General features: G+C 47.8%; 2 long non-coding RNA genes across 3 annotated transcripts; both read left to right on the top strand.

Moving 5' to 3' along the window:
* Window positions 1-16,059: 16,059 nt before the first annotated feature.
* LOC116437176 lies at window positions 16,060-43,703 on the top strand. 2 transcript variants are annotated; one of them, XR_004237191.1, is made up of 4 exons: window positions 16,060-16,165; window positions 25,341-25,410; window positions 41,535-42,038; window positions 42,621-43,703. It is a non-coding gene; the product is annotated as an uncharacterized LOC116437176 (long non-coding RNA). The 2 variants fall into 2 exon arrangements; XR_004237192.1 differs by lacking the exons at window positions 16,060-16,165; window positions 25,341-25,410 and adding an exon at window positions 27,980-28,097.
* Window positions 32,507-41,000, top strand: LOC116437189. Its single transcript, XR_004237210.1, has 2 exons — window positions 32,507-32,661; window positions 39,346-41,000. It is a non-coding gene; the product is annotated as an uncharacterized LOC116437189 (long non-coding RNA).
* Window positions 43,704-71,582: the final 27,879 nt, after the last annotated feature.

Below are 71,582 nucleotides of genomic sequence, written 5' to 3'. Positions count from 1 at the left end.
TGAAGGCCTTTCAAATAAATGCCTATCTTTATTCGCTTATTCTAGTCTAGTCTCTGTTTTTAGGTGGCTCTCAAGGCATCACTTGCACCATTGCTTTGGGTGGTTCCCTCTTTGCCCACTCCCCTCAGAATTTGTTCCTGCCCCAGTTATCAGCTCCTGTTGTGCCTTTGCCACCCCGCTGGAAATCTCCGTGTCCAATCGTGTGTTCCTGGAAGTCCAGCTGCTCTCCCCATGCAGTTCTCGGGTGGTGCCAGCACGCAGAGGCTTCGCTTGTGCGCTGTTGGCTCTGGCGGTCCACACCACTGACCCTGACCTGGAGAATCCAAAGCCGTGTCACATTCCTATCACCTTGCTTCCCACGGAAGGAACGGCCTCTTGGCAAGAACTGATGGGAGGAAACGGACTACAGTGGGGCGATGGAAAATCCTAAGAGTTTTATTCTTGCCAAGGGATTTCAGTAACAGTGAGAAGGCAGAAAGGCGGCTGGGCTGAGGCAGGGCTCTCGTGTGGGAGATGAGGCAGAAGAGGAGGTGCGTGGCCAAGGGGCAGCGAGGTTGGGATAGCGGAGGGACATGGAGATGCTGCTGGAGGTTGACTGTGTGGTGTGGGGCGTGGCGTGGCTGGAGTGGACGTGGTGTGAGAATGGGCGCGGCCTCTCTCTGTCGCCTGGCATGGCGGTGTGGCGCAGGTCCTCCACCCGGTAGGCGGCGCTACCCATCCTGCCCGGCGCGCTGCTGCCCCCAGGTGAGGGAGCGGAGGAGCCGCGGTTAAAATGTCCGCAGGGAGCGGGCAGGGTCAGGGGACTTGGGGTGGTTTTGGGGGGCATTGGGGGAGCCTGGTACGTCCAGGGGGGTTCTGAGGGGGAGCTTGGGTGAGGAGCTGGAGAAGGGGGAGTTTGGGTGGGAACAGCAGGATTTGCTGGGGTTTGGGGGACAGGAGGAGGGCGGGAGGAGAGAAATTTTGGACTTGGGGTAGAAATTGGAGGATTTGGGGTACAGGGAGGGGATTGGAGCGGGAACATGGAATTTGGAGTGGGAATGGGGATTTTGGGGTGAGAAGGGAGGATTTTGGCATGGGGAGGAATTTGGGGAATTGGAGGGATTTGGGGGTTTTAGGACAAGAGGTGGGATTTGGCATGGAAATCAGGGATTTTGGGGTATAGGAGGGGATTTGGGGTGCAAGGAGAGAAGGTGTGGGGTAAAAGAGGAAATCTGAGGTGGGGCCAGGGGAATTTTGGACAGGTATGGCAGATTTGGGTTGGGAATGGGGGGATTTGGGATGCAGGGAGGAGAATTTGGGGTGAGATTTGGGGCAGGAATTTGGGGAAAAACAAGAATTTGGGTCTAGAGAGGGATTTGGGGTTAAAAAGATGGATTTGGGGTAGAAGGGGAATTTGGGGTGCATCAGGGGATTTGGGGTGGAATGAGGAATTTTAGTGTGAGAAGGGGAAATTTGGGGTGCAGGTGAGGAAAGGGCAGTCAATAGCTAACTCATGTAAGCACAGTTAACTATTGGGAGACAGCAAATGTTACTTCAGACAGCAGATGTTAATTACAAAACCTAAGAAACCAAATTCACCGTAATCTTGTCAAGACAGAGGGGACAAGGATTATCCCAGAGACCGCTGAATCATTCCTCAAAGGACTACGCATGCCCAGGGAGAAAGATGAAAAGTGCACTGTGAGGATGACTACTGGCCTTCATCAGAGAGACCCCTGAGGAAGAAGAGGAGCCTTCCTCAGTGCAACCACCAGGACACACAGCGCATGCATGACCCATATGCTAATGATACTAATGACTTCTGAGAAATAATTTGTATAACCACGCCTGTCCCAAGGAAAGTGATGAATATTCATAATTTAACCCTTAATACTGTGTTGTAGGGAGCACCGGTGTGTGTGTTTGGAGGAGCGATCCCCACACACCCAGCGTGCCGAATAAATCAAATACCCACTTCTCTGTCTCTGAAGTGTCTCCTGGCCCGGTTTTGGCACGATTCATCGGGAACAAGGGAGATGAATTTCCCTGCAGGAGACCTCTCTGGTTGTCCCTACGATGGGAGGGTCTGTAGATGCAGGACTCTTCAATGCTCCCATCTGCTGCAGGGATGCACCTTCCCCAGCACAGCCCAGCTGCCGCCTGAGTATCTTCTGGTGCCAACTGATACTTTCCCAGTGCAACACTTCCAGAATACCTTAAAATCTGCTTATTGTCCGTTATCATATTAGGCTTCTGATTCTGGACAGGCAGATCAAAACAGCATTCTAACAGCTCTCTCTCGCTGGTGAAAATGATGCCATCCCACACTCCCCTATTCCCCCACCACACACACACTGTTCTCTTAGACACTTCTAATCTCATTTTCAGAATCTCCAAGGGGAAACAGTAGCCATCCCTGTGATCTGCAGCCAAGCTCTAGGCCTTGCCCTTGGGGGCCCTGAATTTCAATGAACACTTCCCCAGTACCTTAAAGGCAAGAGAGTTTGTTAGTGGGAGAAGTCTCCCTGAAAGTAGCTCTTCCTTGGATTCACAGCTCTTGCTTAACTCAGAGTTTTCTGCCAGTTTCTGTCAGTCCTTCACACAACCTTTCCAATGGTCTTTCTGCCATCCCACACTCCATCTGCCATAAATGCCAAATTTCCTTTGGCTGAAAAGAGCTACAGTTTGGGATGGGTTTGCCTCTCAGCTCCCCACTATTTCATGAAACAGGCAGGGAGAAGGTTTGCTGTTTATATTCCTCTTTCAGTATGAATATGTAGGAGCCTGGAAGTATTCAAGGCCAGGCTGGACAGGGCTTTGAACAACCTGGTCTAGTGGGTGGCATCCCTGTCTATACAGAGAGGGTTGGAACAAGGTGATCTTTAAGGTCTCTTCCAGCCTAAACCATTCTATGATTCTGTCATTCTGTGCTCATTTTTGATCAGTGAATCCAGGCTGACCAGCTCCACCTGGCTTTATCAATACCTGCACACAAACGGTGCCCACTGTCCAGCTGGGGAGAACTGGCAGCCCAGATCATCTCAGCCCAGATGAGAAGTCACAGCAGGGAGGGCCCCATTCCCCTCAGTCCCACGGCCAGGGATGCTGAGCACTTGGAGGTTTCGCCAGCCCCACACGGGTCAGAACAGGGCTCAGGCTGGGCAAGGAGCATCCAGAGCATCTCTTGGCACAGGAACTCCCCCCAGGCTGTTTGCAGCTTTTCCAAGCTGTTCCTGCCTGCTCCATTTCACCACACAATGCAACTGCCTTTGAATGTGCAGTCCAGGCTGGGTCTCCTGGAACATTCCGGTTTAGGGCTCCTTCCTTGCCTAAAACTACCCAGGCTGCCATGACCTTCCTGGGGCTGGTGACATCACCAGTTCCTGGGCTCCCTCCCGGGTGGTGGTACATGGTTTGAATTTTCTTGGCTCCTTACAGACCATTCAGTGACTCAGAAATAAAGTGTGACAGGGATCAAAAGGCAGCTGCCATGTGGCCCACGGGCTGCTGGGAGTGGGGAGGTGATGTGTTGGGTCATATGAGGCAGCATCAGCTGGGGGACAGTGACCATTCAGAGAGCTCTTTTCCCTCTGTAAGAGCTTCCCCCCTTCCCCACCCAGCCCAGAAAGTCTCCAACCTGCAATGCTGAGCTTGGTGGATGTATGAGTGCTCCAGTCCCTGGATATCACAGTGCAACTGTACATTCCTTCATCTGCTGGCTGGACGTTCTTCAGTGTCAGGGACACGTTCCCAGTGGCAAATCCATCTCCTGGCACTGATGTCCGCCTGAGGTATTTCTGCATTGGTTCACCCCCAAAATGCCTGTATGTGTAGATGTCCTCTGTGTGCCCATCTGTGATTTTTATCCAGTGCACTTGGGGGTTGTCCAGTGGCTTTGTGGAAGAGATGGTGCAAGGAAGGATTGTATCCTGGCCAACAATTCCAACTACTTTCTCAGGAGAGGTGACCTTGAAATGTTCTGTGGAAACCAAACTTGAGTGAGCATCTGGCTGAAATCAATCAGAAAATGTACTGGTGTGAAGGGCACAGAAAACTGGGACAAATAATGGGGAAGAATTGAAAGTTGCAAATATTCACTAATGTCCTTGGACCATTCTGTTCATACACCTTAAGGCCACGAGACATTAGATCTTCAGAGAAAAAAGCCAAACAATGAGAACAAATAAAATCCAAAGAGATCTTTAGGGGGATTTGTCAGTTTTGTAGAAAAATCCTAGAGCGTATACTTGACAACGTGATGAAAAGGGTAACACCTTTTCCTCAGTTTTTATAAGAGATAAATTGATTTTGCTTTGAGGCATTCACTCTTTTGATGCCTTGAGAGGCCTCCTAGAAACAGAGACTAGACAGGAGTAAGGGAATAAAAGTAGGTATTTATTTGAAAGGCCTTCAAAGGTACCCCCTGGGGAGCCAGAGGCTATTGCCAAGATGGACCCCAAGATGGACGACAGCTCAAAAGTTTTTCACACTTTTATAGGTTTGTTTCATTTGCATATTAGGGTTAATTCTCCAATTAAAGCTTCGGTTTAATGATGTAATTCCCCTCAGCTTGCCCCCCTTTAGAGGGTTTTTGGTTTATACTTTTTGGGCCTAGGATGGTCTGGGTGTCCTTGGAAAGCAGGCCCGGAGAGGCTTTGTAATGTCTACCCAGCATGAGAGAGCAGAAATTAACAGGCTACAAGAAACTTCAGAGTTACACAATAAGCTGTACAGTGATTTGAAAAATATAAAAGTTAAAACCTAAGGCATCACTTTCACTTTCTCCTTTTCTTCTTTTCTCTGAGGCAAAATGGTAATTGGGGAAATTGGAAACCTAAAATATTGGAGGACAGGAAGAAACCAGGATGATACACGTTGTACAGGATGGGTTTATTTGAAAGAAAAGTAAAAAATAAAAAGTATAAAAGCATGTCCAGAGCCATTCCATGCAGCTTCCCAGCTGTCCCTGCCCCTTTGCAGCCCTGTGCCACCAGCAGCGGGGCAGTTGTGCCAATGCCAACTGCCCGTGCAGGCAGGGAAATGCTCCTGGCACTGGGGAGGGCTGGACAGGGCAGAGCTGCCTTGGCTTAGGGCTTCCCCAGCTCCACCAAGGGAGAGAAACTCCGGCTGCAAAGGGCTGGATTCCCCAAGAGCAGAGGGGCAGGGCAGCTCTGGCTCTTGTGGAGTTCAAATCAGGGCTGCTCAGGAGACCATGGCCCTCAGCTCCTGCACTTCTGACCATCTGCAGGCTGGAATCCCCCAGAAAGGAGCAGAACAGCTCCTGGAAGCGTTACCTGAGACAGGGATGGCCAGAAGCAGGGCCAGAGCCAAAAGGAGCCATCTCCTCTGCTCCATCCCTGCAGTCCCCGGGGTGGGATGATCCCGCAGCTGACCTGGAACAGGCACAGAAGGGAAGTGAGCAAAGAAGGGAAATCCTGTCCCAAAGCCCTCTGATCTCTCTCACCTGGCACCTGGCACCAGCTGTGACTTCTGAAGGTGCCAAGTGCTCAAAAGTTTGAGTTCAGACCTCAAGAAAACTTGTGCCTTTCCAGAGATCTCAGTTACCCCTGCAGATACAGGGAGCTTCTCTCAGTCCAACGTGCTCCCAGGATGTTGTGACAGGGGATGCAAGAGAGGAAAATTCAACCCAGACCACACTGCCTGCTCTTAAAATTAACAGACACCTTGAATCACCGATTAAACTAGGTTGGAAAATACCTTTAGATCATCTAGTCCAGCTTGTGACCTAACATTACATTGTCAGCTAAACTATAGCACTGAGTGCCTCATCCAGTCTTTGTTTTTAACACCTCCAGGGACAGTGATTCAACCACCTCCCTGAACAGCCCATTCCAATGCTGAACCACTCTTTCAGTGATGAATTTTTTTCTAATATGTAGCCTAAACTTCCCCTAGTACAGCTTGAGGACTCCAGACTTGAGGCTGTGACCTCTCATCCTGTCACTGGTTGCCTGGAGAAGACAACAACCCCCACCTGGCTACAACCACCTTTCAGGTAGTTGTAGAGAGTGATAAGGTTCCCCCTGAGCCTCCTCTTCTCCAGTGAATTAACACACCAGTTTAAATGTCTGGTCTCACTTGCTCAAGTCTCTCTGTCCATGCTCTGACATGGGGGAAGAGGAGGAAGAAACTGTTTTCGCTGTCCCCTGCCTATGTCTGGGGGAAGGAGACTCAATGGCACTTGCTGTCCTGAAATTACAGCTCCCTGGGAACCATCAGGCTGCAGTGACAGTGCATCAGCTCAGCACAAACCTGAAACCATTTAGGGAGCTGCACCAGGGTCAGCTTTGCGGCACTACACTACAGATCCTGCCCTTCTCTGGCTCTGGCTTCCTCTGCATTTTGACATTTCCAGGATGTCTCTGACTGCCCTTATCTCAGTCCCCATAGCAACACTTCTGGTGTGATATCTTTATTACTGTATTGAGGTATTAGGGTTTAATATTCCATGTTTCTTGAGCAGCAAGGAAGGTGGGGCATCCTGATGACATCCAAGCAGGAGTCAATCACCCAGCACTGAAGTGTCTGGATACTTCCCTACTTCCCAGAGAAGGTCCCATAACATCTCACAGCTACCTCTGAATCGAGTAAATTGGATGCTGTTGAAACAAGCGTGGTGGTGGATCAAGGCAGACATCAGTATTCCTTGTTCTGGATCAATTCGTGTCCTGGGAAGACACCTGCCATGTTTGGCCACTGGGGAAGCACAATTGGAGCTACAGGGGAAGTGTTTAATTCACTGGGTGTTATTCACAAATTCTCCCTCTTCACCTGCTAAGGAGACACAGGAACTCCTGGAGGGATTTCATCCAATTCACCACAGGCCACCACAATGGGGATTTGTCTCCACTCTGATCTCCACAGCACAGGCTTTCTCCTCTGAGCTGGTTGTTCTGAGCTGTATTTATGGGACATGGAGGTAAAAGAGCACTGTGAGGTTTCTGGCCTGGTTTTGGCTGGGATATGTGGATACAAAAATGCTGTTAGCAAGGATTTTGTTGCTATTTTCTAAGTCCATGAGAGACTTTTCTCTCTCACAGAAGAGGTAGCAGAGCTATGTAAACAACCAAGCCACCTGCAGCCTTGAAAAGTCTTGTTTATAGTATAGTAGGAAAATATTTTGACAATGGATGTTTTAGGATTTTAGCCAATCACCCCCAAGGGGTGGCTGATCCTTTGTCCAATTAGACTATGAAGAAAAAGGTCTATAAAAGAGTTAATAAAATAATTAAATAAATCAATCTTGCTGCACAATTCCTGCCTGCTGGATCTTCTCTCCTCCTCCCTACGGCTGCAGGACACGGTGATATACCCTAGGGTTGCAGTAATAGGGATAGAGTTAATTTTTTTCCTTGTGGCTGGTCCAGGGTTGTTTTTTTTCTTCTTTATTTTTTTTTTTCTTTTGATTCAGGATGAGAACAATGTTGATAATACACCGATGTTTCAGTTGTTGCTCAGCTGTGCTCACCCCAAGTCAAGGAGTTTTCAGTGTCTCTTACTCTGCCAGTGCAGAGCTGCACAAGAAACCAGGAGGGAGCGGGGCCAGGACAGGTGACCTGAACTGGCCAGAGGGATATTCAAGACCACAGAAAGTCATGGTCAGTATAGAAACTGTGGTGAATTGGCAGGAAGGGGGCTGATCACTGCTCAGGGACAGGCTGGGCATCAGGTGGTGAACAACTGCATTAGGCATCTGTTGGGTTTCATTTCCCCCTCTCCCTCTCCCTCTCCCTCTCCCTCTCCTTCTCACTTTCCCTCTCTTCTTTCCATTACAGTTGTTCTTATTGTTCTTATAATTATTTTTAAAAAATTTGTTTCAATTCTTAAGCTGTTCTTATCTCAACCAACACCCTTCTTTCCAATTCTCCTCTCCACCCAGACAGTGCTGGGGGCCAGGGAGTGAGTGAGCTGCTGTGTGGTACTTAGTGGCCATCGGGGGTTAAACCATGAGAGTCTCACATCATTCAAGAAGCCAAAGGTCTTGGGGTGAGATGGCCACAAACTCAGATCCACTGAACACATCACCCACGTGTCCATAAACTACACAGGGAGCTCAGGGCACTGAATGTCAAACTGCAGCTGGCAGTGAACTTTGGAATTTGTCATGTTAGATTCTGCTGCTTCTGCTGTCCAGGGGTTTTCATGGGCACTAAATTTGTGCTTTTCAGGCAGTTATAAATCCATATGAAATCTTGTAGGAGGCATTAATTTGGACAGCTAATATGGGAGACAGGTTAATCTTAATTAGAGATAAGAGGGCTGCTCTTTAGTCCCTTAAAAAGAGCTCTCAGGGGCTGTCTCAGATATTATTAGGGTTGAGATATTAAACCAGACATTTGGGGAGGGGCAGATACGACACAGGACTTGTAGAAACCTGTTTGCCTCTGGATGAGCAGCTGGAGGCTTAGAAAAGGAAAATGTCACAAGACAGGAACATCTGACCCAGGAATTCCAGCCAGAACATGCTGAGACCTTACGCACCTTATTCAGCAACACTGAAACTTCTTCTGACAAATGTCATGGTCTTTTTTCATCCAACTTTTACAAAATGTTATCCAAGCAGGCCCCAAAAGAAACCTTGCTGTCTTACAAGTCATCAGTTCCTACTTCAGAAACCAAACCCACATTCCCAAACAAGCTGAAAGCTTTCCAAAAGAAGACGTGACAAAAGGCCTAAAAAATCCAACACACCAAGGCAGAGTTTCTCCCTCCTCTGAAGCTTCATGTTCAGCACTGCTAAACAGATGCACTGGGACAGAGTTTAACTGAGGGCAAGAATTGGTGTTATGCCAGAAGGGGAGAAAATGGAGTTGAGTTGACATTGACTCTGCAGCACCTGTGAGATCTGCAAAGATCACTGAACTCCCTGGAATCATGAGATGAATGATTTAATTGATAAACAAAGATGATGCATGATGACATGAGGTTTGGTGCTTAGGAACTGACAGCTTTAATCTTTCAAGGTACTAATCAGGAAATTTTTAAGCTTATTAATATTTCTGCAGGGGCTACTGACCCCTGGGTGCTCTGGGAGTTATCATCATCCTGAGTTACCATAAAATCAAGGCAGTTTCACACTATTGCAGCTTCCAACAGGAAAGAGTTCCAAGTGGCCAGACTTGGAACCAGCCTTGCTCCTCAGAAGGAAGTTCCAGCATTATCATCAGCCCTGCTTTGCCTCAAGGCCCTGCCCCAAGGGGGTCCCTGGGCCCAACAGCCCTTTCCAGAGGGGGAATTTTGCCCTTCTCTCCTGCTCTGCAGCCTCCCCTTCCAAGCTGTACCAGGACACCACAGCCAGCTCTGGACACCAAAGTCGGTAGAGCCATTCTTGGGGAAACAAAACACCAGAGCCAGAGGGCCAGCCCATATGTCAGCATGATCATTCCCCATCACTTTTAGTTCCTCTCTGAGCCTGTCAAGGTTTAACCGTCACCAGCAGACAAACCCCATGCAGCCACTCTCTTGCTTCCCCACCAGCAGGATTAGAAAGAGAATTGGACAGGTAAAAGCTAAAAAACTTGTGAGTTGAGAAAACAACAGTTTATTAGGGAAAAGCAAAAGCCAAGAACACAAGCAAAAGAAACCCAAGGAATTAATTCTCTATTTCCCATAGGCAGGTGGATGTTCCATCACCTCCAGGACACCAGGGTTTCATCAAACAAAATGGTGACCTGGGAAGACAAACACCATCACTCAAATGCCCAGCCCTTGTTCCTTCCGTTTATCAGGCTGAACAAAGACACCGGATCATGTGTCTGGCAGCTCTTGTGCTTTATGGCACACTCACCTTAATTACCCCAGAAATGATCCCACAGTTTAGACTGGAAAAGTGTTGGCTAACAAACCCTTACACTTTATAATACACTTCTCAAGACAAGCCCTCAATTTTTACAGTACACTTCAATCAGCTCCCACAGAAAACTTCTCAAAGGTTCTGGCTCATGAGCCACAACACACTTCCACAAGTTCCCACTCCCATGGCAAACTTTGGTACAGAGTATAGGGTAGAATGTTATGGCAGCTGGTGTGGGGTCAGTAGCTCTGACCGAGGAAGCTGTGACCGGTCCAGAGAGATGGTCCTGAAGAGATCGTCTTCCCGAGGCCCAGTGTCTTCCCTTGGCTGCTAGCTGGAGGGCCCGTGCAGAAGCTGTCAGCTCTTCAGTGACTGTCAGCTCGTGATTTCAGCTCAGCTCTGTAGGGCAGCCTCCAGGCCAGACCAGGGAGAGAGAGATGAGAGGCCCGTATAGCTGTTCTGCACGAGGCAGCTTTATTAGTCAAGCGAAGGGGAGGCCAGGGACAAACATCTCTCCGTCTCGCAGGGGCAGAGGGCCAGCTTTATAGGGATACAGGGGGTGGGTATCAGAGGGTGAGGGCCAATGGGTTACAAAGGATCTGCAAAGGGTCTCCCAGAGGATTCTGGGTTTGTCTTCTTCTCACCGTAACTGAAAGTAGCTCCCTTTCCAAGGGAGTCTTGCTGGGAGATTGAGCACTCTCCTATCTCAGCAGAAATCCCTCCGGGGATGATGGGGTGTTGGGGAGGATGAAAGTTTGGTAAGAAAGTTTCACAGGTATGTAGGCTTGGCAGAAAGATCTCTGAATGTAGAAACTGGGGATGAGGTAGAAATGAAAGCAAGTTTTGATATAGAATAAAAGATGTTTTGCTGAAACAGTGATCGCTGAGTAACTGAGAAGGCAAAGGTGGGAGATGAGTTGGAAGGAGACTTTTAGGAGTAGGACAAAGGTATGTGACTACAAACAAAGACATGTTTTTCACCAAGTAAGTGTCTCAAGAAGAGCATAAGTAAGTAGAAAACATGTCTTTACCAAAAAGAGAGATATGGCAGGCAAACAAGAAATGTTGATGTAGCAAGAAGAAGAAAGGTCTGAGAATTTCCCATTGTAAGCTTAAATTGTAACTTACTCTTGTGATTGGATAATAATGACCATAATATGGTGATGGTAGTAGTTATGATAGGCTATAGGCAAATGTAAAGGTATTGTGTATGGTGCTTATTGGTTGTTATGTGTTAAGATACTCTGCAAAGAAAAGCATCTAATGCTTTGTAACTTGAACAGCAAGTGGCTTCAGGTATGCCCACAGCTGGAGCTGGCAGCTGTAGGGCTGGCACTGGATACCCGCTCCCTGAACTGCTGTAACTTCGCCTATGCAATAAACAGCTTTCAAGAGAGCTGCCTGAAGTCCAGACATCCTTCGTGAAACTTTCTCCTATAAATTGGCGCCCAGCGTTATAGAGGGGCAAAAAGGGATTTTTTCCACATATAGGAGACTTCTCGGTAAACGTGTAGTCGGTCGCTGAAACCAAGTGACCTGAGTAGCTGCAAACGAGACGCTTGAAAGGAAAGCGTGTGCAGCTGCTAACGAGAGGAGACGCCTGAAACGAAGGCGTGTGGAGGCTGGACGGACGCTGCGACAGGTCAGAGCCTGGACCGGACCTCGACGAGAGACACCTGCCGCGACGGGCCGGCAAAGGTGAGCACCGAGTAATCCAGTCATGGGTCAGCATGTGCCTGCCCAACAGAAGGATGTCTATCAGCACCTAAAACCTCTAATTAAGTCCAGTCCAACTAAATTGGCAAAAAAAGAACTGAGAGATCTCATAGCATGGACTGTGACCCATGTCCCAATCGCTGACTCTAAAGCAGTCTACACCAGAGACTTTTGGGACTCAGTGGGAATCAAATTATTTAATGCCACATCACGCCGGGACAAGAGAACCGCAAAACTCATCCCGGTTTGTGCAGCGTGAGTGGAAATACTCGCTGCGCCCCCCCCCACCACCGCCGCGCAGCTCCGCACCGCCCCCTCACCCGCCGCCTCGATCGGCCGTGACGGAGTCACGGAGCCAGTCCCCCTCGGCCCCGCCGCCACGGAGATCGGCCGTGCCGGAGTCACGGAGCCAGTCCCCCGCGGCCCCGCCGCCACGGAGATCGGCCGTGCCATCGCCGCCCCCGCCGGGCCCCATCCCCGCCCCGCAGCCGCCCCCGCCGGCGGTCTCGCGGCACCGCGCACTCGTATCCCTCCGCCGCCACCCAGCCGTATCCCTCCGCCGCCGCCCAGCCGTATCCCTCCGCCACCGCGCAGCCGTATCCCTCCGCCGCCGCGCAGCCGTATCCCGCCGCCGCCCAGCCGTATCCCTCCGCCGCCCAGCCGTATCCCTCCGCGCAGCGCAGCCTCGCCTCAGAAGTCGGGAGCAGGGGGGGAACGGAGGGCAATGATGCAGCTCCAGTGGCAGGGGAGACGGAGAGCCCCTCTGCCGGAGCTGATGCTTTAAATCTAACACAAGGAAACTCTGAAAAGCAGCCAGATTTGTTTGCAATGAGCCCCAGAGTCCCGCCAGCAAGTGGCGGGGATCTTGCAACCCAGAAAGAGAAAACGAGTTCTGAGAGTTTGTCAGCGCTACTTTCTGAATCAAAAAATCCTCCAGAGTGCTCAGATTATTCTCAATTAACAGATTTGCATTAAATAAGACGCCAAATCCGTAAAGATGAAAGTCTTAGTCTATTAGCTAAGCCTGTGATAGCTAGCCAACAGCCTGACAGTCCTAAAACGTGGGCTCCCATCCCCACTCTCGAAATTAAAGAACTAAAAAGTGCTGTAAGATACAGTGGCATTTGCTCACCGTATCTTAAACAACTGCTAAAAAGTACCCTAAAAGGAACACATCAAACTTTAAAATGCATTTTAAATCAACAGAAAGGGGGAGAAGCCCAGGCTACACCTCAAAGAAGGTTGAATAAAGCCTTGTACAGCTCTGCAGAAGAGCCTGACCCCCCCCACCCCCCCCATTTACAGACATTTCTTAAACAACAAAAAAGCAAAATTGAAAGAACACCCCCCACTTTTAATTAAGAATTTCAAATCAGGAAAAATAGAAAGACCATATGATCTTATAATGTGGGGAAAGGGATTTGCATGTCTCTCCACAGGTGAAGGAACCAAGTGGATTCCAGCAAAGAACGTGAAGCTGTACCACGCATCAAAGCGCGTTGTCGGTTCCACTTCAGGCAGTGACCCCGCGAGTGGAAGCCGAGAAGCCAGCACTGAAATGTGAACTAGGCAGAACCACTGAGAGAAGATCATCTGCCAGAAACGGCTCAAGAAAAGAATGGAGTTTTAGCATTATTTGTGCAGATGGCATGTTGCTTTTAACCTCTTGTTTTTGTTTTTGCAGTGAAGCTTTACCTGTGAATCAACCAAAGACAAATGTTCGGGTTGCTTTAGCCAAGTCCGCAGGCTCCGACACCATCTGTTTATCCAACCCAAGCCCTGACAAACCCTTCCCAACTTATTTAGTTGAGTGCCTTTCCCAGAAGGTTTTGGTAATGCTACTTTTGATAAATATTAGCCATATGATGATCATCACATTTCTCCAACTCCCAGCCCAAGACACATAACTTATATTGATAATTTTAAAGTTGATAAATTTGACCTTCAAAAATCAGAAATTTTAGGCACAATAAAGAGTAAATGCCACTTCTTCTATGATCAGTGACTTGCTGACAGATGAAGAAGCTGTCAAACTTTAAAAAACAGATGTCACTTTAAATGTCACTTTAAAAAACAGAGCTGCCCTTGATTATATTTTACTAGTACATGGGCATGGCTGCGAAGATTTTGAAGGATTGTGTTGTATGAACTTATCTGATCATTCTGCTTCTATCCATAAGCAGTTGCAAAACTTAGGAAATTTAGCTAACCAAATTACAACAGATGAACCATCTTGACTAGACAGTTTGATGGTTGGAGCTTTGCACTTTGGCTGAAGGAGCTTTATAAAATAAGCTTAATTATTTTAGTAGTAATAATTGTGGTTATAGTAGTAGTACCCTGTGTACTTCAATGCATGCAGAAAGTAATGAATAAGACAATTTCTAGTGTTTTAATAGTTCAACACAAAGGGGGAGATGTTGGGGCAGATGAAAGTTTGGTAAGAAAGTTTCACAGGTATGTAGGCTTGGCAGAAAGATCTCTGAATGTAGAAACTGGGGATGAGGTAGAAATGAAAGCAAGTTTTGATATAGAATAAAAGATGTTTTGCTGAAACAGTGATCGCTGAGTAACTGAGAAGGCAAAGGTGGGAGATGAGTTGGAAGGAGATTTTTAGGAGTAGGACAAAGGTATGTGACTGCAAACAAAGACATGTTTTTCACCAAGTAAGTAAGTCTCAAGAAGAGCATAAGTAAATAGAGAACATGTCTTTACCAAAAAGAGAGATGTGGCAGGCAAACAAGAAATGTTGATGTAGGAAGAATAAGAGAGGTTTGAGAATTTTCCACTGTAAGCTTAAATTGTAACTTACTTACTCTTGTGATTGGATAATAATGACCATAATATGGTGATGGTAGTAGTTATGATAGGCTATAGGCAAATGTAAAGGTATTGTGTGTGGTGCCTATTGGTTGTTATGTGTTAAGATACTCTGCAAAGAAAAGTATAAAATGCTTTGTAACTTGAACAGCAAGTGGCTTCAGGTATGCCCACAGCTGGAGCTGGCAGCTGTAGGGCTGGCACTGGATACCCACTCCCTGAAATGCTGTAACTTCGCCTATGCAATAAACAGCTTTCAAGAGAGCTGCCTGAAGTCCAGACATCCTTCGTGAACCTTTCTCCTATAATGGGGCTTTTTAATATCTGAGATAGCCTTACTAGAGATAAGGACAAGGAAAAATCCAAATAATCTCCCAAGGAGATGCTCTGGGGGGCTTTATTGCCAGCACTGTCACTTGTGTCTGTGTTGGGCTTGGCCAAAGTGGGGTTGATTCCCAGCATGAAGAAGGGTACTTGTATTTGTGCTGCAGAGAAATAGCAACTACTGATTTATGCTAAAAGGTAAACAGGAACCTCAAGGGAGGAACAGGTACCCCAAGGGAAGCAAATGACATGGTTTTGGAAGTAAGGCACTTCCAGTAAGGCTATCTCAGATATCAAAAAGCCCCAGGTAAGTGCATGCAAAGGACAGGAGAGATGTAAAAACCTGCAATCGCCTTTCAGAGAAATTGGATACAGGGGTGCCCAAGTCAATCTGAGCAGGAAAGGATTTGGATCCCACTTGATCAGCATTTTACATGTGTACCACAGGTCACAGGAGGTGAAAGTCAGCACAACATCCCAAGCACTTGGGACCTCAAGAAAAAACATCATTTCCTATTTGACTATCAATTTAATGAAGTGAAACATGGGGTGCAAACAGGCAGGAAGGGTGAATGCAAGGGAATGGCAGCTGCAGAAGCTGTGAATACATCTCCTTGGCCCAGGCTGACAGCTCCTGGTGGTTCCTGTGTGGAGGAGATGAAGCATGTCTCATTGGATTTTTTCCTTGTCCCACACTCTGAGCTGCCCTTGTGTCCCTGCTGCTCAGTGTGGGAGCTCTGGAGTCACATGGGAGGGACAGAGAGAGCCCTTGGGCTGTTCCAGCTGTGCCACTTTGGGGGACGTGCAGCCATCAGGCCAAACCAGGGCACCACTTTGGGGGAGGCTGGAGAGGGCTGCTGGACCCCTGTGGCTGCTCAGGCCAGCACTGACCATCCTGCTCTGATCTCCCCCCCGACAGCAAAGTGTCCTCAGGGAGGAGGTTCTGGGGCTGTGCATTCACCACAGCTGTACAGGCCTGTCTCACTGACAGAGCTGGGCTTTGCAGGGCTGGTGTTCTCCTCATGGGTGCAGTTCTGCCAACTCTGAGAGCACAGGAGGCTCTCTCAGGGCAGGGACTGACCATCAGGGCACTGCTAAAGGTCTGTGACCAGAGCCCAGCCCTTCATTTCTCTGTTCCAAGGGAAAAGCCATTCTGTGCGAACTGGGAAGGACCAGAGTCTTTCCTCCCTCCCGGTTCACAGTGGATATTGGCAATATCGTGGGAGAAGAAACAATAACAGGAAATGGAGGTGGAGCAGCATGTTCTGACCCCGCTTCCTTTCCACTCTGAGACTCAGGATATGTCAACTCCCTTTCCCCTCGTGACTCAATTCTTGTAAGAGGGCTCAAAGAAACGATAGTGAAAGTATGCAGCTTCAACAGTTTAGCCACAAAGGAAAGCAGACCTGTGTGTTTCTCTCCTTTTTTTTATTTTCCCTCTCGCTCACCCCTTTTGTTATTCCCAGCTCTGGACTATCCACGCAGCAGGACCAACGCGGGATCTAAGGACGGGTGATACTCTTTGTTCTCTTTTTCTCTTTTCCTCCTTCATCTCTCTCCTCCCTTGCTTTGTCTGGGCAGAACGTGGCTGTCATATTCTACCCCATACTCTGTACCAGAGTTTGCTATGGGAGTGGGAACTTGTGGAAGTGTGTTGTGGCTCATGAGCCAGAGCCTTTGAGAAGTTTTCTGTGGGACCTAGGAGCTGATTGAAGTGTACTGTAAAAATTGAGGGCTTGTTTTGAGAAGTGTATTGTAAAGTGTTTATAAATAACATAGAGAAGAGAAATTTTCAGCTCCCCTGAAGCTGCTGGATAGAGTTTAAAGACTATCTAGCAAAAAAGATAAAATAATATAAAGTATGCACTGATGATGATGAACACGGCTGGAATCAGTGGAGAAACAGATAAAGAGAACTACAGTGTGTTTTTAGCAAGTCATGTAATATGAAGCAACAGCACATGGGCAAAGAAAAAGTTCAAGGAAAGATCACATTTAGCATTGAAACATTCAGTGATTTTGACCACCAGAGACTCGTTTAGATGACCTCCAGGAATATAAAAGGATTTCCAGTAGGAGGCAGAGCCATGCAAATTAGTTCTAGGAAAGTGATGTTTATGTATTAGATAAAAAGCCCATTTTAATGAATGTTTGATTATGAAGGATAAAAACCCTGTTGTAAAGTTGTCCTGTCCCAGACTTAACAGAGCATGACTCTGCAGTTGATGGACAGCAAGATGCTCAGTAAGCGATGTCAGGCTCAGGCAGGAGACACAGCAGTGGCAGGAAAGGTGGCAGGGAGCAAGGGCTGCAGGCAGGATCGGGACAGTGGTGGCTGAGGGCAGGATTGGGACAGTGGCAGCTGAGGGCAGGATTGAGACAGCAGTGAGGAGGATCTGAGGGCAGGATCAGGACAGCGGAGGCTGTGGCAGGGACAGTGCAGCGGAGCAGGATGACAGTAAAGGCTGGGCAAGGAGGCCTGGTGAACAGTGGGCAAGAGACAGAGCAAAGGCTGGAGCCATGAGTGAGGCTCTGTCAGCGCTTGGAGGCTGTTGCTCACACACTGTGTAGCCTCTCCCATGGTCCGACTGTCCGAGGAAGATTATTTGGTCGCCTGGAGAGTCTCCCTAGTGACAGAGGCTTTCTTCACCCTGATAAGCTGCCGGGAGAAATTTTCCCCAGAGACAGAGCCTTTCTCTGTGCACACGCTGTCACATGCTGCCAAGCACTGCACTTGGTACTGCCAAGAGCATGCGGCTTTTCCAGTACTTTCCATTAATGTTAGAAAAAACAGATTTATAACCAATAGTTCAAAATAAAATCCAAACAATGTTGAGGTGTTCTTATTCTAAAATTAGTCAGTCCATCACAAAAGTCTCACCACAGTAAGGAAATACATTTCTCATGTGTCCTGCACAGATCAAGAATTCCTGCTTCCTAATGCTTCAAATTGTGTTAGCAAATTTATTCTGGCCAATTTCGGTATCATTCCTGGCAAACCCAGGTGGGACACCTGCTTGATCTCCTGTGGAGGCAAGGGGGGTCTCTGGATTTTCCATGCCAACACTGGGACTTTCCTGGAGAAGCCCACAGATCCCCCTTGATTCATTTGGGACACAGGCAAGATCCCATTTTGATAATAAGGCATTCTTTTGGGAATGCTGTCCCCGAAAGACATCTGGAATTTGATATTTTGGAATTTGATATTTTGAAACTAGGTTATTTTGATGTTTTGGAACTTGGTATTCTGGTATTTATTTTGAAACTGGATTATTTTGGTGTTTTGGAACCTGGTTTTCTCATACTTTGGAACTTAGTTTTCTGGTATTTTAAAACTAGATTATTCTGGTAGTTTGGAACTGGGTTTTTTGGTATTTTGGAACCTGGTTATCTTGTATTTTGGAACTTGGGTTTTTTTGGAATGAAATAATATATTGTCATTATAGGTTTGGGTCAATCTTAAGGGACCCTCAGGGATGGTATTTTGAAAAAGCACCACTTGGATGTATATTGAAATACTGAAGGAAGGTTGGTGGACCCCCCAGTGGAACAGCTTTCAGGGAGAATTTAATTAAATATTGTAATCAATTGTAGCCTTTGAATAAATTAGAAGTGGAAGAAAAGTGGGCACCAAATGGTACCTTAGACTATAACACTGTTACAACTAATGCTATTCTTGCATTGAGAACAAAAAATAGGATGATGTTATGTATGCTGATATTTTTTTTTAGAGAAACCACCCTGCATGGCAGCAGGATTGTGGCATTAACGTAGCACCTTTGATTGCTTTGTTTTGGCTTTGAAGAAGGCAAATAAGGAGAAAATATTAAGCATTGCTATTCTATGTGTAGCATGGGACAAGTGCTCTAAACATTTAGACAACCAAGAAGAAGAAGATTTAAATTTAGCTGCAAGTCCAGTGTATAGAGGACCAGGAAGGCCAGGTGGAGGTGTAGATAGAGGCATAAAGATAAGAGAAAACTCAGGCAGAAGACTTGAGGGTGGAGAAGGCTTTAGCCCTGCAGCAGGAAGGATGTGGGGAAAGCAAAATGATTTAATAATAGCTCCTCTTTGACAGGCAGCAGGGGCTGAGGGACCAATAACAGTACAAGTCCTGTTTACAATTACAGATCTGAATAATTGGAAACTGATAGCTGGGACTTAACAGGGATGATGGCTAAAGCCCTAGAAATTATGATTAAAACTGAAGACCCTGATAGGAAGGATATAGACACTATGTTGGAAATGTTACTTGATAAAATAACAGGGAGATGGTTCTTAGGACAGGTGAAAGATTTGTCGAAGAACAAACCCTGGCTGGAACCCTTCCCAGAAATCTGGAACTACAACTCCCTTTGGCACATCCTGGATGGGACCCAAATATACCTGTACAGAGAGAAAGATTGACAAGATATCAACAGTGGGTTTTATATGGGATTAGACAAGTGATTCCAAAAGCTATAAATATGTTTATGTTTTTTGAGGTAAGACAGGATTTTAAGGAAACTCTTACAGAATTTATGAACCATCTCAAAGATACTGCTTGGAAATACACTAATATAAACCCAGAGGTGGAAGAAGGTAAAAATAACCCAGCCCCTATTTTTGTAAGATGGTCCTGAGATGATACTAGAATGAAACTACAGAAAATCCAGGGGACAGACACTTTTGATACAGGGAAGCTGCTTGATATTGCATGGGCAGTAAAGTGGTGTGTAGTGGTTTGGTCCAAAATACTCATTACTGTTTATCTGCTGTGAGATAAGAATTAGGAGAAATGCAAAGCAGGCACCAAACTTGAAAGAATATAAAGAAGTTTATTAACAGACCTAAAAGAAGAAGGAAAAAAAATTATACCACCTTCAGAACTCTCCTCCTCCCCCCACCTTCCTCCCTTCTCCCACTGACAATGTGAAAAGACAACCCTTAAGATGTTCAGTCTGTTTACCACTTCCATAATAACCTTGTTCAGTCCATTTAGAAAGAGAAGTCTCTTCTTGCTCATGCTATGAAAATAGTATCACAACGAGACAGCCGCCCACTTCCAAATATTGTTCAGTCCATTTAGGAAGAGGAGTCTCTCTGCCTGCGTGTGAGTCCTTTCCCCCGACTTGCAGCTTTTCCCGCAACTGCTTTCGAGGGTCCACTCTTGAAGGTTTTTTGGGGTACAATTTTAAGGTCGAGCCGTTCAGAAACAAAAAACAGAGGCCCTTCTCCTTCCCTGGGAGCAAAGGGTCTTCCTCATCTTCATCTTTAGGACTATCTCTGGGAGCATCTCTAGGGACTGAGGTTTTCTCCTTTCCCATTTGGAGCAAAAGTCCTCATCTGGTCCATCTCTCCCTGTCCAAACTTCTCATGAAATTACAGCTGCGTCAGCATCTGCCTATCTCAGCGCAGGTGCTTTTGCTCACGAGTTGAACACTCCACCCCCCAGATCTTCATGAAATTACAACGGGATGCTCTGATATATCATAGCTTCACAACAGAATTTCAGCTTTAAGCATCTCCTCTCTCTCTTCCCTCAGGTTTTCAGCTCTTCACAGCAATAAAAAGGGTTAATCTCACCTCGGCCTTGCAGCTTTGCAGCTGGAATGTTGAATTTTTCTTATCGAAGTGGAGAGGGGGGAGAGCCGAGCCGCTCCGGCTGCCCACGGCAAGGCAGTGGGGGGGGTTCCGTGGCTGGAACAGGTCCATGGCTTCAGGATGGCCGTGGCCCGGCCTGGCCTGGCCCAAGCAGGGCCTGGCCGGGCCCACTGGGCCCTGCTCGGGCCCCGCAGCCACCTGTCCCAGCGCCGGAAACGAGAGAGAGCTTGGGGGGGGAGTTTGTCTATTCTTAAATGTGGATCACAGAGGCGGTCACAACTTTAAGTGGCCCAAAGAATTGTCCATATTCAAACTGGCCAGCTGATAGGTTCTGTCAGGTCATAGAGGAAGCTGTAAGAAGAACATCACTTCCGAGACTCAGCTTGCTAGCCTATGACAATATAATATTCCAATTTTGCGAGTCACAAAGGCTAGTGTCAGTTAGTAAGTTAGTCCAAGACTTAAGAGCAATTAATAAAATAGTATGATAACTAACCCATATACACTCTTAATCATGCTAAAAGAAAATTCAGAATGGTTCACTGCAATAGATTTAAAAGATGCTTTTTTCTGTGACAGCCAGGAACTACTTACTTTTGAGCGGGAAAATCCACAGACACGACTGTATTACCACAAGTATCTAAAAATAGCCCCACAATTTTTTGGCAAACAACTGGCAAAGGAATTAGAAGAATGGAAGACCTTTAATCCCTAAGGGGCTGTATTACAATATGTTGATATCCTGATAGCCACCAAAACTAAATAACAGTGCCAAGACCTAACCGTTGAATTGTTAGAGTTTTTAGCATTAAATGTATACAGAGTATCGAGGAAGAAGGCCCAAGTGATGATCTTTCTGGGTTTAGAAATTCTACAAGGTCAAAGGAAACTACAGACAAGCCACAAACTGGAAGAGAATTGTGTGCCTTTCTTGGAATGGTCAGGTAGTGGATCCAGTAATTACAGGTCCAACCTGTAACGGACTTCTGAAAACTGCACATAAAGATTTTATTATATGTACAGATGGTACTTGGGCTGCATTCAAACATGGGTTTGTCTTTGGGCTTGCCAGATCCCACGAGATCTTTTGAATTATTCATTTGTGCCAAGGATGGCCCAGTTCTCTGCAAGCAGTCACAGATACGGTGCTGTTGATTCAGGAAGCTCCTAAATTGACTCTGGGACAAACGCTGTGTACCGTGTGTGGTACAGATGGGCTTGGAACAGAAGGGGGGCCACTGGCTGCTCCCAGATGAATGTTCGAGTACCAAGTGGTACTTGTGGACCCCCAAAACCACTTCTATTGTTAATCCTGCTTTTTTTCTGTCAACCACCAAAGTAGAAAGTACTCCAGAACATGATTGCTTACAAACAATCAAAGAAGTTTATTCCAGCCCTGGATTTAAAGAACAGCCCGACAGAGAACCCATATGGGGAATTATACATGGACAGAAGTACCTTTGTTTGCAATGGGAAATGCATATCAGGGTACGTGGTGACTACCCTGAGCGAGGTAACTGAATCTAAGGCTCCAATGCCAGATATTTCAGCACAGAAGGCTGAACTGGTTGCTCTAATACAGGCATTGGAACTGAGAAAGTAAACATCTGGATGGATTCTGAGTATGCTTTTGGTGTAGAGCATGCCACAGGGCATGGGAGAGAGAGATTTGTTATAAGCACGAGGAACGTTGATCAAACATGGGACACAAATATTACACTTAGTGGAAGCAGTACAAAAACCAGCTAAAGTTGCAATAATTCACTGTGGAGTACACCAGACAAATCAAATAGGGCCAAAATGTGGAAATTACTTGGCCAATAGAGCAGCTAAAGAGGCTGCAGAAAAAGGCATCTGTAGCAATGGGAGATTAGCCTATCAGATATTAGGCCAGAATAGAGTGCAAAAGATTGCCAGTTAATTGAAGCATTATATTCTAAATTTCTCCCCTATGGATGGGCAGTCATTGTTACTGCACAAGAAATAGTTTCCAAGAAAATAAAATGGTGATAGGGGCTATCAAATCTGGTAATTCCCCAGGAGATTACTGGCAAATTGGCTTTACAGAACTGCCATGTAAGGTGAGCTATAAATATCTTTTAGTCTTAGTGAATGCATTTTCTGGATAGCCTGAAGTGTTTCCCTGTTGCACCAATATGGCAAAAGAAGTAGTGAAAATATTGCTAAATCAAATTCTGCACTTTGAAGTTCCTCTAGGAATGCCATCAGATAGAGGGCCTCATTTTATAGCAAGAATAGTAGAACAGGTCAGCAAGGCCTTGGAAACTCCGTGGGATTTACACACTCCATACCGGCCATAAGCCAGCAGAAGGGTAGAGAGGATGATTTGTACTATTAAGCTGCAACTCAGTAAACTGTCAAGGAACCTCACTGACTTGGGTACAAGAGCTCCCAATTGCTTTGTTGAGAATTAGGATCCAACCCAGGGGCACAGGAAGATTAAGCTCTTCTATGGGCAACTCTATCAAACCCCACACATCCAAGGGGATGTGCATGTTAAAGGTGGGGCAGACCTCAAGAAGTTCCTCATGTCTTTAGGCAAAACATTGCAGGATTTATGACGGGCAGTTGTCATCACCAGAGTGATAGGACTGGACACAGCAGCACCAGAATTCCAACCAGGAGGCTGGGGGTACCTCAAGGACTGGGTACCTGGCACCTCTCCAACCAAAGTGGGAAGGACCCTACCAAGTATTGTTAATCACAGACCCTGCGGTAAAGCTGAACAGCAAAGGACCTTGAGCGTGTTATTCTAGAATTAAAGAAAAAGTGTCGGCTCTGTAGACAACTGAATTGTGGTCCCCAGCCCAAATAAGAATGAATAATGTTGTGACTAAAATATTACTTACATCTGTAGTATAAGTAGTATCTTGATATTTAACTGAAGTCTCTGTTGGCAAAAAACAGTTTTAGAGTTTCACCAAGGAATCAGTCATGAAAATTCTTATGAAAATTTAAAGATCAAAGTAGGTAGAATATTAAATGTAACTAATTTCTGGATATGTTCTCAAATAATGTTGGGAGGAACGGGGCTCTGCAGAATCCCATGGCCTTAGATCATCTGCTGGCTAGCCAAGGAGGAAGGTATGCTATTATAGGACAGGAATGCTGCATTTTATTAGTGATGGGCTGGAAGTCCAACAGACAGGAATCAATAGAAAGAGCAGTAGAAGAGTGGCAGAAAGAAGAAAATTCTTCTTGATGGGATTGGCTTATTTTAGGTCTACCAAATTTGAGACTGCTATGAAATGCATTTGTGGGCTCACTGTAACCATTGTAACGTGTGCACTTTCTTGTATTCAATGTTAGAGCTGTTCTAACACTTTGCGCTGGAAAACGGAGTACTAAGACAGTCTCAAGAAAAGGGGGGACTTGATAAATAGGTTAGAGAATAGAAATTTTCAGTTCCCCTGAAGGTGCTGGATAGAGCTTAAAGACAAACTGTCAAGAAAGAAAAAGGATTTAAAGTATGCACACAGGATGGTAAATTTATCTGGAGCCAGAAACAGATAGAAACAGATAAAAAGGACTACAGTGTTTTTTGGGCAAGTTATGTAACAAGAGGCAACAGAGCATGCACAAAGAAAAAGTTTACCTTTACTATTGAAGCATTCAGTGAGTACAATCACCAGAGACCCCTTTAGATGACCCTCCAGGAGCATAAAAGGACATGAAAGTATGAGGTGGATGCATGGCAATTAGTTCTAGAAAGTGATGTTTATGTAATAGATAGGAGGCACATTGTAATGAATATGTATGGTTATGATGGATAAGTACCTTATTGTAAAGTCTCACCTCACACACAGAATAAGGAGAGATCCTCTGTGTATCCTGCACAGGTAAAGAATTCCTGCTTTCTAATGCTTCAAATTGTGTTAGAAAGTTTCTTTTCTGGATGATTTTGATACCAGTGTGAGGGCTTGTTAGCCAACACTTTTCAGTCTAAACTGTGTGTGTTTCCTGGAATTGAGGCAACTGTGCCATAAAGCACAAGAGCTCCCTTGAAGGAAAGCTTCATCTAGAGCATCTCTGTCATCCACAAGGCAGGCTTCATCGTAGAATGATATCAGATTAGTTAGAGACCTTTCCAAACAGCACGTAATTCCTAGGGCAGCAAGAAATACTTCTGGCACAGTCTTTGAAGGAAGAAACAGCTGGGAAATATGACACCAAGAAGAAAAGTGCAGAGGGAATCCAAGAGCTCTTCAGTTCATAGATGTGACATAGATGTTCCATAAGCAGAATTACTCCCATTTCAAGCTGATTTCTCTGAAGGGTTATTTGTCAACTCCCAGGGAAACCCTGCCTTCATTACCTATGTAACCTGTCAGGAAAACATCAGTCTTACAGAGTCCGTGATCTTCAGGCAGAGCCACACCCGGAGTTAATCCTCACTGTTTAATTCTTCATTTCACATTCTCTGTTCAAAGTCAATAAGAACATTTCAGTTTATCTTTGATTCATAGATTGAAGACCTGAAGATCATTCTTACCTCACAACAGGTAAAATCCAGGTTTAACTTTGGAATAAGGCTCACACATTTTATGGGCATGGAGCAGGATCTCTGCTTATCCTAAACTTCTCAGTGCCATCAGAGATCTATTTATACCCAATTGCCTACAATGCCAACAGAGACACGTGACCTTCTTTAGCAGGGGGGTGTCCCGGGTGCAGGAGAGCCGGCCTGAGACACGACACGAACACCGATACGATTTGAGCATCGTGCTCCAGTTTTATTCTTTACCTCCACCAAGTTATACTTATTCAAAGTTCACGCCCCTTTCCCATGAGAAAGCCTCTAAGCAGCAGGGGAGCTGACCAGTGTATACCTTTTCCCAAGGCTGTTCAAGGCTGCTGGCTAGCACATGCCTTGCAAGCCTGTTTTCAGCCTGAGGCCCTGTCAGGGGTACTTCTGCAACAGCCCTGGGATGCCCAAGCTCTCCTGGGGTATCCTATGCCACCGCTCCACAAGGGATTCCTCTACAACCTTCAGGCATCAAGGTGACTTTTTGGACACTTACAGAAACACTGTAATTGAACTTCAGAACCTGATTCTTCTGTTCATTTTCCTTCCCTTCTGCAGGTGGAAGTTTCTCTGGCAAGAGGAAAAATACCTGTCCCATATCAGTGCTCACCTTTGCTGAATGAGGCAGGTAAGCAGCTCTCTGTTGTTTCTTTCTCTCCTGAACAAGTGGTGAATGTGCTGCTGCTGTCGGGGTGGAAAGGAACCACTCTCTTCCCTTCACCCCAGTTGTGCACACAGGGACCAGCAAGCTCTTCCTATCCCCCATGCCCCCCATCTCCTCAGGCAAAGGTGGCAAGAACTGGGAGCATCAGCAGCACAGGTGTTTCCAGGGGGGCTCAGAGAGGAACTGAAAGTGACAGGGAATGGTCATTTGGGGGAAAAGCTGAGCTATGGACTGGCCCTCTGGGTCTGGTGTTTGTTTCCCCAAGGATGGTTCTGCTGCCTTTGGTGTCCAGAGCTGGCTGTGCTGTCCTGGTACAGCTTGGAAGGGGAGGCTGCAGAGCAGGAGAGAAGGGTGGAATTCCCCCTCTGCCTTGAGGCAAAGCAGGGCTGATGATAATGCTGGAATTTCCTTCTCAGAGAGCAAGGCTGGTTCCAAGTCTGGCCACTTGGAACTCTTTCCTGCTGCAAGCTGCAACAGTGTGAAACTGCCTTGATTTTATGGTAACTCAGGATGATGATAACTCCCAGAGCACCCAGAGGTCAGCAGCCCCTGCAGAAATGTGAATAAGCTTAAAAATTTCCTGGTTAGTACCTTGAAAGATTAAAGTTGTCACTTCCTAAGCACCAAACCTCATGTCATCATGCATCATCTTTGTTTATCAATTAAATCATTCATCTCATGATTCCAGGGAGTTCAGTGATCTTTGCAGATCTCACAGGTGTTGCAGAGTCAATGTCAACCCAACTCCATTTTCTCCCTTTCTAGTGTAACCAGACCAATTCTTGCCCTCAGTTAAACTCTGTCCCAGTGAGTCTGTTTAGCAGTGCTGAACATGAAGCCTTGGGAGACAAAGGAACTCTGCCTTTGTGTGTTTGGTTACTGTTGTTTTGAGGTTTTTAGGGTTAGTTTCACATGTCTTCTTTTGAAAAGCCTTCTGCTTGTTTGGGAATGTGGTTTTGGTCTCAGAAGTAATTGATCACATTAAACAGTGAGGATTCTTTTGGGCCCTCCTTGGATGACAGGAAATTTGTTTAGTCCACAGAGAGAGCCAGAGAAGGGCAGAATCTTTAGTGCAGTGGAGCAAAGCTGACCCTGCTGCAGCTCCCTAAATGGTTTCAGGTTTGTGCTGAGCTGATGCACTGTCACTCTGCAGCCTGATGGTTCCCAGGGAGCTGTTAACGCCAGGATAGCAAGTGCCATGGATTTCCCCACCTCGTAGGCATGGGAAGGGGGGGAAACGGTTTCTTCCTCCTTTTCCCCCTTCTCAGAGCATGGAGAGAGAAACTTGAGCAGTCTAAACCAGAGATTGAAGCTGGTGTGTTAATTAACATGTCCATCAAATTTAGGAGCAGGTAGTGGGGCTGGGTTGAATTTTCCTCTCTTGCATCCCCTGTCACAACATCCTGGGAGCACGTTGGACTGAGAGAAGCTCCCTGTATCTGCAGGGGTAACTGAGATCTCTGGAAAGGCACAAGTTTTCTTGAGGTCTGAACTCAAATGTCTGAGACTGTTGCACCTTCAGAAGTCACAGCTGGTGCCAGGTGCCAGGTGAGAGAGATCAGGGGGGTTTGGAACAGGATTTCCCTTCTTTGCTCACTTCCCTTCTGTGCCTGTTCCGGGTCAGCTGCGGGACTGTCCCATCCCTGGGACTGCAGGGATGGAGCAGAGGAGATGGCTCCTTTTGGCTCTGGCCCTGCTTCTGGCCATCCCTGTCTCAGGTAACGCTTTCCAGGAGCTGTTCTGCTCCTTTCTGGGGGATTCCAGTTTGCGGCTATATATAGAGGACATCTACACACATGGGCAGTTTGGGGATGAACCAATGCAGAAATACCTCAGGCGGACATCAGTGCCAGGAGATGGATTTGCCACTGGGAACGTGTCCCTGACACTGAAGAACGTCCAGCCAGCAGATGAAGGAATGTACAGTTGCACTGTGATATCCAGGGACTGGAGCACTGATACATCCACCAAGCTCAGCACTGCAGGTTGGAGACTTTCTGGGCTGGGTGGGGAAGGGGGGATGCTCTTACAGAGGGAAAAGAGCTCTCTGAAAGGTCACTGTCCCCCAGCTGATGCCCTCTCATATGACCCAACACATCACCTCCCCACTCCCAGCAGCCCGTGGGACACCTGTCCTTTTATCAATCCAGCAATTACTGAGGTTTGTTACCAGTGTCACAGCTGGCATTAGCTTTAGGTGTGAATTTCTTTTCCAAGGGTCAGGTACTGTTTGTTCTACATGTGTTTTATTAGAGTGATCCTTAGGAAAAAAGACATTGCTCTCTTTTCTTTCTTTTCTAATTGTAGTTGTAAGGTCTTGTTGGGATGGCTGAGTAATCCAGTGTAAATAACCATGCTGCAATATTAAAAACATTTTTCTGCAAACATAAAACTATAAACCACTAATTATTTTTTTATCATGCTATTTCAGAGTTTCTGATTCTGTTGCAGCCTTAGCTACAGCAGATTCATTAGTTACTGTGCTGTCCAGTATAGTCCCTCTGTGTCTGGAACTGGCTTTATTCCTTTATAAGAGCCCAGGAGTCTCCATCAGGAGCCATCACAGCTGTGTAGGTAATCAACAGTCCTTCCCTCTGCTGCTTGAGTGACTCCTCATCTCACATCCAGATGTACACTCAGTTTTCTGTCTGGTAAGGATATACTTGAACATCCAAGACTATCAGAGGAACTAAACCAACAGAATTCATGCAATGATTGATGCATGAATCATGAAGTTGTGGACTTCTCTGCCCACACTTTCAAACCCCAGCCTTTCCACCTCCCTCAGAGATCTCCTTCTCTAGTGCTAGCACAATATCAGTCCCCTCTTTAACTCACCTTTCTTTCTGTGCTTCTGCCTTTCTGTGCTGGGTCCTAAAGTCCTGGTCACAGTCCTGGATCATCACTCCAGCTCCTCTGTAGTTCGCCAGCAGAGAGAGGGGCAAAGCAAGATGTGTTTCAACCCAAGACTTCGAGTTTCAAGGTCTTCAGGGTCCCTTTGTGGTCACCAGCAACTTATGCCTTTTCCTGGTCTTAAAATCAAGACTCAAACATGGTTAGAAGGGGAAAAGGGATTTTACTTTGGTATTTATTTTAAGGATCCTTAGGTGCACACATCCAGGTCGAATGCACCTCAATGCACACTGCAATGCACACCCCCAAAAGATCGGGTATAACATTATAGGTGTTACTAATTAACATATCTATCAAAGATTCCCCAGTGAGAGGCTCGAGTGAGCCCCCCCTCCCCAAGGAGCCTTCTCCTGGATGGTTCTATCTTAGTTTATAGAATGTGTTCTGGAGAGGACCTTGGGGTCTGGGGCACACTGATCCCTAGCTACGAAGCTTCTAAAATGTTTACTCTCAGCTTGACAGACAAGTCCAAAAATGTAGGCAAAAAGCACTAAGAATACAGAAGTTGTAAAAAAGTATAACAGAGGTATAAAAGAAAAGGCAAAAATCATCATAGCATCATGACACAGGTGTTTTTTTCTAGAGTTACTGAAGGTTTCTGGCCTCCACTTGCAGACACAGCACTGTTCTCAACACTGCCACACAGGGCAGCGTAAGAGCAGTTTGCGAGGCTTCTTTGAGAAACTTCCGTTCTGCTGAGAACATAAAACAACCTTGTACAAAGAGAAGAGCAGTTTAGAATGTGGGGAATATCCATCGGAACTGATTGTGTGTTGGTGGCCATTAGAATCAATAGCACCCAGGCCATCAGTCCTCAATTGTCCATCAGTCATAGGTACAATCCCAGTTTGGGGTAACTTCACCATGGCTGGTTGGCCCACCCTTAAGTTGTCCTGAAAAGCTTCAATTTCATCATTTTGAGCTGTTTCAAAAAACATAGGGCTGAAGAAAGTTTATGAAACTGGACTCCCCACTGGTCCATGGTGGTTATTTATCTAACAAAGAGAGTAACCTTTTATCCCATCCAGATTTGTGTGGCCTAAGGTAGCGCTTTAGCAAACCATTGGCACACTCTACAATCCCATTGGATTTGGGATAATAAGGTGTATGGAAAACCCATTTAATACCTTCCCTTTTGGCCCAATCTTGTACCATCACACCGTTGAAGTGTGTGATCCATTGTCACTCCGTGTAGAGTCTGGCACAGGGAGACTGGAAAACCAGTTACTGAGTCAAGAAATAGTAGCTTTGGCACCAGCATGCCTGCTTTAATGGCAACTAACAGTCCAGATACCACTTCCACACCTGTTAGTTTGTACTTGTAGCCATTAGATGTTTTCAGAGGCCCAATATAATCTATTTGCCAACTGCACCAGACCATTCTGTCACTTTTGATATGTAAAGGCAGTGCCAAGTCTGGATGATTTTGTTTGAGTCTCAGCTGGCACTGGGGACACTGAGTGAGAATGCCTTTACACATCTTCCTGATCAGTGGCCAGCCTCTGCTTTGTGCTGCAAAACCAGAGCTTCTTGTCCAGTATGCCCCAATTCACAATGTAACCATTCACCTAATCAACACCAATGTTGTGGATCTTCCAACTGCTAATTTTTTCTCTTTTCTAATTTTTGTCAGCAGATCCAACTTGTTGTTGGAAGAAGTCAGTAAAGTTTGGCCCTTTGCATGAACTTTGACCCATTCTGTGACAATTGGTTGCGACTGAGCCTGTAACGACCATTTTCAATTTTCCTTCTGCCAAAACAAATTTCCATTCACTTGCTAATTTGATGCTTCCCACTGACACAACCACTGTGTGGCACCAGCCCAGACTATATAAGAATCGAGATCCACTGCCCTTGCTTACTCCTTTACTGCCAGCAATACAGCTTTTAACTCTTCCACCTGTGCACTTCCTACTCCTTCTTCTAACCCTAACCCTAACTGTAACCCTAACCCTAACCCTAACGACTTCCACTCCTATTTCAATGTTTAGAGCAACTGCTCTGTACTTCCATTTACCATCAATGTGTTTGGCTGAGGCATCAGTGAACCAGACATCTTCAACTTCAGCATCTGAAGTGAGTGCAGGAGTATCCAGTATAGGACTAGGTTTATATGGCTGTTTTAAAGCTGACATGTCTGGAGTCACAGCTATCTGTAGTTTTGTAGGTTTTGTTGGCCCTTCAGTGACATCCATTTGATCTGTGACCCCAGAGATATTTGCATACCATTTGTGCAGCATTGGTGTTTGTGCAATTCCCTTTGGCAGAGCACTGCCTTTCCTAATACTGGCCAACAGATTGAAAGGTCCTTGGATTTTCACAGGCTGACGCTGTTGAATTTTTCTCTACTTGTTTAAGAGCGTGGGTCAGAGATAATAATCCCTTTTCCCAAGCAGTGTATCTCTTTTCAGTATCTTTTAATGCTGTGGAGCTGAACCCTAATGGTCTTTTGGGTCCATGTGGCCTTTCTGAAACATTATGTTAAGTCTCATGTTCAGCAAAACCCCAATCAGCAAAACCCCCACTAATAGGATCACTGGGCTGAACTGGCCCAAGAGTTTTCAACTCGTCTATCAGCATTGCAAAGCCTGTTTGTGACTGTCAAGCCATTGCCAATTTTAGTTTTTCCTCATTAATGTGTACAGGGGCCTTGCTATTATAGAAAATCCAGGAACATGATTTTTCCAGTATTATAATGTCCCACAGTGGTAGGGAGGAGAAGAGAGATCCAGCAGGCAGGAATTGTGCAGCAAGATTGATTTATTTAATTATTTTACAAACGCTTTTATAGACTTCTTTCTTCATAGTCTAATTGGACAAGGATCCAATTGGGGTGATTGGCTAAAATCCTGAAACATCCATTGTCAAAATATTTTTCTACTGTACCATAAACAAAGCTCTGCAAGGTTGCAGGTGTTCATAGTTTATAGAACTCTGCTAATATCTTCCGTGAGAGAGAAAAGCATCTCACGGGACTGGAAAGAAGCAAGAAAAATTCTTGCTAGCAGCAATATTGTATCCACACTCCAGTATCCCAAAGTAACCCCGATCTTTTGGAGCGTCTTGTTACTGGTGGGGTAGATACAGCATCTAATTTTGTAATGGTTGCATCTGGAATTACAACTTGGCCTGCTAATCCCCCAGGCATTTCACCTCCTCAGAAGGCCCTTGGCACTTAGCTGAGGATGCTTCTATCCCCTCCTCATTTAATGTATTCCATATATCCAGTGCTCTTGTTCTTACTGCACTTTCCTCCTCACCTACCAACACAGCATCAATATATTGATAGATTTGTACTCCTTCCTGAGTTTTTGTTTGTGGAAGGGGTTCAGCTAAAGCATTGTGTGCTATGATGGGTGAGTGCTTATACCCTTGGGGCAGGCGGCTGAGAGTGTATTGTGTTCCTTCCCAAGCAAATGCAAATTTGGGTTTAGCTTCTTCCTGAATTGGGACCATAAAAACATGTCTTTTATATCCCAAACTGCCATCCATTCATGTGCAGCTGCCTGTAGCATAGAAGTGAGGTTTGTAATATTTGGGATGGCTGCAGTGAGTGGTCCCATGTTTGCATTAAGCCTTCAATAATCAATTGTTAAACACCAGCTCCCGTCTGCTTTTTTCTCTGGGCAGACAGGAGAATTGTAAGCAGAATGCATCCCAAATATAACACCTCTCTGTTCTAAACCTTTAATTACTTCCTCTGTCCCTTATTTGGCCGCAGGAGGCATAGGCTACTGTTTAATGTTAGTTACAGCAGCAGCAGGTAAAACTGGAACCACTTTTACTTTTTTCTATCTTTCCCAGAAGGATTACTGTGTGGGGTTTTTTACTGAGTGGGGTTTTTGTGGGCCTGAAGGACCAAGCATGCCCGTTGAGTAATTGCCAAACTTTTCCTTTAAGGATGTCACAGCCTAAAATGTTTTTCATGATCTGCAATCGCAAATACGTGTGAAGTAATTTGCTTTTCCCCAAGTAACCATAGTTGGACTTTGTCAGTGTAACAGATAATAACCTTTCCCATTAAAAGCAGTCAAACAATTTTTTTTAAATTTCTAAAATATAAATTTAGTTTTTCAGCATCCATGGGGCCAATTAAAGAAATTTCAGCTCCCATATCAATTGAAAACTTCAAAGGTTGCCTTTTTTGCTCCTAGAGATAAATAGATATGGGTCCCCTTGCTATCAGAAAACTGTTGATATGCAAGAATGTTCTGGGTGAGGGGCCCAAAGTTCATCCAGCACCTAGGGGTTTTCTTTCCTGTTGTGGTGCAATAGGATTGGAGATGTGTTTTTCCTGTGGAGGTGTCTTGGGGTGACCTTATGATGTGTATCCCATATCGCTGCCTATGCCCAGAAATTAATTTTTGTGCCTTTCTATGCCTCTAAACTGAGCCTGAAAGGGGGAAGGAAAAAACTGAGCAAAACTTTCTCAAAGCAGTTTGCAGCTCGTTCAAGGTTACAAAAAGATAGCAGGTTTTTTTTTTTCCCTAGCTGGGGCAGGGGAGGGAGGAAGCACCCGGCTTGTTTTTTTTCCAGTCAGTTTTTGGCCAGTTTTTTTCTTCTTGTTCTCTGGAGAGAGACTGAGAGTTGGACTTTGGATTTCCTTCTCTGGAATTCCGGATTTTTCCCCTTTTCTACTGGACTGCCTGATTGCTGTAACATCAGAGCACATCGGGAGGACTTTCCACTGGGCACAGAGGGCCTGGCCCCGGCCCAAGCCCCAGCTCCGAGAAGACCAAAGGGAGGACTCGAACACTTTCCCAGGTTTTTTCCTCTACCGCGAAAGATTTTACCATCTAACATTGTTTTCCTTCCCATGTGTTTGTTAAATAAATAGTTTTATCTTCTTCACTTTCCTTCGAGGAAAATTTATTTTTTCCCGAACCTGGTGGGGGAGGGGTGGTTGTGCCTTCTCTCAGAGGATATATTTCTAAATTTGCCCAAACTGGAACAAATTTAGTGGCGCCCAACTGTGTGGCTCGAAGGAAAGTGAAAAAACTTGTGCTAATTACATTTTGGGTTGAATTTACTTATTCTGTGTTGGAGTAAAGTAGTCACCATGCTGGTTGAGTTCATAATGTCTCTCTGGCTCGATGTACTCATGTCTTTCTGGTCCTTAGGCTTCATTGAGGTACTAGTGCTTTTTTGGTCCCTAGGGTTGTTTACCTATCTACAACTTGCTCCAATCTTGTCCCTGGTATGTAAATTTTACAGAGAAGGGAGACGAACCAGGATTTCTATTTTGCTGTGCTCGGTGATAATGATTTATAAGAAGTTGATAGAGGTACAAGCAGCTGTTCGAGGTGTGTATGATAAGTGGTTTCTCCGTCCTAACCCCAGTCCTAGCTTCAGTAGCCTGTTTTGGGAATTTATTAGTAATTGTACCCAGATTGTTAGAGGAGGAGGAGATGGGGTTTCCCTTCCCTTTAAATTTGATAGGTTATCTTTTGAGAATGTTCAGTATCCCCTTGATGTTAAAGAGACCACCCTCCTGGTATTTAATCTGGTAATCTTCCTCCATGTAATTCATAGCTTGTCTAGAATGAGAGCTCAGATTTCCAGGGTGACTGCTGAGACACCTGACCCAGAGGTGGAACATCTTGAGTGGTGTGGGGAATGGGAGGACATCGGCCAAACCCTAAAGAAATTCTCTGACCCGATAGTTTGGGATTTCCCATCTGAACAAATTCAGAAACCAGCTGAGGTGGGAAAATATCTGAAAGAGAAATACAATGACAATTCTAATGAGAACAAGCTCCTTGCAATATGTTGGGCTTTGGCATATGCCTATCGCACACTGCAGCAGCAAGTAAAGGTAGAGAGGCAGGAAGATAAATCAGCAAAGCCTGCAGATACCCCAGTCACTCAGGCTGCAGATAAACCAGACAGCCAGCCCAAACCAGATGGAAAGTCTAAGCCATTGACAGTGGCTCCTGTCACGAGGAAAAAGCACACAACCAAAACTGATCGCCCAGTGAAAGATGATGATGATGCAGGGGAAGGAACCTCAAAACCACCAACGGACTCAGGCACAGAAACCATTACTGAGTCCATGTCCATAAAGGACCTTCACAGCCTAAGAAAGGATTACACCCGACGGTCCGATGAATCCATAATAAGTTGGATGGTCCGTATTTGGGATGCTGCAGGTGATGATGTGATGCTGGACGGTGCTGAAGCGAGGCATTTGGGATCCCTGTCACATGATCCAGTGATCGACCAAGAGATGAAAAGGGAGGCTAACTCTACCAGTCTCTGGAGACGGATTTTGACAGGCGTGGCTGAAAGATATATGTGCGGAGATGATCTCTACATGCAGCAAACCCAGTGGAAGACCATAGAACAAGGGATCCAGCGCCTGAGAGAACTAGGGGTGGTAGAGGTTGTCTTCACAAATGACCCAGGATTGAGAAGTCCAGACCGGGCCAGAGTTATTCCATACATGTGGCGAAAACTCATACATCTTGGGCCACCAGAATATGCTTCTGCTTTAGCAATAATGAAACCGGACTACGGTGCGAATGAGACCGTGCGGGATATGGCAGTGAAGCTCAGAGCATATGCAGACTCTGTGCATGGCCCAACACATGCAAGAATTGCAGCTGTGGAAACACGTATGCAGAAAATTGAAGATGAAATGAAGAAGAATCACCAGGAGATTAAAGAGTGCCTTCTCCGCGGACGTTCCCCAGAGAGAAGGTACATCCCACGAAGTGAGCTGTGGAATTTCCTGTGTGACAGTGGGGAAAACATGAGGAAGTGGGGTGGACAACCCACGTCTGCTCTGGCAGCACGAGTGAGTGAATTGAAGGAGCGCAAGTCTCAGAAAGGAGGATCTACCAAAAAGGAAGTAGCTCCAGTTGCCTGTAGCCAAACTGCTGGAAATGATGGAAAAGACGATGGCATGTCCAATTCCCATGAAGGAACCTCTAAGGTGCAGGCCCAGGGAAAGAAGGATAACCAGGCATAGAGGGGCCCTGCCTCTAGCCAGGTAGAGGCCAGGGAAAACCGTGTTTTTTGGACTGTGTGGATTCGTTGGCCTGGTACATCAGAACCACAAAAATATGATGCCTTGGTTGACACTGGTGCGCAGTGTACAATAATTCCATCGCAGCATGTGGGGGTAGAATCTGTTTCTATCTCTGGTGTAACAGGTGGATCACAAGATTTGACCTTGGTGGAAGCCGAGGTGAGCCTGACTGGAAATGAGTGGAAGAGACATCTCATTGTGACTGGCCCAGAGGCCCCGTGCATTTTGGGCATAGACTTCCTCCGGAACGGGTATTTTAGAGACCCAAAGGGACTCAGGTGGGCTTTTGGAATAGCTGCTGTGGAGACAGAGGGCATTAAGCAATTGAACGCTTTGCCTGGGCTATCAGAGAACCCGTCTGCAGTCGGCCTGCTGAAGGTGGAAGAACAAAGAGTACCAATTGCTACCTCGACAGTGCATCGCCGACAGTACCGGACAACTCGAGATGCTGTGATTCCCATCCACAAGATGATCCGTGAGCTGGAGAGCCAAGGGGTGGTCAGCAAGACCCACTCACCCTTCAACAGCCCCATTTGGCCTGTGCGCAAGTCTGACGGGGAATGGAGATTGACTGTGGACTATCGTGCCCTGAATGAAGTGACTCCACCGCTGAGCGCTGCTGTGCCAGACATGTTGGAGCTCCAGTACGAGCTGGAGTCCAAAGCAGCGAAGTGGTACGCCACTATTGACATTGCCAATGCATTCTTCTCCATTCCTCTGGCAGCAGAATGCAGGCCTCAGTTTGCCTTCACCTGGAGGGGCGTGCAGTACACCTGGAACCGACTGCCCCAGGGGTGGAAGCATAGCCCCACCATCTGCCATGGACTGATCCAGACTGCACTAGAAAAAGGTGAGGCTCCAGAACATTTGCAGTACATTGATGACATCATTGTGTGGGGGAACACCGCAACAGAAGTGTTTGAGAAAGGAGAGAAAGTTATCCAAATTCTCCTGCAAGCTGGTTTCGCCATCAAGAAGAGCAAAGTCAAGGGACCTGCCCGAGAGATCCAGTTCCTGGGAGTGAAATGGCAAGATGGACGGCGTCAGATTCCCACTGAGGTCATCAATAAGATCACAGCAATGTCTCCACCAACCAACAAGAAGGAAACACAAGCTTTCCTAGGCGCTATAGGTTTCTGGAGGATGCACATTCCTGAGTACAGCCAGATTGTGAGTCCTCTTTACCTGGTTACCCGCAAGAAGAACGATTTCCATTGGGGCCCTGAACAGCAACAAGCTTTTGCCCAGATCAAGCAGGAAATCGCTCATGCGGTAGCCCTTGGCCCAGTCAGGACAGGACCCGAAGTGAAGAACGTGCTCTACTCTGCAGCCGGGAGCCATGGCCTGTCCTGGAGCCTTTGGCAGAAGGTGTCCGGTGAGACTCGAGGTCGACCACTGGGATTTTGGAGCCGAAGCTACAGAGGGTCTGAGGCCAACTACACCCCAACAGAGAAGGAAATCTTGGCAGCCTATGAAGGAATCCAAGCCGTCTCAGAGGTAATTGGCACTGAGGCACAACTCCTCCTGGCACCCCGACTACCAGTGCTAGGGTGGATGTTCAAAGCAGAGGTTCCCTCTACCCACCATGCCACCAATGCCACATGGAGCAAATGGATTGCTCTCATCACACAGCGCGCCCGTATCGGAAAACTGAATCGCCCTGGGATTTTGGAAATAATTACAAACTGGCCTGAAGGTGAAAACTTTGGTCTCACTGATGAAGAAGAACAAGTGACACGTGCTGAAGAAGCTCCACCGTACAACCAACTGCCATCAGAAGACACACGCTACGCTCTTTTCACCGACGGTTCTTGTCGCATCGTAGGGATGAAACGAAAGTGGAAAGCAGCCGTATGGAGCCCCACACGACGGGTTGCAGAAGCTACTGAAGGAGAAGGTGGATCAAGCCAACTCGCTGAACTCAAAGCTGTTCAACTAGCCCTGGACATTGCTGAAAGGGAGAAGTGGCCAAAGCTCTACCTCTACACTGATTCATGGATGGTAGCCAATGCTCTGTGGGGATGGTTAGAAAAGTGGGAAAAAGCTAATTGGCAGCGTAGGGGAAAACCAATCTGGGCTGCTGAAGAGTGGAAAGACATCGCTGCCCGAGTACGAAAGCTGGTTGTGAAAGTCCCCCATGTAGATGCCCCTGTCCCCAAGAGTAGGGCTAATGAAGAACACCAAAACAACAAGCAGGTAGATCAGGCTGCAAAGATAGAAGTGTCACAGGTAGACTTGGACTGGAAACACAAGGGAGAGTTGTTCCTAGCTCGATGGGCCCATGATGCCTCAGGCCATCAGGGCAGAGATGCCACCTATAAGTGGGCACGAGACCGAGGGGTGGATCTAACCATGGACAGTATCTCCCAGGTTATCCATGATTGTGAGACATGCGCTGCGATCAAGCAGGCCAAGCGGGTGAAGCCTCTGTGGTATGGTGGGCGATGGTCCAAATACAAGTACGGGGAGGCCTGGCAGATTGATTACATCACACTGCCTCAAACCCGCCAAGGCAAGCGCTATGTGCTCACAATGGTAGAAGCCACCACTGGATGGCTGGAGACCTACCCTGTGCCTCATGCTACTGCCCGGAACACCATCCTGGGCCTGGAAAAGCAAGTCCTTTGGAGGCATGGCACCCCTGAGAGAATCAAGTCTGACAATGGGACTCATTTTAAGAATAGCCTTATTAACACCTGGGCTAGAGAACATGGCATTGAGTGGGTGTACCACATCCCTTACCATGCACCAGCTGCAGGCAAAGTGGAACGGTGCAATGGATTGTTGAAAACCACTTTGAAGGCACTGGGTGGGGGAACTTTCAAAAATTGGGAACAGAATCTAGCAAAAGCCACCTGGTTAGTTAACACCCGAGGTTCCACCAATAGAGCTGGTCCAGCCCAATCTGAATCCCTGCATACAACAGATGGAGATAAGGTCCCAGTAGTGCATGTCAGAGGTCTATTAGGAAAGACTGTGTGGATAAATTCTGCCTCGAGTACAGACAAACCCATCCGTGGGGTTGTCTTTGCTCAGGGACCTGGTTGCACATGGTGGGTAATGCAGAAAGATGGAACAACACGTTGTGTACCACAGGGAGATCTGATTGTTGTGTGACAACCACCTGTAGTGTGAAATGCCAGTATACCCCTGCTTGCTGATTATCCCTGTCACTGTTCATATATAGCTGTGTATATATATATATATATATATATATATATATATATGTATTAATGTGTGTGTAAAATTGGAATATCTTAGTTTGGGCATTGAGCCAACAATATGGGATAAGGGGTGGAATGTCTTGGGGTGACCTTATGATGTGTATCCCATATCGCTGCCTATGCCCAGAAATTAATTTTTGTGCCTTTCTATGCCTCTAAACTGAGCCTGAAAGGGGGAAGGAAAAAAACTGAGCAAAACTTTCTCAAAGCAGTTTGCAGCTCGTTCAAGGTTACAAAAAGATAGCAGGTTTTTTTTTTTTCCCTAGCTGGGGCAGGGGAGGGAGGAAGCACCCGGCTTGTTTTTTTTCCAGTCAGTTTTTGGCCAGTTTTTTTCTTCTTGTTCTCTGGAGAGAGACTGAGAGTTGGACTTTGGATTTCCTTCTCTGGAATTCCGGATTTTTCCCCTTTTCTACTGGACTGCCTGATTGCTGTAACATCAGAGCACATCGGGAGGACTTTCCACCGGGCACAGAGGGCCTGGCCCCGGCCCAAGCCCCAGCTCCGAGAAGACCAAAGGGAGGACTCGAACACTTTCCCAGGTTTTTTCCTCTACCGCGAAAGATTTTACCATCTAACATTGTTTTCCTTCCCATGTGTTTGTTAAATAAATAGTTTTATCTTCTTCACTTTCCTTCGAGGAAAATTTATTTTTTCCCGAACCTGGTGGGGGAGGGGTGGTTGTGCCTTCTCTCAGAGGATATATTTCTAAATTTGCCCAAACTGGAACAGGAGGGTTTGAGGTTGCCACTTTCCCCACATCCCACCTCTGAACTTCCCTGATTAGCTCTGCTATTACACTGTCAGATTGTTTTCTTAAGGCTGCTCTGGGTATCCCCAAAGCCAGGGCTGTTCTCCACAGCTCATTCCTTTGCTCTCAGGTGGATTAGGTGTTTCTTTCCTCTCAGGGGGACTATGTTTCATAGTCCTCACTTGACTTTCAGGGGGCTTCCCACATTTCAGTATTTGGGCTCTTTTTTGTGATTTTCCCTGCCCATGTCCCTTGCATGGTTTACCACATCACGCAGGAGTTCTGCCCACGTAGGGATCAGCCTCTTCAGGGCTTGTGGATCTTGCAAAGCTTCATTATGCATTACATCTCTTTTGATTTTCTCTCCTCTCCCCACCAAATGATTTTTAGCATACTTGGAGCTCTTAACTAAGAGGTCTTAACATATCCATCTCTGCAGAGATTGGACTGTCTCCCTCTGTGTGTCTGTGCATTGCCTGCACACAGGCGGCTTTTGTAACAGCAGCAGAGATGTCATTAACTGTCTGCATGGGGATTGAGGCTGTTCCCCTCTCTCCATAATATTCATTCTTCCTGCCCAATATGCAGTTCTGCTGGTTATTGAATGGGGCTCGTCAGGAGGCTCAGGTCTAAGGTAATAAAAACCCCTGCACCCAAAACTCCAAAATTCTTTGCACCATCTAATAATGTCCAATCACCCCAGTGAGACAAACTCTCCACGATATTCAGGTTCTGATTCTTCCATATTTTTCCTGTTGATTTGCCAGTTGCAGAGAATGCCAGGGAGCAGTTTTGACTGTGTTCCTTCTCTGACCTCCTTGGGGTCCTTTGGAAAATTCAGTCTTAATTATGGGTCTCTTTTTAAATCCTGGAACTTCTTTGTCTTTAAGAGGTGGGGGTTCTGTGCTTTCATCAGAATGCCATTCAGAATTTTCATCACTAATTTCACCAGGGCTTTCCCATAAATCACCTTCCCAATGTTTGCATGATATTATCAATTTTTGAATTTTTTTAACATGCATAGATTTGGGGTTTTTTAATAATGTAGATTTTAATTTTCTTCCAAGGTTTTTCTCTTTCCCTTGGATTCTTTTAACTATTGTTTCAGTTTGTCATTTTGGTATTGTAGAGACAATTCTACACGTTTTCTTTCCTTTATTTCATTTTTCAGCTTGTAAGCTTCTTTTATCATCTGTTCCCTCCATCTCCAAGCTGATTTTAAGCATTGTTCCAGTGCATGACAAATAATACCTTCTCCTTTCTTATCCTTCAGCGACCCCCATTTTTCATCTGTTTTCTCTTGTATTTTTTCCCCACTCAAACCAGTTCTCTACTGGCCAAGGGTCGCCAGTTTCTATAGGAAAGCTGTGCCTCCACAGAGAATCTGCTAAGCCTTCGGCCTGTTTCTCTAAATCGTTTGCCATCCTGCCTTTGACTATGCCAATAACGTCACGGGACAAGTGGGAGCTTCAGACAAGCCCTGCCTTAGCTTAAATATAAGAGATTACTCTGGCCTGCAAGTTCCAAGGATGGCAGTTCAGGTCTATTTATAAAATTACTTATTTACTGAACAGATAGGAGATAACAGACAAAATATCTTAATCACAGTTACTTACTACACAGTATAAAACTAAAAGAACTACTAGTAGATGATACTAAAAAGTTCATGATATCAAGGTACCTATATTAAAGCTAGCAAAAGAAGTAGCATTGATTAGGAGCCAAATGTAACTTACCACTGAAATGACAATAATGGACACGGAGTCCTTTCACTCAACCTCCAGAGGAGTAGCCACAAAGCAGGCATCCCTGCTCAGGGCAGAAACTCCACACATCTCCAGGGAAAGATTTCTACTTTGTCACAGTTTGGTGTAGATTTATAGTTTTGAAGTGAGGTGTCCGTCAGTCAGAACTGCTGCTTATCTTTCCAGGTCTCACTTGCACAGGAAGATTTTTATTGGCAGTTGGGAGCTGCCAGACCAGTGTTAACCCCACGGTGCCAAAATAACTCACCGCAAGACAGCTTGTCCGGTTTGAGTTATCTCACCAGTTAACAAGCAACAGATAAGCTCTTGTGGGGGGCAAGATGCCCTGCTACACCCCTACTGCATCTGTACCCAATTCCTGTGTGTGTTTAACTTTCATGTCCTCTTGGCTCTTTAATCTTTTGCAGATGTGGTGATAGAAGGTGTGCATAAGAAGAGGAGAGGCACAGAATCCTTCTGAGTTGGTGCAGTATCGACCACCGAGCAGAATGGAAGTCAGAGAGAAATTCCAAAGTGTTTGGAAAAATCATTATAATGTATTGTCTGTATCACTTTATTCCTTAATTATGGTTGTGGTAGAGGAAATAATGGAGCTGGAATTTAAATGTCCTCAGGAAAAGTCATTAAGGGTATGGTATGTTGCTTCTTACTTTTCCTGTCCAGCCTTCATTACATTTGTCCTGAGCTTGACCTCCCACCCCGCCTGCATTCCCTGGGCTCGCTGTGTTGGGAAGTGCTCGTGCTACCGCAAGACTCAGATCATTTTTAGGGCATTTTTACCTCCTGTGATTTGGTGTGTGATCCTCCTGTGCGATGGCAGATACATCGACTGTGTGGTTTCAGAAAATGAAGGAAACAACATCCAAGGCAGAGCAGCTGAATTACCCAGTGAGTTCTACACCAAATCTCAGGTAAGGTCCTGGGCAGCTTGGATTGCAAGTGTTTAACCAATCTGTGTGTGTGAAGAATCTGGGATGTACAGCAATATGGGAACCATTTCATCTGGAGAATGAAGTGTTAAGTTGCAGTTATGATTTTTATGTGATATATTTACAATATTTGTATTTCCTGTTGTTTTTCCATGCTTCTGGATTTAATTAGCCTATATAAATGAGAGTTCATAATCATCATGTTCCTTCTGAGGCTGAAACCTGAACTGTGAACACCTTGCTCCAGGGTCATTCTGGAAACTTACACGTGTGTTTTGTGTCTGGTTCTTAAAGGAAGTTTTACAAAAATAAGAAATAGGAGAATGCCCTGAGATTGAGAGAGAGAGAGAGGCTGCTATTTCTTGTTCCAGTGAGTCTCTGTCTTGCCATCACTTATCACCTGACCATGGCAGGAGCAAGGAATATATTCTGTAAGAAGAACTGTGGCACTTAATAATGCAAGAGCTTTAATTTAAAAAAAAAAAAAAAAAAAAAAAAAAAGTGCAAAGCATCTTTAGGAATGTAAAGTCCAGTGAAAATTAGCTTTAGTATTTTCTCTTCCAGGTGTCAGGGCTGTTCATTCTCACTGCTGTTGTCACTCTCTGTGGCCTGTGCCACGTGTTCCCCTGCTGGTTCTGCTGTAAAAATGAAGAAGGACATTGGAGAGAGGAGCTGCAGAGCCGATTAGAGGAAGGAGCCAGGAATCACATTGAAGAATTGAAGAACGAGGGTGTAGAGCAGATCATGGAAGAGAGAGTGAAACCTCTTCTGCAGCCTGCTAATGCCAATTTCTGGGAAAACATAGATTTAAGAAGCATAGGAAAAGAAATAAAGAAAGTGGTAGAGTCTGCTCTTAGAAATAAGCCAGCAGAGAGACAGCCAGCAGGGCAACAGGGTTTGCCTCTCACCCCTCTGGTTCGGGGACCCCTTTCCTAGAATTAAGGGTCCCCCTCAGCTCCCCTTAACTTAGCGGGCCCCATCATCCCTTAGTGCCTCTTCTCCATCACAGACCCCCCCATCCTGCAGGGATTGACCACAGCACAAGCGGCTCCAGGAATTAACTCTGCGCTCTGAGGAGGTGGCAGCAGCTATGGCCAAAAAGCCAGAGCAGGTGCTGACGTGGCAACACCAGGATGCTGGACCTGCCCACCCTGGGCTTGCTGGGGAAAGCTCCCGCTGTTCTCCCAGCTCAGCTCTCCTGGCCTCCAAAGCAGGTCTGGCTCTTACACTGCTGTCAGAAGAGTAAGTTGGGTTTCTCCTCCTCTTCTCAGCTCCAGCTTAGAAGCCAGCAGGTACCATCAGACAGCACCTGTCACCTTATTATCCCTCTTCCTATTGCTTGGCCCTCATTTTGTTGCTCTTTTACCTCTCTTTCTTTACCCTTGTGACTAATTTCAATTTTCAATTTTGCTATGGATATACCCAGAAATTGTTATTCTAGTAATGTAAATAGAAAAATCTTCAGTAATCAGAGGCTTCCTTTGCATAAAGCAAGGAAGAAAGAAGTAAAGAAGAAGGAACAATAATCAAGCTTAAATGGCAGCAGAAATGTGAGCTGGTCCTTGCTGAACATTGTGCTGGTTTGCCCTGTTCCCGTGGGCAAGGACTCAACAAGGGCCTCATGGCAAGAAAACTTTGTGAGCCCAAGTCAGGTGTCCGTGTCTGTATCACCCTCGCAGGGTGAGCGATACATTCAGATGCTCCATTCCTCCTCAGGTGGATTCGCTGTCTGGGAGGCTGAGCAGCAGCGTTCTGGCAGGAAAACAGCCAGTCTGAGCACAGCTCCAAAGAGGGGACACAGGGAATGAGCATTCCCAGCTGCAGGCACTCCTGGCCTCTGGGTTCAGAATTGGAAACTCAATCCCAGGATGGGTTTTCTATCCCAGCAGAGCTCTGCCCCTTCATTGTGTGCCTGCAATGTGGAGGCTGCTGCTGTTCTTTCAAAAGGTGTTGATGTGGATGAAGCCCTCCAGTCTTGCTGTGACCCATCCCACTGCGGGGCTGGGGCAGCGTGATGCCAATCAATCCCAGCCCATCCCCTGGATCGAGTTTCCCGAAGAGGCAGACTCAGAGGGTGGGTCGATGGGCGGCTCAGAAGCCTAAGCTGCACCCCTTGGGCAGTGCCCGGGTACAAGCCGCCTCCTCCGGTTCGGGAAAATTCTCGGTTACTCGGTTGTTCACTGGTTCTCTGTTATAACTCCTGCCTCTCGGTTTCCCCCAGTGGTTCTTGTTAAATTGTATCTGACCCCTGGCTTGTAACTCATTGGTTGTTTTCCCCTTTCACTGCGGTTTTCAAATTGCCTATAAAACTGAGGACAAGCCTCAGGGGACCATCCCATCACATCCCGTCACATTCCATCCCTTCCAAGCTTGTTCTGGTTGTGAAACTTCTAACAATAAACCTGTTAGGAGCCAGACCAGAACAGCCTCTCTCTTTCTCTGTCTCTGAGCTAACGTGAGCCGATACCATCGGCTCCTGCCGTGTTCCCTCTGCTGAGGAGCCAGCGAGCTCAGCCAGCAGCACCTTCCTGATGCCGAAGTCGCTTCTGCGATGCACAGAAGAACGCAGCTGGACTCTCTCTGACCTGGGGCACGCCAGAGCTCGTGCTTCGAGCACAAGAACTGCGTTACTCCAGGACAGAGGAGGGACCTTGAGCTTCCTCAGGTGTTTTTCACAGAGACAGTCCATGGGTGGGGGTCACTGGGATACGTGACCAGGCACGGCCATGGCTGCAATGGAGCTTGAGACAAAAACACCTCTAACACCACTCAGACAGGGACTCAAGGCCCAAGCTTGAGCTTAAATGGAGCTTCTGGAATCTAAATGGAGCTCCTGAAGTTCGAATGGATTTTCAGGCTATGTGGATGGGGCCCCAACCTAGGAATATTGCTCTCTGCTTAGTTGTTAACCAGCCCTCAGTCCTGCAAGATCAGAGACCACAGAGTTTCAAGTTAAAACAGTTTCAAGAGCCAGCACAGACCAAGTTTGTGCCTCAGCTGCATTGTGCCTTCTGCTCCCATCTTATGTACCAGAGTGACCAAAATCTGGAAGCTGGCACAAAAACTGACGTGAGGAGCACTGATAAGACATCAAAGATCAGGGCATGCTTTTGGCCTAAAGCCAAAAGGCCAGGAGCTGGAAACACGGATATTTCCTTGAGGGAAGTGCTGATGCTTGCACATCTCTGGCTGGGGCCCTTCCCCACTTCTGTGGTTTGGCTTTCTGGAACATGCCAGTTAAAGAAGGACTTTCTTGGGACAGAAATCTGCCAAAAAGACCAAAGCAGAGCAGACAGGGCTTTACACTCTTCAGCTACACTTGCTGTGGGAGGACAAGGTGGGATGGGGCCGTCCCTGCTGCTCTTGCACTTTCTGCTGCTGAGGAAGCTGAAGCCACAACTGCCAGACCAAGCCCTGCTTCCCAAAGGTCGATGGTTGCTGTAGGGTTGAACCCACAGAAAACCGGGGATCCTTTGTTCTCCTTTTAGACAATGCCTGAACTGCACCATCAGAGCTGTTCTGGGACAGAAAAGGGTTGAAAGGGGAATAACTCAAACAAACTGTGAGGAGAACACTGGGAGCCAACCCAAGGGAAAGAAAAGGTGTGAAGATTGAGCTCTCAGGCATGGACCAAGAGTGCCCTGGAGAGACAAGCAGATCAGAGGATCCCCAGCAGCACTCCCAGGGCTCCAGGATATCAGAAGGGCTCTCCTTGGAGTGGTCTGAGATGAGATCCCACTGTCTCTGGGGTCTCTCCCATTCCATTTTGTCCTCTTGTGATGTCAGTGGCCAGTCTGACAAGGGCTGAAGACCTCCTGCAACTTGTTGTGTCTTGGATAGGAACACGTAGAAGGCAGCAGGAGCTGGAGGTGAGGAGAGGGAACTCAGAGAATATCCAGAGGGCACAGGCAGGTTTTGAGGTGAGATTTACACCAGAGCTGGTGGCAGCTCCGGGACAGGGCACTTGCTTGAATCCATTTTGGGTGGAGACATTTTGGCTTTCTCTAATCTGGCTGATGCACCATTTCTGAAAATAAAGTGACTTTCCAGGCTGTCCCTTGGACAGGCAGCTCACCCAGCGTGCCTGCTTGTCCCAGAAAGAGCAGTGGCAAGGAGCACTGAGCTAGCAGGAGATTCCCGTGCCAGGTCCTGGTTCTCACCCTTCAGCACCACCAAAACAGCCTTTGGATAACACCTAAACACAATTCCTTGTGACCTCCTTGACCAGAGCAGAGCCTCCAGGGCTTCAGATCTGCCCTGCTCTGCTCATTTGAACACAGAGACTCAGACACCAGTTTCCCCCAGCAGCAGCCCAGCAAGGCACTGGGGTTTCTCTGAAAGCAGCTGTGGCTGTTGGTCAGGGGCCCTTGCTGGGGCTTTGTTCTTTCCAACACCTGCAGTAAGTGCTGGGACATGACCTTCAGCCCGGCTGGGTGAAGACCCTGCAGAAACCTTCTGCCCCTTCCCACCTGCTGTGAGACCTTGCTCAGGCTCCAAATGCCAGTCTGGAGAGGCCCAGGGCACTGCCAGGGTGTGCATTGTATCTGCCTCAGCTGCACAGGGCTCTGGATTCAGGGGCTCTGGCCCCATGCAGGGAACTTTGTCATGTCCTGTGTGTCTGGCTGAATGGCAGTGAAATTCCTGGCTGCAGCACAGGCAGCCGTGGGAATCCTACCCTGAGAGATCCAGTGCTGTGCATGGAGGTTTCTGGTGGCACTTGGGTGTTGTGTGGGTGTCCAGGAGATCGCATGCCCAGGTGTGATCAGCAGGACACAAGGCTTACAGGAGACACACACTTTTCTGCAGCAGCTGAACATGGGGCTTGAAGCAGGAAAAGTTTTACTTTCACATGCATGCTGGCTGGGAACAGTGAGAGGTTTTGTAAACAAATCTTTTATCTCGCACCTGCAAGATTGTTATGCAGCTTGTTATGTTACTGACTGGAGAAATAGTTTGAAATGGGTGTTGTAGGGTTTGACCAATCATTCGAAGAGGTGGATGGTCAAAGGACCAATAACCTTATGCCATTCAAGCTAACCAGATTGTATAAACAAGTTTGGAAATTAATAAATAATTCCATCCCTTTCCTGGACTGAAGTCTATGTCGTTTTTCTCGCCGTCCCCAGTACAACAGCGACACCCAGGCTCCTGCCCACTGCTTCAGGAACTCCCAGCAGCACCTTCCGCTGTTCTCCTCTGATTCCCAGCAAAGGCAGCATGAGGATGAGCAGGAGAGCCAAGCTGAGCCAGGTTCATCCCTGGTGGAGCTGCGTGGCTTGGGGACCCCTGTCCCAGGGACCTGAGCCCGCCTGTCCCTCTGTGCTGACACCACCTGAGAACTGAGCGGGGAGAGCAGCTGGAGTTCCAGGCACACCCGAGTGGAGAGGGAGATTTCTGTGGGGTGGGAAAGGCAGAACAGGAGCTGATAACTGGGGCAGGATGGAGCTGTGAGGGGGGTGGGCAAAGGAGGACCCAGCCAAAGCAATGGTGCAAGGACTTGGCATGGCCATGGCAGAGCTTTAGGAGTGCAGGTGTGTGGAGACCTACACAGAGTGTTCTGCCTTTCTGCTGTTGTGTCTCTGTCTGCCATAAGATTTTGGGAAAAGCTGTGGAGATGAGACGCTCTCAGCAGTTTGCCCTGCATTCTCTCATCCTTCTTTGTTTTAACAAAATTTTCTATTCTGTCTCTAATTGGATCTTCATACTTTTCATCTCATAATTCTTTAGAAATCTTTTTGAATTCTTTAGTTTTCTTTTCATTCACTGTACAGACTTGGAATAATGGTGTAAATGAAATAAACACTCACTATTAAAAACATGGAAAACAATGCAGAAAAATGAAGAGAAAGCAATTGTTAGAGGTCAATATCGGTGGAATTTATTGTAGTAACTGAACGTTTGGTAACATTTAAAATTTCGCAGTGACTCAGGTATTTTTTTCTCACAGCAACACCAGAGCCAAGGCAGCTCGTTCCCTGGCCGGAAGCTCTGCTCTCAAGCTGCTGGGCACAGCACAGCCCCGCTGCCGTGGTTTTCCTCCCCACACTCACAGCCTGCACAAACACAGCAAAGCAGAGAGGAAACCTCTGCAAGGGGCTCCTCCTGTACAGCTCCTCTCCCCCAAGGCAATTCCTGCCCTGGGGACTATTTCACACCCTGGCTGAGCTTGCAGGTACCTCTGGAATTCCTCTGCTCCAACCCCACTGCTCCAGTCGGGCTGATTGCAGGTGCTTGCCCAGGATCAGGTACATCCAATGCAGCTGCTTACCCCAACAATCAAGTTTCCAAACTTTTCATGTGATTCTCTAAATCTGCCCTGAGTGACTCCCCTGGCTTCAAGTTTCTGTTCCTGAATTCCTGCGGGGCAATGGAGCCCCTTAAAATAGAAACATTCTGGCTCACCAACCTGAAAAACCTCTCAAACTGCCCTGAGCACAAACCCGTGGGTGAGGCAGCTCTCCTGTGGAGCAGAGCTGTGCCCTTCTGGGGCTCCATGGATGGACAGCCCGGGGCAGCTCTGCTGTCACCAGAGGTTTGTGTGGGAGCAGCTGAGTCCAGCACCCGCTGTCCTTACCATGAGCTCAGGACAAATGAGAACAACAGGCTTGGGGTTAACATGTCTTCACTTCTGCACTTCTAGGTTAAAACACACTTTACTCAGATTTAATTTGTTCTGGTTGTTGTTTCCTCTCCCATGATGTTCCCAGTATCAGCTGTGAACTGGGAGGGAGGAAAGACTCTGGTCCTTCCCAGTTCGCACAGAATGGCTTTTCCCTTGGAACAGAGAAATGAAGGGCTGGGCTCTGGTCCCAGACCTTTAGCAGTGCCCTGATGGTCAGTCCCTGCCCTGAGAGAGCCTCCTCTGCTCTCACAGTTGGCAGAACTGCACCCATGAGGAGAACACCAGCCCTGCAAAGCCCAGCTCTGTCAGTGAGACAAGCCCATACAGCTGTGGTGAATGTGCACAGCCCCAGAACCTCCTCCCTGAGGACACTTTGCTGTCGGGGGGGAGATCAGAGCAGGATGGTCAGTGCTGGCCTGAGCAGCCACAGGGGTCCAGCAGCCCTCTCCAGCCTCCCCCAAAGTGGTGCCCTGGTTTGGCCTGATGGCTGCACGTCCCCCAAAGTGGCACAGCTGGAACAGTCCAAGAGCTCTCTCAAGTCCTTACTGAGTATCTCCAGATCTCCCACATTGAGCAGGAGGGACATAAGGGCAGTTGAGAGCGATGGAAAAAGTAAATATCCAAATAATGTTCTAAGGAGACGGCTCCAGAGTGCCTGTATTACCAGCACTGTCACTTGGGTCTGTGTTGGGCTCGGCCAAAATGGGTTTGGCTTCCGGTATGGGGAAGGGCCCTTGCATTTGTGGTGCAGAGAAAAAGCAACCTCTGTTCTGTGCTCAAGGTAAACGGGCACCTCAAGGGAGGAACAGGCACCTCAAGGGAAGAACCGCTAAAGCAAACATCAGCGTTTTGGACATCAGGAATGTCTTGGTTTGAAAGAAAGGTGTCTGCTAAGGAAGGAAGGAGCCTCCCTTGGAATGGAGAATATGACCCCCTTCCCTCCAAATTATTATAACTTCGAAATTAAGGGGCTTTCAGGCGAAGATATGGGAAAATGAATAACAGTTCTTTACTAATATATCTACTCAAGACAAACAAACAACAACAGTGGCAGCCACAACAAACAGAACCAGAGTCCCAGCAGCAGCCCGGCTCTGGGACACGGCAGAGAGAGGCTCCCCGGGATTTCTCATCGGTGCTGGCTGGAACCTGGGTCCGGGCTGTGCAGGGGGGGGCAGTCCCTGGCGGGAAGTGGGGTGTTCCCAGGTCCTGGGTGGCATGCACTGGCTCTGGGCTTCACGACAGCAGAGCAGTGAGAGAAGCCAAGCCAGCAAGCTCAGTCGCAGTGCCAAAGCAAAAAAAACTCAAAAAGAAGCAGGCAAAACCCACAGGAACAGCAGGATCTCTGGCCCGAGATACTGGCCATGTGTGTCTCATCGAACAGCCCATGCTGGAAGAGAGGGGCTGCCTTTTGCACCGCCCCTGATGCCCTCCAGAAACGCCGGCTTGGCTCCCGAACATCGTGATAGCCCCAGAGCATGGGAGGATGGGGTGTGGGGACAGCCGCCACCCCTGGCCACAAACAGAACAAAACAGATGAAAACCGCACAAATGGGATGGGATGGGATGGGATGGGATAACACATCATCCCCAACACAAGGAACCTCTAGAAAATCTGGCTCGGACATCAAAGCGCCTCAGCAAAATGCATGCAAAGGACATAGATGCAATCCTCTTTAAGAGGAACTTGGATAGAGGGGTGTCCAAGGCAATCTGAGCAGGAAAAGATTTGGGTCCCCCTTGATGAGCAGTTTTATATGAGACCCACAATTCACAGTCAGTGAAAGTCAGCACAACATCTGAGCAGTTGGGAGCACAAGAAAAACCATCATTTCCTATTTGTTTGTCAATCTAATGAAGTGAAAGGTGGAGTGCAAACAGGCAGGAGGGGTGAATCCAAGGGAATGACAGCTGCAGAAACTGTGGCTACATCTCCTTGGTCCAGGCTGACAGCTCCTGGTGGCTCCTGTGGGGAGGGGATGGAGCAGGTGGCACTGCAAATGTCATGCACGGGGATGTTTTGGTCTCAGTGAATTTCACAGCCCAGACATGTCTGACTCTCCCAGTCCTGGAACAAGGAGATATCCTGCCATGTTGTCTCTCCAGCAGATATTGGAGCTGTAGAAATTCCCCACAAAGACCAGGCCCTGTGAACGTGAAGCTGCTCCTGTCTGTCAGTAGAGGCCTCATCCCCTTGTTCTCCCTGCTCAGAAGGAAGGCCTGGAGAAGACTCTCACTATAATATCACCTGGAGCTCTGCTCTCTTTAATCCTCACCCCGGAGCTCTCCCTTGGCTCCTCACCCATCCTCAGGGAGCTCCATGCAATCCAGGTTCTCTCTCATATCTGGCAGAAGAGCTGGGAGTAGCAGGGAGGAGAGGGCAGAGCAGGGTGGGAACAAGGGCCAGGAGGGCTTTGCAGGGAGGAGGCTGCCCCAGAGGGACAGGCACACACGGCTCGTGCTCTGGGCTCGCAGGGTGCGGAAATGAAAGCGGGGGCTCTGCAGGCTCAGTGGCCACAGTGGGGGCTGAGGCAGGGCCCCCGCTGGCCACAGCTGCTCGGTGTGGGAAAGGCCCTGCCAGCCCCAGCCCTGCAGCAGGACCAGTCCCAGGCACGCTGCAAGCCCCGGGCCAGGCAGCTCTTGAAGCGCTGGGCAGAGCTCAGCCCACAGCAGACGCTGCAAGGAGAGGCTGTGGCTGCAGTGCCCCAAACAATGCTGGCCCAGGGGGGATGTGCCAGGCTGTCTCCTGCTCGCCCGGCCTTCCTCCTCCTCCTCCTCCTCCTCCTGCTGCTGCTGCTGCTGCTGCTGGGTGAGTTGGGGATGGCTTTGCCTTGGGGCTCAGCACTGCAGGGCTGCTGAGCGGGGCAGGACAGGGCCCGTGCTTGGCCCAGGGCAGGCCCCAGGGGAAAGGGTGTGTGGAGCAGCCGTGCAGCACTGAGGGGCAGAGCTGCTCTGGGGAGGGCAGCAGGACCAGTGCTTCCTCCAGCTCCCATGGACCTCTGAGAAAAGGGGGCAATCTCCAATTCCTCTAAAGGGGTTCTGTTCATAGTGTGAGACACGGGAGATGCTAAAACGCTTTAGGGAGCCAGAAGCATCCATCTGGAATCAGAAGCCAATCCACAATCGGCTTAAAGTATAAATCTGGGAGATCAAGCAGATGCAGTCCGGAGCCCCATGGGTGGGAAGTTGCTGGCCCAGCAGACTCAGCAGTGGGAACATGGGCAGGGGCACGGGGCTGAGCTGGGCTGCTGCCCATCTGACCAAACCCCTCTGTGCCCCACGGTGCAGGTGCTGCTGTGATGGCCCAGGACATCTGCAGCTCCCCAGGGCATGGTGAGTACAGGGACAGGTCCTGTAAGGGGAGTTGTGTGGGACTGGAGATGGAAAGGGAGAACATCTTTGTCCCCCATGTGTGAAGCCCTGGAGGGGAAACTCTTCCCCTTCCTGCCCAGACACCACTAACACTGTCCGGAGCCATTCCTGTGCCATCTCTCCAGGTGACCTCCCAGCTCCTGCCTTTGACCCCCACTGCTGCACAGGAAGGAGAACAGGTCATATTGCAGTGCCAAATTTCTTGGAAATCTCCTGTCACCAGAATCATCTTCTGCAAGGACGGGGTGCAGGTGCACAGCCTGAAAGCCCAACAGGGGCAGGGGAACTATGTCACCTTTTTGCCTATGACAAGGGAGAGAGCAGGGACATTCACATGTGGATACCAGCACAAGGACAGCAACAACCAAGTGAGGAACTCTGCCCTCAGTGCTCCCACAAACCTGAGGGTCACAGGTGAGTCGTGGCACTGGGGCACACACAGGAAACACTCCCAGGCCCCCTACACCCCAGGTGATGGAGAGGACCCTGCCCTGCCCCATGGCATGTCCCCGGACATTTGGAATGCTGGGGGTCAGGGTGCACTTCAGCACAGCCTTGGGCACCAGGGACACTCCTGCCAGTCCCAGCAGAGCATCCTGCTCCTCTCCTGCCCCAGCATCACAGAAAGGGCAGAGTGGTGGTGCCAGAGCTAATGCAGAGCCACAGCTGAGCAGGGCATTCATTTATTGATCCCCACAGTTGATAGAGGATGGATCAGGGGGTCCCTGCAGTGTCTTAGTCTGTGCAGGACCTGGGGCAGCTGCAGACTCTCTCCCTGTCCCTTTCTCCTCCCAGGCAGCGGGTCCAGCTCCCAGGCAGGGACATCCACTGCTGGTGAGTGATTCCCTCCCTGCACACCAGTCTTTCTTCAGCATTGGGCTGAAGGCTCCCCATCTGCCAACACCAGGACATTGGCAGGTACAAGGACCAGTATCTAGGTCAGTTCTAAGGGCATATCCTGCTTTCTGCTTCGTCTCCCCATGTGACCTCCTGTTCTCCAACAGCTTCTGTGCCCCCAGCTACCAATCCCCAGAAACTCCAAACCATCATAGGAATCATAATTGGAGTGGTGACCCTCTCCCTCCTCCTCCTCCTCCTCCTGATTGCAGCCTGTGCCATGAGAAAAGGTGAGTGATTTGGGGAGATCGAGGGCAAAAGATTAGGACAAAATTGTACCCTGATGCGGAGTTGCTGCTGTCTGACACATGATGCTTTAGAATGCGTGGATCCTAAAGCTCATGTCCCAAGAAGCTTAGTCTCTCAGGCTTTTCCTTTGTCATCTGAGGGGAGAAAAACTTCTGAAGTGAGGAAGATTCTACTTTTCAGAGTTCTTGTGCTTGAATGCTAAAGTGGGGAGGGACAGACCAAATGCATCCCTGCCCCAGGCACACATTGGCTCCCATCCTCTGGGAACAAGGATTGAGGCTCTGAGCTGCCCTGAGTGCAGCCAGCACAGCTGCTCCACACTCTGGCTGAGCACAGCTGCTGAGAGCTTGGGAGAAGCCAGGCTGGGAAAGGGGATTCAGGGTTGTGAAGGCTGGGACAGAAAAATCCCTCTCCCAGCGAGGTGTGGAGGTTCAGCCCATCATCTTCACTGCTTGGTCCAGAGCAGGGAAAGGCAGGGCTGTGCAGGAACTCTGCCTCCCACCTCTGCCTTTCTTTTCCTTGCAGGGGCCTGCAGAGAGAGATGCCAAAGGTGAGCAGCAATCCCTGGGGGCTGCGGGGCTGGGGCTGATGGAGACGGGGGAATCCCGGCCCCCTGGGGTGGTCCTTGTCCAGGGGCAGCATGGTCTGTGCCCATGGGGGGATTCCCCCATGGTGCAGGCAGGGAGGAGCAGGGCTTGCCCTGGCCTTGACTCCAGCCATGGACCTGATGCAAGACAGAATCATCCATGGCAATGACTCCAATGGGCTCATCACAGTCTGAGTGCAGACCCCAAATCCCTTTCCCCAACTCTCTCCAGGCAGCAGCAAGTTCCCAGCCACGAAGTTGAATCAACAATTTATGATGAAGTAGAAATGTGATTTCCTCCTCTTCCCTCTGGGTGACCCATGGACCCCTCTTTCTGTGGGATCCCCTTCTTGTGTCCTGGCACCAGCAGAATCCCCGAGCCTGTGAACCTGCCTCAATTTCTTGTTTTGACTCTGCCATAATCAGTAGATCAATAATATAATATCATTCACCAATATAATGGTGAACAATGATAGCACCTGACCAGAGCTGCTACAGCAGCTGCCACCCGCTGGTGGCAAATGGAGGGACTGCGTTTACATCTCTGAGGGAATACCTGAAAAGTGCATTGTTTTTGTTGCCAGGTAAAGGCAAACTGGGTCCTGATTTTCTGAAGCAATGGGTTTTGAAAAGCAGGCATTGGGAAGACCTTTAAACCACCTTCCTGGGTTGTTGATTTTTGCTGATTTTTTCTATGAGGGTGTCTTGGTTTTGAGAGACAGGTGTCTGCTAAGGAAGGCAGAAGCCTCCCTTGAGGTGGCAGATCTAACCCCTTTCCCTTTGAGTTATTATAATTTTGAAATCAAGGGCCTCTAGGCAAAGATGTGGGAAATAGGAATAACAGTTCTTTACTATTATATATATATAACCAGTCAAGCAAGCAATAATAACTATGGCAGAAACAGCAAACAAACACAAACCCAGTCCCAGCCTTCTCCGCTGCCAGGCCCTTTCCCCTCGGGTGCAGTTCCGCTCGCAGCCGGCAGGGGCGCTGGCGGCTCCCGGTGAGCAGGGCAGGTGCGATGGTTCCCCCGCGGCTGCAGGGGGCGCTCCGGAGCGAGCTCGGGGAGCACGCGGCACTGGCGGCCTGGGATCCCGGGAAGGGATGGAACAAAGGCTTCACAAATCCCCGGGCAGCCGATCCCGGTGTCCGGCCGGACCCTCGGGAACAGCAGGCTGGAACGGCAGGCTGGAGCGGCAGGCTGAAGCGGCAGGGATGAGCACAAATCCCGGGTGGCAGACGCTATGTATCCAAGCGGGGAACCCCCCGGAGGTCCAGGCAGGCAGGGCAAGCAGGGCTACAACGCAGCGAAGGCTCGAATCAGCGGCAGGGCAGGGCGGCCACAGCCTGGCCTCCAGTGGGGCAGGGAAGGTGGGCCGGGGGTCCTGGGATCTTTCTCCGCAGAAAGAAAAACGGCCGAAAAGAACCAGGCTCCTCTCCCTGAGTATGCTGAGAGTGAACTGACACCACACCCAGGTGAAACAAAAGATAGCCAGGTCTTTTGTCTTTTATGCACCCAGCAATTTGTATCTTAGTAACAGAATGGGGGAAAATTCCTTTAACAGAAAAAAAAACTAGATCTCTTAAAACCCCAACAGAAGGTCACCATGTGTGGTAACGTAACTGCAAGCTGGGAGGGACTTTATTCAATTCTCTGTAATCAACAGTCATCCTCCAAGTGCCATCTGACTTCCAAACCAGCCAAATGGGGTTGTTAAAAGCAGCTACAGTTTCTCTAATGATTCCCACTTGTTGGAGTGCCTCAATTGTTGGAGTAGTTTCCTGTGGTCAGGGCATGAGCCGCCCCTACCTACCGCAGCAAACCAATCCCTTCTTCCATTGTGCACCAGGTCCCGAGGGACAACCCCAACTCAGCAGGATCAGTGTGTGCTGTTCAAGTGGCTGCAGGTGGCCAGCGATACAAAGTAGTAACAACAACATCCCATCCGTCAGGACTCCTCATATTCTGTAGCTAAGCATATTCCCACGGGATTTGATTGTCAGTGGCTATAGGAGTTAATAGATCCTTTTCACAGAATCACAGAATCATGGAATAAGCTAGGTTGGAAAAGACCTTTGAGGTCATCAAGTCCAACCCGTGACCCAACATTACACTATCAGCTAAACCATGGCACTGAGTGCCTCATCCAGTCTTTTTATAAACACCTCCAGGGATGGTGACTCCACCACCTCCCTGGCAGCCCATTCCAATGCCGAACCACTCTTTCCGTGAAGAATTTTTTCTAATATCTAGCCTAAACTTCCCCTGGCTATGACCTCTCATCCTCTCACCTAGAAGAGACTGACCCTCGCCTGGCTACTATCCAGTGATAAGGTCTCCCCTGAGCCTCCTTTTCTCCAGGCTAAACAGCCCCAGCTCCCTCAGCCGCTCTTCATAGGGCTTGTGTTCCAGACCCTTCACCAGCCTTGTTGCCCTTCTCTGCACACGTTCAAGCATCTCAACATCCTTCCTAAACTGAGGGGCCCAGAACTGGACACTGCACTCGAGGTGCGGCCTCCCCAGCACCCAGCACAGGGGGACAACCACTGCCCTGGTCCTGCTGGCTACACTATTCCCGATACAGGCCAGGATGCCATTGGCCTTCTTGGCCACCTGGGCACACTGCTGGCTCATGTTCAGTCGGCTGTTGACCAGTACCCCCAGGTCCCTTTCTGCCTGGCCACTGTCCAGCTCATAGCTCTGTAGGGGGTTGCTATGGCCAAAGAGCAGGACTCGACACTTGGACTTGTTGCACCTCATATTGCTGGACTTGGTCCATCTATCCACCCTGTCCAGGTCCCTCTGCAGAGCCCTCCTACCCTCCAGCAGAGCAACACTTGTGCCCAGCTTGGTGTCATCTGCAAATTTACTGATGTAGGACTCAACCCCCTCATCCAGATCATCAGTGAAGATATTAAACAGGACTGGCCCCAGCACTGATCCCTGAGGGACACCACCAGTGACTGGCCACCAGCTGGATGTGGCACCGTTCACCACCACTCTCTGGGCCCAGCCTCCAGGCAGTTCTCGACCCAGTGAAAATGCACCGGTCCAAGCTGTGGGCTGCAGCTTTTCCAGGAGTATGTTGTTGAGACAGTGTCAAAGGCCTTGCTGAAGTCCAGGTAGACAACATCCACAGCCTTCTACCAATTGGGTCACCTGGTGGTAAAAGGAGATCGGGTTGGTCAAACATGACCTGCCCCTCCTAAACCCACACTGGCTGGGTCTGATCCCCCGGCCATCCTGTAGGTGCTGTGCAATGGCACTCGGGGTGATCTGTTCCATAAACTTGCCAGGTACTGAGGTCAAGCTGACAGGCCTGGAGTGTCCTGGATCCTCCTTCCTGCCCTTCTTGTGGATGGGCATCACTTCGGTACCTCCAGTCCTCTGGGACCTCCCCAGTGAGCCAGGACTGATGGTAAATGATGGAGACTGGCTTTGCAAGCTCATCTGCCAGCTCCCTCATCACCCTAGGATGGCTCCCATCCGGTCCCATAGACCTGTGAGCATCTAAGTGGCTCAGCAGGTCTCTGACTGCTTCCTCCTGGATAACAGGGGGGCTATTCTGCTCCCCGACACCATCTATCAGTCCAGGAGGACAGTTGTCCTGAGAACAACCTGTCTTTCTGTTGAAAACTGAGGCAAAGAAGGTGTTAAGCACCTCTGCCTTTTCCTCATCTTTAGTTACCAAATTCCCTTCCACATCTAACAGAGAATGGAGGTTGTCCTTGCCCCTCCTTTTGCCATTAATGCATTTATAAAAATATTTTTTATTATTCTTCACAGAAGTGGCCAGATTGAGTTCTAATGGGGCTTTTGCCTCTCTAATGTTTTTCCTACATGCCCTAGCAACCCCCTTAAACATTTTCTGAGATACCTGACCCTCCTTCCAAAGGTGATATACCCTCTTTTTCTCCTTTAGTTCCTTCAAAAGTTCCTCACTCATCCAGGCTGGTTGTTTTCCTCATCGGCTCATCTTCTGGCACATAGGGACAGTGTTCCTGAGCCTCCAAGATTTCTGTTTTGAAGCATGCCCATCTGTCCTGGGTTGCAGTGTATTCTATTACCATCCTCATGAGCTGTTGAAACCAGGTGGGCCAGTGTTTCCTTGCCTCCTCCCTTCGGACTGTCTTTCTGTTAATGGGCCCATCAATGCCTTGCCTCATTACTCATCATCCCATTGTGAGATGCTCCACCCAGAGGGAGGAACCAAGCATTCCATCCTGGATATAATCGGAGATTCTGAACACCACAGACACCTTTCCACTGGATTCCTAGAGGACAGGAGCTACATAGCCACCACTGGACCTTCCGAGGAAGAGCAGCCCTTTCTACAGGATCACTGCTTCAACAGAACCACATCCATCACTTCAGGAGGGCTACAGCCATCCTGACTAACAGGGTGTCAGGTTGTATCCTGACTCTGTCAGTTTAAACCAGTATTTTCTGCCTTCATTTTTTTTTTAAATTTCCCTATTAAATTGTTATTCTGACTTGGTGCCTCCCACTGTTTTGTTTTCAAACTAGTACACCATCCTTTCTGGACTCCTTTGTTTTAAAGGCTGCTTCCCAAGGTACTCTCTGAATAAGTCTCTTAACTAGGCCAATGTCTGCCCTCCAGAAGTCCAGTGTGGAAGTTTTATTCATGCCCCTCCTTATTTCACCAAAAATTGACAACTATAATTTCATGATCACTGTGCCCCAGACAGCCTCCAACCACCACATCTCCCACCAGCCCTTCTCTGTTTGCAAACAGCAGGTCTAGCATAGTCCCTCCCCTGGTAGGCTCACTCACCAGCTGTGACAAGAAGTTGTGCTCCTAAGAACCTCCTAGAATGCCTCTTCTCTGCTGTGTTGAGCTCCCAGCAGATATCTGGCAGGTTAAAGTCACCTACAAGAACTGTGCAGGTTCTCGACCCCCACATGTCCTTCCCAGATGGGGGAGAAAGTCCTTGCCAGGAATAAGAGATGAATGGGACATTTGGATCTTCTTGGTCTTCAGATTGTTTATTATATCTTATCAGTAATTTTACATGCCGCCAACATAGCATGAAGCAGAGCAAATACCAAAAGACAAAAAGCAGAAAATGGAGTAGGTGAAGAAGAAGGAAGAGACCTGAAAAACGGCAGGGATCCTCCATCTTGCCTTCATCTACTTACCATACTAATAAACCTAAAAACTCTGAATTTTTCACCCTGTAACAAACTATATATTATACTACCACCTAATTCACATTCTTGTAGATTCTAATTCTTGAGCTTTGGCAGCTTTCTCCATGGACGAAGGTTAAAAACGGTGTTTTCCTGGGAGGATGGGTCCTTCTGGACAGGCAGAAGAGAAACATTCCCTGCACTTTGGGTTCCAAAAAAGAACAAGGGCTGGTGATCTTGAAACATCCTCCAGCTGCTTATGGAATAAGTTATCCACCTCTTCATCCTGGTTGGGTGGTCTGTAACAGACTCCCACCAGGATGTTGGCCTTGTTGGCCTTTCCCCTGATTCTTAGCCATAGGCACCCAACCTTATCACCATTAATCTCAATTACCATGGCTTTGAGAGCCTCCCAAATATAGAGAGGCACTCCTCCACCTTTGCTCCCTCTCCTGTCTCTTCTGAAGTGCTTGTAGCCATCCATTGCAGCACTCCAGTCACACAAATTATCCCACCACATTTCCATGATGGCAACTACATCACAGCTTTGCTGCTGTACCATGGCTTCCAGCTCCTCTTGTTTGTTACCCGTGCTGCGTGCATTAGTGTAAATGAACTTCAGCTGGGCTGCTGACTCTGGCTTACCCTCTTTGGGCTCATTTCTGGAGAGCCTGGTAGCATCCCCTTCCCCTTTCAAACCTGGTTTAAAGCCCTCTCAATGAGTCCAGCCAACTGATGGGCTAGAATTCTTTTGCCCTTGTTGGTTAGATGGAGCCCATCTGGCTCCAGCAGGTCAGGTGCCATAAATGTTGCCCTATGATCAAAGAACCCAAAATTCTGCTGGTGGCACAAGCCCTTAAGCCACTTGTTGATAATGTGGGCTCTCCTGTTCCTTTAATCATTTGTCCCTGCTACTGAAGGGACTGAGCAGAACACCACCTGTGCTCTTGCTCCATCAACCAATCGACAGAGAGCCTTGAAGTCCCTTTTAATTGCCCTGGCGCTCTTCTTTTCCATCTCATCACTGCCAGCCTGGAGTATAAGCATTGGGCAATAATCAGAGGGCTAAATCAGCCCAGGGAGTCCCCCTGGTGCTATCCCATGTGCGGGCCCCAGGGAGGCTGCAGACTTCCCTGTGGGATGGTTCCAGTTGACATATGGGACCCTTTGCTCCCCTCAGAAGGGAGTCGCATACTATTTTTATCCTTTTTTTCTTTTTAATGCTAGAGGTGATGCCATGATGATTTTTTGCCTTTTTTATATATACCTTTTATATACCCTTTTATATAGCTTTTTTGTATCTCCAGTGCTTTTAGCATGCATACTTGTCATTCCTTAAGTCTGATAACTTAGCTTAGACCCAATATTCTGTTGAGCCAAGAGACCAAACTCTTCATCCACTCATCCCAAACCACTATTGCTGCAAAATATGGAGTTAGTGAAGAAGGAGAAAGAAGCTTTTAACTACAACTTATCCTCCATTTTGAGGTTTTCTACTTCTATCTGTTTACTACACAAATAGACCTAAAAACTCTAAATTTTTCACCCTGTGATAATCTCACATAGTATTCTATCACTTAATTCACACCATTGTAGATTCAAATTCTTCCCAGAGGCTAGGCAAATTTTCGCATGGACAAAGGTCAAAACCAATACTGCGCAGGGGGGTAAAACCTTTCGTAACAGGCAGAGAAATACTCTCTGCATTCTAGGTTCCCACATCTCCCCCTCCTGTTTGAACCAAAACCACTTCTTTGACAGCTTTGTCCATGGCTCGTCCAGCACAATGAAGTATACAAGGCACACATACTAAAAGAACTACAACAATAATCAATACGTACAAACCTATCTTCAAAATTTTTCTCCATAAGGGTGTAAGGTCAAACCAATTGAACAAATCGTTCAACAATGATCTGCTTTCTTCTCCAAGTTTAGCCATTCCATCCTCTAATTGCCGTATACTTTCATGGATGGATTTCAAATGATCTGACAAATTCATACAACACATACCTTCAAATTCTTCACATCCATGTCCATGCTCTAATAGAAGATAATCAATTGTTGCTCTGTTTATCAGAGTCACTTGTCTCACACTCTGAACATCAGTTAACACATCGCTCAGTGCGAGAGAGACAGCACGAGAGTTCTCACTTAGCCAACAGCCCAATTGATCCAATTGTCTCAAGGCTGCTCCTGCAGCAGCACGAGGTAAAAGGAGAGCTGCAGAAAACCTTTGTCCAAAATTCCAAGCTGCAAATTTGTCATTACAATCAGATGTATATTACTCAGCAAATCTTTTCTCCCTACTCTTATGTTCTTTTATCATTTTCGCATTAGGCGTTAGCAAAGAAAGCTTTCCAAAGCTCCATGGACCACCTCTGACATTTGAGGGGATTGCAGGCCAAATTCTGTCCCCACAAATGAGAAACATCCCTCGTGGCAATTGCAATGGATCCTGGTTGGACGGTGTGTTCATCTTTACTGTTGAACTGCACCAAGATGTTGCATTTCTATATATTTTGTAATTTGGAGTGACATCTGTTATCTTGTTTTTATTTTGTTTCAACCCTGGAGAACTAAATATTACACAAAACTCCATCTTTATTGAACGAAGAATTTCCAATTCCTGAGGTTTGTAAGGAGCCTGTGGAAGGGATTTGGTCCAAACATCCCAACTTTCCACTGGATTCGAACTGAATCATGAAAGTTTTAGATGGGCATGTTTTGAAATTGGCCACTTGTCTGCTGGTAAACCAACCAAACATGTTGAGAATGGTTTCTTTGGCCTTGAGTGAGTGAGATAAATGGTATCTAGGCCTGATGCATTGGCCAAAGTCTCCCAGACATTTTCTTTTGGTTGTTTCACTGGGAAAGCTGCATTGCTTAAGGCAATCAGTGAGATGATAAGGCACAAGTGTAATACCTGATTCAGCTTCATTCTCAACAGCTTTATCCCACATAGGAATCTCTGATCTGCAACATAACTTATACCACACTCTTACATACAAAATTTACACCCTTAATTTTCTCACACTTTTGCATAAAATTCAGTCTACAAGTCTTGCCCAGAAAGAAAACTGATGTCTGTGGCATCAACAACGGTGTTGACACTGATTCACATCTGCGTGCTCCACCGACTGAGCTAGCCGGGCTTCACGTTCTTTGCTGGAATCCACTTTGGTTCTGCACCTGTTAAGACACAAGCATACCCTTTGCCCTAGGTTATTAGTTGAAATGCACTTTCAATTTTCCCTGTCTCTGGATTTCTGATCTAAACCAAAGGGTTTGCCTTTAACTTTGCCTATATGGTGTTGGAGAAATGTCTAATTATAGGCAAATTTGGTTTTGCAAAAGAGCTGTTTAAAAAATTTAAAACGTACAGTGCTTTATTCAAGCGCATTTGAGGCGTAGCCTCTGCCTCCCCCTTTTTTTTTGTTTAACCAAAAGGGGATTTTTAAAGTTTGGTGTGTTCTTTCAATGATTGCTTACCCTGTAGGAGAATGAGGAATGCTGAAGGAGTGACATGCACTCTGACTCATTAAGAATTAATGTAGCTCTTTTGCTATATAAGCTAGACTATTGTTTGTTTTTATCTTTTAAAGTATACCTAATGATGCAAATGCTTGCAGAAAATGCTGATATGCATGTTCTAATATCTCTCCCGTATGCAGGGAAGCAAATACCGCATAGGAAAATATATTCACTGGCAGATGAATATTTTTATGTTTCCCAAAAAATGAGCATTTGCCATTTGCCATTCTGTCAAGAGCCTTACTCCTTTTCAAGAGGAGTAAGAGTCCTTGGAGACATGATGTCACAGTCTCCTCTTAGCAAGTCAAAAACTGGAGCAAATCCATCATTAGTGTTCTCCAAAATTGTCCTGTTTCAATTAATTTTTCCTAAGAGCTACTGTAGATGCTGCAGATTGTTGAAGCAGGTTCTAAGTGCTGTATCTTGCGCAGTGATTCGGTACTCCTGTATCCTCTGCAGACTCAGGGCAAAATCTTTTGATGTATCCAAATTTTCTACACCTGAAGCATGGCCTTCTTGAGAATTCTGCTGCCATTACTTCTGAAGTTAAGTTGTTTTAGATCTGAACGAAGCGCTGCGAGGGTTTTTGAAAGATCTTCATTTCACGCTATAAGAATTTTTTCTGATTTCTTGTCCTATAATGCTTGCTTGAATAGTTGCAATATGCTGAGGTGTGCACACCTTACTGCATGCTTCTGTCATGACTTGATGATTCAAAGGATGCCATGCAGGATTTTGATCTTTTCTGGCATATGTAACTGGCATTACAATGCTATCTGTTTCTGCCATAGTAAAGTCTCTCTCTTTGAGTCCTTGTTTCCTAATACGTGCCCAGTCTGATGAACTGGACGAATATCTTGAATGCAACCAAATCCGTAACAGTATCCTGTGGATTTGTAACTTGCCTGGATGCAGTTTCTTCTTGACCGAAGAATCCATGCATTCCATCTTCTCCTCCCCCTCCTCGATGAGGAATAGGCAAGGGTGTCTGTGGTTGTGCACGGTGAGGGAACAAGGGAGGATTGGCTGAACCTGCCATCGCAGGTGGCAATGATGTAGACATGGGAGGAGTATGTACAGTGGATGTGGGTGGGGACCTGCCACCGTGCAGGAAATTTGAGGGATGGGGACCCAGTGCTCCAACCTGTTGAGGTTGAATCTTTAGCACATTCTCTGAGTTGGAAAAAAAGATGACGAACGAAATCATCTGAAACCTGAAAATGAAGGTAATGTGATGAAGCACTCGAGGGTTGTTGTTGTTGAAAATAAAGTTTTGAAACAGGCATGGAAAAAGTTTAAACTGCACTGCCTGTGGTAGAAAAATAAGACGAGGCTTGAGAAGATATAGGAATGCCTTCTGAAGCTGTGACACTCACCATATCCTCGCAACTAAGATGTTGAACAGGAGCTTCTGGTGGAAAGGGTCCCATAGGTTCAGATAAATATCCGTCAAAAGTTTGTGGAGAATGTGCTTGAAATTACATGTCTCAATCCGAGACTTCCCTTATAACAGGGACGATATAAGCCTGATCTTGTTGTCCTGGACAAGGAGTTAAAACAGATTTTAAAAAGTCCTTCATTTCTTGTGGAGATAGGATAGTGTTTAATTGTCCTGTGCTTTATGTAACATAAGGTTTAACATTTTGCAGTTGTCATGCCGATCCAGTGGGCTGAAGGTCTGCTGCAGCGTGGTGCTGAACAGCAGATGGCTTTGTTGGTGGGATGGTGGAGGCTGGTTGCGCTGCAGACGTAGGCTGAGACGATGCAAGGCTGAAGGCTGAAGCAGCAGCTGCTGAAGGCTTCCCGGTGGGGCTGCGGCTGCCGTAGGAATCGTACTGCCGGCTGTAGGTGCAGAGCCGACGGGCCAAGCCGGCGCCACGGCTGCGCCGCCTCCTTCCCGCACTGCGTGGGGGGGCAGCCGGGACCGGGGCTGGGGATGGGTTAGGGCCAGACATGCCGGGGCTGGGCACTGGTACAGCGGCCTGGCGGGGGCCGGGAACGTGGCTGGAGCCAGGGGTGGGGGCGGGTTCCGCCGAGAACCGGCTGCGGCCCAGCCGATCGCTGTTACCGGGGCAGCCGCGGCTCCCGGGGCGGCCGGGCCGGGCCGCACGGCGCAGGCGCGGGAGCGGGAGGGTCTAAAGCGGAATCGGCTGCGGCGGGCGCGATGACGTCAGAGGCCGGCGCGCAGTTCGAACGCGGAAGTGAACCTGGCCTCGGGGCGCGCCGGGGCCGCAGCGGGGATGGGCGCTGGCTCCGGGACCGGCCCTGGCTGCGCGCATGGCTGGTCGGGTGGCAGGACCCCCGAATCGACGGGTAGGGGCTTACGCCGTCTGAATCGCTACGGGTGGCTCTGCCGCGATTCGAGCTGGAAGGGGCGGGGAAACCACGCCTTCAGGGGCGAGCTCCGCTTCCCGGTAGCAGGTAAAGGATACCCCATCCCCGCCCTGTTCACCTTCGGGTGGAAAAAACTCAAAAATCACTGTCTCATCCTCCTCTTTTGGACCAATTAAAAGCTTTAACTTTGGGTCCGGTGGAAGAGACTTTTCTGTCTGCGCCGTAACCGCGCCCCACCCCCCCCCCGCCTGTGGCGTCCGCAGGGACGAATAAACGCCTCTGCTTAGACTCGCGGGGATCTTTACGCGAACATCGGGTTTTATGTCCGTCCCGGCGACTCTCGAGGCTGTGAGCGAGGTTTTACAGCCTTCTGCCGCCTGCACAGATTCCTGTGCACGCTCCGCGGTGGTTTCAGAGGTCCCAGATCCCAGGGGAACGCGTCGGGGTAATAATAAGGGGTTTTGGAAAAGGTCCTGTTTAGGGGAAGTAGAAAACGCTGCCTTCTTAATTAGTTCATAGATCTCCCGAGCAGGTGTTAGTAGCGTCAGAGATAATTCATTTCTTAGAGTTGCCATATGGTATAGAGTAGTATTAACATTTTCCCAGAAGGATGGTACTTACAGGTCTCCTAATAACAGCATAAGGGAACTCCTTTATCCAGCACAACAGATCCTTAGTTCCTTCCTGGAAACAGGTGTTGGATGCTTCCGAGAAAGAATCTCGAATTTTTATAAATTACATTTCCCTCTGATTTTGAGAGATCCCCTCCCATTATTGTTTATAGGTCTAGTTTTGGACAGCTCACCAGATTTTAGGTGTTGTTACCAGCTTTTGAAGTCCTGGTCCATGTTCCGTCCAGCAGCTCACGGCTCCTCCTGTTCCTTGTGCACCAAGGTCAGGAGATCCTGGATTTTCAAAGCCACTGGCATGGCTTAGAAATAGCACAGAGCAGAGAATGCAGCAAGAAGACAACTTATCAAGATCTCACAGCCTTTTTAAAGGTAAATTACCCAATGAAAGCTTAAAATGTAAGATATTTTCACTTTTTTACCAATGTCCAACATGTTCCTAAATCACGTAGACAGGAACTGCGGAATTCTTTATCCAATCATCCCAAACCACTATTGCTGCAAAATATGGAGTTAGTGAAGAAGGAGAAAGAAGCTTTTAACTACAACTTATCCTCCATTTTGAGGTTTTCTACTTCTATCTATTTACTATGCAAATAGACCTAAAAACTCTAAATTTTTCACCCTGTGATAATCTTACATAGTATTCTATCACTTAATTCACACCACTGTAGATTCAAATTCATCCCAGAGGCTAGGCAAATTTTCGCATGGACAAAGGTCAGAAACAGTACTGCGCAGGGGGCTAAAACCTTTCAAAACAGGCAGAGAAATACTCTCTGCATTCTAGGTTTCCACAATGGGGGGGTTCATTCGAGCCTCTCATTGGGGAATCTTTGATAGATATGCTAATTTGCACGGCCTATAAATTGTATACGCGATCTATTGTTGGTGTGCATTTCGGTGCATTCCACCTGGATGAAGTGGTGCACCTTAAGGATCTTTAAATAAATACTGAGGTAAAAACCTCTTTTCCCTTAAACCATATTTGGTTCTTAATTTTAACACCAGGGAAAAGCAACAGAGGTAGTGATCTGTCTGACAGACTGTAGTGGGTTGGGTTTGTAACTGGGCAGGAACACCAATGTAGTGTAGTGGTTTGGCCCAAAATACTCATTACTGTTTACGTTCTGTGAGATAAGAGTTAGGAGAAATGCAAAGCAGGCACCAAACTTGAAAGAATATAAAGAAGTTTATTAACAGACCTAAAAGAAGAAATAAAATTTATACCACACCTTCAGAACTCTCCTCCTCCCCCCACCTTCCTCCCTTCTCTCACTGACAATGTAAAAAGACAGCCCTTGAGATGTTCAGTCTGTTCACCACTTCCATAATAACCTTGTTCAGTCCATTTAGGAAGAGGAGTCTCTCTTGCCCATGCTATGAAAACATTATCACAACGAGACAGCCGCCCACTTCCAAATAACTTTGTTCAGTCCATTTAGGAAGAGGAGTGTGGTGATGCGATACCTTTATTGTATTTTTATATCAGTTTTCTGTACCCCAATGGTTCATCCCTACCTTCCCCACTCCTATTCCCAGTTGGTTTGCCCCAGACCCAAGCCACTCCCCCGGTGCTCCCTACATGGTTGTTCTCCTCCCCTTGTTCTAGCTCTTTCCCTATCAATCACCCAAACCCCTCCTGTTGTTCCCAAAGGTCCAGTGTCCATCATCTGAAACCTCCCAATTTACCCTTATATGGTCCCCATCAATCCCCCGAGACCCTACCCCTCTAGATACCTCCCCCTTTGGAAATCCCCTAAACCTCCATGCCCCATTGGGGCATGTGATCCCTTTCCCTCCTCCCCTTGAGGCTATTGGCCCAAGGAAATGTCTATCCTTGTCCATATCCCTCCCTTAGAGATTTCTATTGGTCCCCAGTTAAGCCGTTCCCATTGTAACACCTCCCTTTATAAGAGGTTCCCTGGAGCTGCTCGAGGCTTGTCTCCTGGGAGTTGCCTCCAATAAACTTGGATTATCCCGTGTGGCAAGCCTCCTTGCTACTTCTTATCCTCTCCCTCATCTGGACTGTTGGGGTCCCTCCCCCGCCGTGTAGCCCTGGGAGAGGGGCCCTGAGGGCACAGACACGGGGCTTCCCTGTCCCTGCTCAGCCTCGTTCCCATTGGTTGGTTTGTGTTCCCTGCGCGGGCAGAAGGACCCTCGGGTCCCGTGACTGTGACAGTTCCTGGGCAGAGCTCCGGCCATGCGGCTGGAGAAATAAACATCTCTGAAACATCTAGCAAGAATCTGTCTGTCCATATATATTTCCTTTCCACGGGACTCCTGGTTTGATATATGCGTGTTGCAGGATCCCCACTGCAACAAATGGTGGAGAATTGAGAGCAGAACGATCCCCGATCCCTAAGCGACTGATTTGTGTGAGTAAACCCTGGAAACTTTGGATTCCTCTTCTTGGTTTTGCTTTGCTATTCCGTATCTAAACTATGGAGGAACCGTGGGAAGACTCTTGGCTCTCAGAGCCGCATATGGACATTTATCTTAAACTTAAAATGATTCTTGAACAACGATTTGTAAATTTTAGCTTGATTCAAGCTCAAAAAGAACTGAAACACTTCCTGGCATGGTTGTTTAAGAACTTTTTCTATGTTTCTTGGGATTTAATTCTTACCAAGGGCTTTTGGAAAACCGTTTGGACACAGTTAATACTGGAGTCAAAATATATGCCGATGGAAGAATATTTTCGTGAATATTATTTAATTACCGAGACTGTTGAACAATGTCAGCTGTGTCCTGGCGAAGGGAAGCCTGGCGCAGGGACCGTGCGGCCCAGGCCACGTGCACCGAGCGCTCTGCGAGCAGCAGCGAGGCAGTTCCCGCGCGCGGGCAGAGCCAAGCGAGCCGCAGTGTCGGCGGCGGAGCGAGGAGCGGCGGGAGCGGCGGGACCCGGCGGTGCCCGCACGGCCGCGCGCAGCGTGTGGTGGAGCGAGCCCCGGGAACGCCCGACTGAGAGGGGCGGCGCGCGGGCGGCGGCTGGCGGCGGTGCCGGTGGAGCGGAGCCGCGCCCAGCCAAGACGCGCGCTGGAGCAGGGCATGGGGGACTCGTCGCTTGTTGGCCCGGCCGAGGCGTGGGTGCAGCGCCCGGCATCGGCAGCGAAACTGCGACCAGAGGAGGCGACGCACGGAGAACTGAGCGGCGCGGCCCGGCCCGGCCCGCGCAGCCCCGAACGCGACCCCGGGAAGAGCACGCAGGCACGAGCAGCCCCGACAATTCCAACACGGGAGCGACCGAAGGAGAGAGCAAAGATGCAGCGAGACAGAAAACAGCAGCCACTCGGAAAAAGGAAAAGATCATAGTAACTAAGACCTTAGGGATAGTAAAATGGTATAATGTTAAGCAAAATTATGGTTTTATAACAAGGTGTGACAACCAGCAAGACATATTCGTGCATAGAACTGCTATTAAAAAGAATAACCCTGAAAAATGCATCCCAAGCTTGGGAGATGGAGAGGTGGTAGAATTCAAAATTATACGAGGTAGAAAAGGGTTACAAGCATCGCAGGTCACTGGGCCTGATGGTGTTCCTGCAAAAGGCAGTATATATGCAAAAAATCGTAGTCATGTTAGACAGTATTGTAAGTCCCCCCTACAGTCTCCCTTTCCTAATCCCACCTTTCCCTTTTACCCTATGTCCTATTACCCCCAGTGTATTCCCAATCCGTTTTTTCACCCATGGTTTCCCTCACAAAACCATGCTTTTGCCAATTGTTTCCCCAAAAATCCCTTTCCAATGCCGAGTGGGGGATGAAAAGGGGGAGGGAAGAAGTTAAACCCTCTCCTGCCTCAGTTTCCCCACAAAGCATGCTCAGAGAGTCCTGTCTCCCTTCTGTCAGCCCTAAGATGTTCCACAGAATCTGACTGGACATTTAAAGACTCAGGAGGGTGGCTTGTTTTGTTTTGAAACTGTTCTTGTTATGTTTATCCAGTTGTTTTCATTCTCCTTTTATTAAAATAAAACGGGTGAGGTGTTGGGGTCTCTCCCCTGCCGTGTAGCCCTGGGAGAGGGGCCCTGAGGGCACGGACACGGGGCTTCCCTGCCCCTGCTCAGCCTCGTTCCCATGGGTTGGTTTGTGTTCCCTGCGCGGGCAGAAGGGCCCTTGGTCCCGTGACTGGAACAGTTCCTGGGCAGAGCTCCGGCCATGCGGCTGGAGAAATAAACACCTCTGAAACATCTAGCAAGAATCTGTCTGTCCATATATATTTCCTTTCCACGGGACTCCTGGTTTGATATATGCGTGTTGCAGGATCCCCACTGCAACACTGGACTGCTGACAGCCACCGTGCCTGGAGCTTCAGCTCCCCTGGGCAGAGCTGAACTCCTGAGGAGCAGCTTTAAAGCCGAGAGCCTCCAGCTGCTCCCCACTCCTGTCACACACCGCAGGAGCTAGCCTGGGCAGTGGTCAGTGGCGGTCATTGTGACAGAGGAGCATCTCTGCTCACATGTGAGTCCCTTCTCCCTGACTTGCAGCTTTTCCCACAACTGCTTTCGAGGGTCCGCTCTTGAAGGTTTTTGGGGTACAATTTTAAGGTTGAGCTGTTCAGAAACAAAAGTTCTCTTCACCCATCTTTGGGAGCATTTCAGCTCTAAGAACAAAGGCCCTTCTCCTTCCCTGGGAGCAAAGGGTCTCCCTCATCTTTGTCTTTAGGGCTCTGCCTCGGAGTTTTCTATTCTTCAGTGTGCATCACAGAGGCAGTCACAACTTTAAGTGGCTCAAAGAATTGTCCATATTCAACCTGGCCAGCTGATAGGTTCTGTCAGGTCACAGAGGAAGCTGTAAGCACCCCTTAGCAAGGACATCACTTCCAGGACTATGACACAGACCGATGATAATTAGGAGGCTCTCGGGGCAGATTATTTTCTCCGATGTCATCTGACTGACCCTCTGGATCCAGGGCCTCGTATCTATTCTGAAGTGGCACCTGGGTAGGTGATGGGGGTCACTTTTATTAGCTCCCTGATTAGGGACCCATTTCCCTACTCCTTTATCTAATAGGTCTCCTACTTCTGCCTGCTGGTTGGAGGCATGGGAGTCCGCTGGCTCCTGGTGGGCTTCTCTGAGGGACGGAAGGGTGAAACTCCATCAGTCTATTTCCCTTTCACTTTCCCTAATGCTCTTTTGTCTTTCTACTTCCTCCTTAAGCTTGGCTACCAGACAGAGCAGATCATTCGCCCGTTTGCACCGCACATAGGTGTCATTTGCACCATCCCCTGGTACTACTGAGTCCTGGGATGATGTTATAAAGCCGCTTTATTCCTTAACTGTCCACTCACTGCCCAAGGACACTGTTTCTTTAAGATGGACCTGGGGGCAGGGCCACGGGACCCGAGTGCGGGGCAGTTTAACAGCTGAGCCCAACAGCTCGGGGGCTCTGGGGGACTCTGTGGGGCTCGGGAGGGAGCATGCCGGGAGCACTGTGCTGCTTTTTTGGGTTTCTTTTGTGTTCCGGCTAGCTGGGAAAAGGTTCTGTTGGCTTTTCTTGTTCTTTTTCCCTTCCCTCCCCTTGCCTCACTGCCTCCCCTCCCTCCTCGCTGGTCTGAGGGATCTGGGGGTAGCCCCAGCTGGTCTGAGCCATGTGTCTGTTCCCTCTCTGGGAATTTGTTGTATTTTGAGGGTTTTTTTTGTGTTCTACCCTGTTTTGTTTGGTGTTAATAAACAGTTTGGTTTTTTTTCCACTTTCACTTGCTGTGACCCACTTGTCTTATTGGTGGAGGAAAAGGGGAGGCTCTTTTCCCTTCGGAGGAGACACTCACTCCAGAGTGTTTCCTCCTGAAGTTTTGTCTCCAAAACTGAGACATAAATTTGGCGCCCAATGTTGGGCATGTGAAAGTGGAAAAACAAAACAAAACAAAAACCCAATGTTTGCTTTGAATCACTTTGTGTTGAACTACAGCAGTAACACCATGCTGTTTGATTTAATAATTTTTCTGTGGAACTTAACCATAAGTACATGTCCACAGCTATGGGTAGTCAGGTCCCTGGCTTACACCTTTTATAAGTCAGGAATAAGAATCAGGACTGCCATTTTAATATGCCTGGTTGTAGTGATTCATCGAAGTTTGATGTAAGTAATGGAAACCATTGAGAATGTGAATGTTACGTTGTTTTTCCATCCTGGCCTTGGTAGTTTTCCTT

The sequence above is a fragment of the Corvus moneduloides genome, chromosome 33 (assembly GCF_009650955.1).
Source record: "Corvus moneduloides isolate bCorMon1 chromosome 33, bCorMon1.pri, whole genome shotgun sequence".
Classification (NCBI taxonomy): Eukaryota; Metazoa; Chordata; class Aves; order Passeriformes; family Corvidae; genus Corvus; species Corvus moneduloides.
This window is presented reverse-complemented; position numbering and strand designations above follow the sequence as displayed.